Source organism: Phalacrocorax aristotelis, chromosome Z, assembly GCF_949628215.1.
Source record: "Phalacrocorax aristotelis chromosome Z, bGulAri2.1, whole genome shotgun sequence".
NCBI lineage: Eukaryota > Metazoa > Chordata > Aves > Suliformes > Phalacrocoracidae > Phalacrocorax > Phalacrocorax aristotelis.
In genome coordinates, this window is record NC_134311.1 from 40,736,796 (window position 1) to 40,808,785 (window position 71,990).

Sequence of the window (71,990 nt, forward strand, 5' to 3'; positions counted from 1 at the left end):
AACCGCCGGAACAAACCGCACGCGCCGCAGCCGCCCGCCGACCCGACGCCGCGCCGCCGGCGCGCTGCCACTGCCCCCCCTCAATATACTGGTCATGGTGTCACATGGTATGGAATGAACCTGCCATTGGCCAGTCGGGGTCAGCCGCCCCCACCATGGCCCTGCCCCTCCCAGCCCCCCCTGCCACGCCACGCGGCAGAGCGCGGGAAGCTGGAAAGGTAGCTGACCCCCACAGTGAGGAGAATTAACCCCTTCTCAGCCAAAACCAGCACAGTCTTAAAATCCCCTTTTAGCCTATATTTTTAACAGTAATTATATTCTTTTCAGAGAATAATCACTACTTTCTAGAACTGAGCTTTTAATACCAAGATTGTAATCTAGGGACTGGAATTTTTGAGCCTTCATTTTAGACTACAGAATACTTCTTTCAGATTAGAAAATCATAATGTAAGCATCACTTTAAGAATAAATTTGAAGCAGTCCGCACACTCAGGAACCTGGGACATTTCATCCCACAACCTCCCTTAGATCACAGGTTTTTCAGATGTGGTGCGTAATGTATATAATCTGTAAAAGAGCCTAAAGGTACTCTGAACACAGTCAGTCAGACATGTAACAGCCTATTCACCACTCTTTAAATCCTTAAATGAAATCAGTTTCTCTTTCACAGTCCCATGCTGCAGTATCAGGAACTCATGACTGCTCAGAGATACACTGCAACTTGTCCCTGATTGCTTGTGGGGACTGGAAACTTTCCGATTTGTGAGCCAGAACGGTAAGCTGAGGCAGGAGATTCAGGCCTTGCAAGTCACATCAGAGCTGCAGCGATCTCTGATGATGCCCTGGTTCAGGTAAAATACTGTTCATCTGGCTTTTCACTCTTGCACGTCTTACAGACTGTTTCTGGTTTTGCATTCTTGGATCTCCTCTAAACATGGAGCTGAATCATGCTAAGCTATTTATAGTCCACAGCACAGATTTCTTCCTGACCTGAACTACAGTTTGCCCTGTGAAGTCTGAGTTTGCTAGCGAAGCATAAGTTTAAGCCTTGTAACATGCTAATGCATTAACTGACCTTTTATGATCTTTGTCTAGAGTCGAACTTCCTGGATTTACTCACACCTAAGCATCGATCATTTACTTTTACATTGAGTAAGGCCCTGGCCCAATGTCTTTTGCACACACCGGCACACAGAGTGCTAGCAAGCACTGTGAGACACTTCAGTACAGAGTGAGGAGAAGCATGATACTGTGAACTGCTGATCCCCTTCTGCCCTTGTGGTTCTTTCCCATCAATATCTCCTGAGACACAGAGAACTTCCCAGCCTTTCACATTTTCTAAATGGCTAGCCTGTTTGTTTAGCTTTATCTGAAATAAAAGACAACTGACTGAAATACAAGGTTATTCTTTGCATGTAAAAGACATAACAAGGAGCCTTTCACATTCTCTGGGGGTTAACACAGAGGATAATGGGCATCAGCACTCCAGATGGTTTATGCTCTCTTAGGACCATCTTCTTCTGTGAATATGGTTTTATTATTCTACAAAGACATACACTTCCTTTCTACTTCTGATGCAGCCTTATTCCAGAATTAAACCTCTTAACAAGACGCCTTTGTGTAAAATGTCCTTCCTTTCACAAAGACGGGGAGAGCCACACAAAGTGTGTGCTGCTTCGTATCGCATACCCAGACATCTGATCCTTTAAGTAAATTCCTCAATGCCTTTCATTCTGCATGAGCATCCTTAATAAGCTCCACATTTTCTACAATCAGGAATGAGAACTAAATAAACTGTCTAACTGAACACAATTTTTATGAAAGTGGGAACTGAAGCAAATATATTGGACGCAACAGTCTAATGACGTCGTTCATTTTGCTTCAGTAAGCATTTTGCAGTGTTCAGCAGCATCTTGACTCAACGTTTGCAGGTGTTATTTCAGTATTGTTGAGCCAAGACTCTTCTGATCTGTGAACTGCACCTGTTACTCATTTATCTCCTCCTGGCATGGATTGTCAATCATGCTAAACTTCTACCATTTTGCAGTGTGAAGAACAGATTCACTGGTGGTACAAATCTTTAAGATTTACACTAGCCTTACTGCAAAATAAAAGATTTGTTTTATCATAGAATCAGAGTGGTTTTGTTTGGAAGGGACCTTCAAAAATCATCCAGTTCCAACCCACCCTGCCATGGGCAGGGACACCTTTCATAAGATCAGGTTGCTCAGCACCCTGTCCAACCTGGCCTTGAACACTTCCAATGATGGCCCACAGCTTCCCTGGGCACCCTGTTCCAGTTTCTCATCACCCTCATGGTAAAAAAATTTCTTCCCTATGTCCAAACTAAATCTACCCTCTTTTAGTTTAGAACAGTTGACCCTTGTCCTGTCACTACAGGTCCCGATAAAAAGTCTCTTTCTGTCATTCTTATAAGCCCCCTTTGTATACCGAAATGCTGCAATAAGGTCTCTCCTCCTTCAGGCTGAACAACCCCAACTCTCTCAGCCTGTCCGCGTAGGAGAGGTGCTCCAGCCCTCTGATAATTTTTGTGGCCCTCCTCTGGACCCACTCCAACAGGTCCATGTCTTTCCTGGGCTCAGGACCCCAGAGCTAGAGGCAGTACTCCAGATGGCGTCTCACCAGAACATCATCTCATATGCAATCCAGAGATTTTTTTGGTTGGAGTTTAACATCTTGAAAGCAATATCCATGGAAGAACTGCAGAACTGTTTCCATATTGGGTAAGTCAGTCACATTTCAGTGTGTAGGTAAAATCATGGGAATCAACATGATCACAACACAAATCAAAACTTCACAAAAACAAGGGTACCCACTATTCACCTATACATGGTATCTTTTAAAACTTGAATGATCTGTGGCTGGTTTTTGGGATACATTCCCTCACCTGTGTAGAAAATAGGGTGGTTTTTTTCATTCAGGTGTGGTTCAGAGCTTCTACCAACCAGCAGTGAGAGATCAAACCAAAACTTAGCAGAGAGCTAGTGTCAGAATCCCACATATGTCATTGCCTTCTCTGTGCCAAAAGTGGTAGGGATAGAAGCAGTATTCTGGCTTACTGTACACACCTAAATTCATGTATTTCACATGAAAAGGCTAATGGTTACCTGGTAATACTGTGGATTTTTAACTTAATGAAATGTATGTTCAACTGCCAGTTAAAGATTCTGACTAGTGCCGTCAAACAGCAATTTCCTTTCAAAGTAATGCTGTAATTAAAACCAGTGCTAGAGGGCTTTTGGAACACAATGGGACTGCTTCTGCAATTGTAACAGAGATGTAAAGAAGTAATTGAATGGAGAATTTTGTTCATCTGCAGTTGTCGTTACAACATGGACCAAGTAAATTATACGTTGGGGGTACATTGTGTGGCTGTGCATGCAAAGTGAGAGTGTAGTTCTAGCCTCACATCTAACTGACATGCAGCCGTTGTGTTCTGCCACTCTTCCCACTCTAGCCTCATTTTTGCTACATCCCTTGCGGTGACATTAGTAGTCATGGAGCCACAAAATAAGCAGTACCCCTCCTGGATGAGAAGGGCAGGGAAGCAAGGCTACTTCTTAAGGTGATTCTAACTCATACACCCATAGGTAAAATGGCTACTCCAAAATAACAACTTCATTTTGTATTACCCTCTTAATATTTTTGTCTCTTTTAGTTTTACAAAAGTTAATTCCAAAGCTTTGCACTATATCCTTCTATCCACCAGCTGCCACCCAGCATTTACCTTGCACATACTCTATCAGTAACTTGGTCCAATGCTTCCTACAGAACTTGCAGAGCACATAGCTCTGCTGTCAGTGTATCACCTTTTCTCTCACAACAGCATTGGACCTCTTACACCACTAGAGCAATGCCCAGTCTTACTTCAAACTACTTCACATCACCAGCGAGATTTAGGGAATTGAAGACATGCTTCCATGCCATACCTAGGGGGAGTTAATTTTAGGTGACTGACTAAGATAACTCCACAGCCAAAACCTTTACTTTCAGTCCTGACAGAGAGACCAGACCTGACATACAACTCAGTACTGAGACACCAGCTGAAGCACAATCACAACTGAGACAAGCATTAACACCTGCCTCACATTAAGGCATCAGGTCTTTTTCACAATAAAAATGTGTCCAAAAGCAGCATGATTGGGGCTGCCCTGGTGGGGAATACAAACCACAAACCAGTGTGACCCTACACTAGCAGGGCAGCGCCAGACCAGAACTAAGCTTTCCAGCATTTAATTCTTTAGTTCTTATTTGCCCAGCTACAAAACCTAGCACGAGAATTTGAAAGTTTTCTTATAGTTTGTTTCATATCCAAGAACTACAGCTCACACAGTGGAAAAATATTTATTCAGTTATACAGCAGAAGTGTTTGTTACTATAATCCCCAGTTTTAGCAATACATCTCAAATGCCTTCAGTTTACATCATGCAACTAAAACAAAAACTCATACTCCAATTTGTTCGTTATATTATAAATTCTAAGCATTTCAATGGTAATTTCTCTTATTAGTTTTGCAAATTTCAACTTTTCTCACAATTTCTTCGTATATTTTTTGTAATTAATCCATTTACTAAAATACTCATTTTGCTTTTTATGCATAGTGCAAAGGTAGGAGACTGAATTCAAATTTTCTGGGATTTCAGAAACTGTACAGCTTTTGTTTTTGTCACATCAAATACCCATTTATTCCTTAACTATTTAAAAAATAAATACATGTTCACAAGCTACCAGCTCTTCTATATATCTCCTTGCATCTCTTTGATCACTGTTCTCCAACCATTCAGTAATCCACCAGTAATTATAACTTCTTAGCTTCTTAGCCTAAAAGGGACCAATTTATCACAGACTGTCATGAATCCTGGTTTTAAATTATCAAGAGTCCAATTACCAACAGGAATGGGATACTTCTTTCCAATTAAAGTGACGGATTTCATGTAAAACCTTGTAACATTTCACTTTTTAATTAGGTACATCCTTATCAAATACAAAGAGGTTCACCCTCATTTTATTTTCTATCCAGAGAATGAAATACAGCGAACATTAATCATACACCAATATAGTGCCAGACCTAATAATGCTTTCAGCATACTCCGACAACTTCTAATCCATCGATGTATGATGTCTTTTATTCCTGTTTCATTCCAAACGTTTACTTGAAAGTCAAGAATAGGCTTAAACTTTTTATATCCAAACATCCCTGGGTACATCTAAAAATATAAGCCAGTTACAAGTTGAAAAGAAAACCAGGATTAAACAGAAAATGGGACAAAATGAAAATACACTATTTATATGGACAGCAGCATGGCCATCCTGACCCTGTGTCAGTTGACAAGAGTATCTCCACTACAGTTACTAGTTAAATAAGGATGTGGCAATCCAGACTTCTAATTCTTATTTCTTATTTAATTCTTTTGTGCCAGGCTTATAGTACCGCAACTGCCACAAAAAAGACCCTATCGTTGACAACTGAGAGTCCCCTAAGACAGGGTACCTTCCTGATCTACATTTCTTCTTACCTGGGCTGAACTACTCCTCACTGTGCAGAGCAGAAAGAGGAGTGCACAACCTCCCCAGTATCTTTCTTTTTAGTCCAGGCCTGGGAAAGAAAGCAGCCAAGAACTTTTGTACCACAAACTAAAGAGAATGCTTTTGTGAGATCAAACACAAAAGCTAGGAGATGTAATAGAGACAACTCACCAGAAGAGGAATTGAAAGCACTGTTCATTGAAGAGAGCTCATCTTACAATTCCCTCTCTACATGCACAAACTCAGTGAGACCAGTATTGTACTTCTATTTTTCAACACCTTTGAATGCCTCAGGAGTAATCATATCACACCAAGAAAAGCTCTACTTCTAAACACTGCAATTATTGACCCAGCTTGGAAGTGCTGACATAAGGGAAACAGACCCACACTCTCAGCAACCTCTTGCTGAAATTCCTCCTAATCTGATGAGGGCAAGTGGGATTCCTCTGCCTACCATGGCTCAATACCCTAATTATATCTTTCAGGGGTGCCACTTGGAAGGGTAGAAATGCTGCATGGATGAGTCTGAAACAAATCTCAAGTAATTCATTCGGCAGATGCTCCAGTCTTCCCAGCATTCCTGCACTCCCCTCATGTGATAGTCAAACACTGCCTGCTAATGTAGTCCTCACTATGCATTTTGCTTTTACATTATTTTTGCCTTTCGGGGCGGGGGGGGAAGAAGTCTTTAAAGTCTTTAACTGATATGATGTCAGACAGTTCAGAAGCAGCAAAGAGGTTCCCTGTTGGATTCATGAATCAGCTGCATACAGCAGTGCAAGCCTTTTTGTAATCACACGTAAAAGTGTGCCTGCTAAGGGAAATGCAAGGCTATTATAAAAAAGAAAGGCTTACTATCTTTTGGAAAGAGGGATAAGCCACAGCTACTCTTGAAAACAAGTACACAAAATTCAGAGGAAGTAGAATTTTAGAAAGTTAAAGCTTAACACAGAACCTGAGTTAGATCTTCATGATAGGCATGGCAGAAATGGTTCTCAAAGCCTTCTCATAGCAATACTTGTTTCCATGCTAGTTGCAGGAAAAACTATTTTCAGAAAGAAGTAAAACATAAATGAGGGAAGCTTGTTTTTGTACAGAAATGGATATTACTGGAATTTGAAATTCTAAACACACATTATGCCTGACCTCTCATCCTTCTGAAAGTGACAAAAGCAGAAACTTCAGATACACTGGTACCTCACAGCATACTGTGATTAAGTTTTATTTTCTTCACCCTATTTAATTGAGTCACACTAAGTTAACAAAAATCTCAAAACAGTAGTCAAAGTGATGACTTTTCAGATAGGAATGTAACTCAACACTAGCACAAATCCACTGACTTGTGAGTTTCCACCCAGAAAGACACTGTCCATCATTAAAATGTTACCACTGTACTAGTGTTACATAAAAATGAAAAAACCCCAATCCTGTACCAAAGAGTTTACAGTCTGAAACCAGCTGCAGTAATGCTAAACACTGATATTAGCAGATAGCTTCTATATAAGTTAAAATAGGAGACTAGTTTCACTATATGGTCATTGTCAGTAAATTCAACAAGCTGAGAAGAAAAAGTAATTCAAGCGTACTATAACAGAAGATTTTAATGTCTTTGTGTAACTGCAGTTTATTCTCTAGCCCAAAGTATCAAAGTCTGGAATAAGCCAAAAGATCAAGTGACAAACTCAGACCGAATGTCCAGCCTGGAGAAGAGGAGGCTGTGGGCAGACCTTATTGTGGCCTTCCAGTACCTAGAGGGGGACTATAGGAAAGATAGAGGCAATCTCTTTAGCAATGACTACTGTGACAGGACAAAGGGTAATGACTTTAAACTAAAGGAGGGTAGATTTAGACTGGATACAAGGAAAATATTTTTTCACAGTGAGGGTGGTGAAACACTGGAACAGGTTACCCAGAGAGGTAGTGGGGACCCCACCCCTAGAGACATTCAAGGTCAGGCTGGACGGGCCTCTGAGCAACCTGATATAGTTGAAGCTGTCCCTGCTCATTGCAGGGGGGTTGGACTAGATGACCTCTAAAGGTCCCTTCCAACCGAAACTATTCTGTGATTCTATGAAAGCATGATGTAGTCTCAGGAAGAGGCAGAAGTCAAGACTTGTACTTACTGCAGCAGGGCAAAGCACCACATACGAAAAGCTACAGGACTAAAGCAATGAAAAGGCAGAGAAAATACTGGAGCAGTTAGAGAAGGAAGACATTTAAGAAGCACCAGACAAGAAAGTTGCTGCACTTTGGGCTAGAGAAAAATCACAGATCCATTAAGTGGAATACAGCAATCCAGTTTGGCACAAAGTTATCAAATTAAAAACAAGTTTTTGGCAGAAGCAAATATGCACACTCCAAAATAAGAATATAAAAATCAATAACCTAGGTAAGTTTAACATACAAAATGCATAGAGAAATAAACATCTTCTAAATTGATTTAATTATGGACTCATGCATCTTAGCTTTAAACCAGTAAATGATGATACGAAAAAAGGCCCAGTCCTACAGAGACTTTAACCACACAGGTATTGCTACATGGAACTGTTATGATAGTACTCCAAGCACAGGAGCAGAAGTCTGAAGGCAAGGTCCTCAAGTTAGGAACACAGATATTAACTCCTAAATACTGCTGGCAGTATACTGTTGGAACATGCATAAATCAGATATCCTTAGAGAACACTTATTAGTTCTAGCTTCACCATGCTTCCTGAAGTTTACTGAAAGCAAGGCATTGCTGAAGAAGTTATTTGTGACTAGAAGCAAGAAATGGACTCAGGTCCATAGCATCTTGCAATACTACTCATGGTTTAGCTACACATTAAAAATACTGTTTTGCAAATTTTGGAACCAATCTTGATCAGTCTGGGGATTCTCAACTTCAGTGAAGACAAGGTTGCCAAGTCAGTGCAAGATTGGGCCTCAATCCCATGCAGTCACCTAAAACAGCTACAGGAACTAAAAGAAAATATAACTTGTGTGCTACAGCTGTCCAGTACTACGGTAACTTTCAAACCCTTTAGCTTTTATTTCATAGATGTCCAGCATGGCTCTAGCCCATGGGCATTTATGACTGATGCATCTGCATGAAGCTTCTCATGAATGTTGCAAGCTTTTGAACGTCTTCTACAGTCACTGCGTTATACAGAGAGGCGCGGATTCCTCCCACAGATCTGAATTGAAAAGAGGAGAGGAGAGAAAAAGTAGGTTTTGTAAATTAAAAAAAAAAAATCATTAACAACACAGACACTTAAACTACTCCTACTCCAAAGGGATAAAATTCACATTTTGTGTGAATGAGAGGCAACATTTAATTCTTCAAAGCTTGGAATCTAAAGAAGCTCAGTATTAATTAGTTATTTACAGCTCCAAAGCTGTAGTCCTGTAACACCAAAAAATATCTTTTAGTCCCACAAACACCACTGAATACGGGAAGGGACTCTTGCAACCAAGTAGACAAGTCATGTCATGAAAGGCTTTATACAATGACAGAATCCAACCTTCAAGAGTAACCTCTTTGGCATTTGCACAGAGCCAGATTTATCAGACTGGATGAGAAAGCAGAATTAAGGAGAAAGCTCTCTGAACCCCACCACACGTAGGGAGTAGTAGAGCCACCAGTAGTCTGATTACCATCTCTAGATTGCTATTGTCAAGTGAAGCCAAACCGATACAGGGAACAGCTTGTGAGTGAGAAAGGCCGGTAAGTCAAAGCACAATGCCTGCTGCTCTATCAATGTAGTAACAGTTTATTCTGCACCAGAAAGGGATTCATCTGACTAATACCTACCGGTGCCCTTTCAGAGATATCATGTTAAGTTCCACAGCTTTCTCAAGAAATTTCTTTTCCAGCATCTCATCGCCCTTGATACTGCCAATACGGAAAGGGACATTCATTCTGCTTCGGTTCTTTTTCTCCACTGGACATCTGCAAAAGTTGCAGAATGTAACAATTAACCCATTTTGTGCTAGGTTTACCTTTTCAGCTAAATACAGTTTCAGAAAGAGAATGCTTGCATCAGTTTAGCACTGAAGTCATTCCTCCATAATTGACAAGATCATTACTTTCTGTGAAAGAAAGCAACCTTCCTTTTTTAACCAAGTATAACACAGAAATAGTAAGCAGAAGGCTTATTAACCATTCCTGACACACTCAAAATTGCCCCAGAGGAATGCACAGGATACTTGCAAACAGACCTAATTTGAAAAAAAAACAAACAATAAAAAGCACCACCCCACCCATAGCAGTCTCAGCTACATTCCCCAAGGTAAGCGAGGTTAGTTATGGTGAACATTGACTAACTCTCAAGCAGTTTCTCCTCTTTATCTTCAAAGATCAACACACTTATTTTAATCAGCTAGTCACAAGTGCTACCAGAATTGAGCTTGACCCAGCTAAACAGAGCTAAAGGAAGTATAAGAATACAGCATAAGGATTTTCCACAAACATTAGAGACTTCTGTTAGTGGTTTCATTCCAGCTTCTACATTAGTATTATTCAGAATCATGAACATCTCGAGTAGAGAAGAGAGATCTCTAGAACAAATCTTGCATTGCATACATGGCCACAACATATATGAGGTGCATTACAGCTCTAATATCTTAAAATTACCTTTAATCTAGAGTAGAAAATTCTTGATACCTTTAAAGCAAAACTTCAATTGTTTTGTTAAGGTAAGAAAGGGGTGGGGGTGGGGGAAGATCTAATATTTTTCTTTAGTGCTTCTAGTTACAAAGGAGATATGAAGCCTCCAGATTTATTCTAAGGCCGTGATGTAGATTTTTGCAGGGATTCATTAGGAACAAGTTTTCTCATAAACGGCATGTGAATTTCATTCATATTATTCTTCTATTTAACGAAGAATGGGTATTGTTCTTTTTTAGTTCCTCCCTTGCTCCTTTGTACAAATGTCTCCATTATAAAAAAATAAAAAGACCAATACCTGCCTATGCAAATTTTCTGCTTCAGGTGCAACCAGGAAAACACACTTCAAAAAAGCCTACGCTTGTAAGCATTCCCATAGTTGAATAACTGTAGCTACCCTACAGTTTTTAGAAGATCCAGTTGCTATTAGGCAATCCAATATAACTCAGTGCACAGACTTTGGAAAGCAAACTGCAAATGGCACACAGCACTTCTTGGAAGAAAGTCTCCATTTGTTAAATGGCTTGTCACACTGCTTACCCAGTGAAGCATGCCACAGATTAGGTGGCACATTTAAGCTGGGAAGGCAGCTTCAGGCAAGCCTTCCTCTTAGTCATAGATACAATAAAAAAAAATCCACAGTCTTCACTGTATTGCTTAGTAAGATGCACTCAGCTCAGTTAGTGAGGCTTGCTCTGCCTTCCCAATTGACTATTTACCATCCCATCTGCATTTCATTTCCCACTCACAGCTTTAGATACCAGCTTGCCAGAAACAGATTTCTATTTGTCACAAAACATTTTTTCAAGGCTTCATTTGCTTACTGAGGTTTATGAAAAACCCTCAGGATTTCAGTAGAGGAGAATCACAATCCTGATCATGACAATGCTAAAGGCAAAGCTGTTCTCATTAACTAAATGGATAAGCAGAATATATTAAATATTATGATGAAACTATACCCCTGCCAATTAAGGTTGCAGCCAGGTTTAGTTTAAAATCCAAATCTAATTTGCCCTACCCTAACTTTCACTTGAAAGTTAATTAGATCCCAAAACTGTCGATTTTATACTGAAGGTGAAGGAAAGTATTTTGCAGTTTCACAATCACTAGTTTTTGAACTTGGCAAGTATTAGAATTATTTTGAATTACAACATCAGCTTTTAACTATACATATTTTGGGTCCTGTGAGCCCAAAAATACCTTGCAACAATATGTAAGAACCAGAGGGTTAAACCTGCTTTAGAAAACAATCAAAAATAACTGAAGAAAATAAACTGTACATAGACAAAATGTAATACATTTTGACTACCTCTAGGTCTGATCTTCCTCTGTTTCAGAAACTGTTTCAGAAGAGCACAATTAGCTAATGAAAGTGCTCTGCTTGACAGAGAAAAAGCAGAGTCTTCAACTACTGAAAGAAACAGTAGGAAGACTATCATGAAAGAGTGGCCTCTACAACTTCTTACAAGCCACTTTCTCTGTTTGAGCCAGTATTTCCCCAAGAGATTCAGTAAGCGTACAAACCACAATCTGCATGCCTGGTTTTGTATGCTTTCCTCCTAGGTTCCTGCATTTAATTAATTTTAGAACAAATTTGTTAATATACTTCAAAACTGATCTATACAGGATAACTTGAAATAACTTCCTACTGGAATGACACTCATCCTTGGACAGTTATCAAGTGAATGGTTTGCACAAATAATTCCTCTAGGATTCCTCAACATTTCTAATATACTGAAAAGGTAACTTTAAAAATATGCTGCAATCAGAGTCTTAAGAGTTATCAATACATTTGGCTCTGCAACAAATATTTAAACCAAGGAGAAAAACATAGCAACTTACACATAGAATCCATTAGATTTATCTATAATGTCATAAATCATTCGTGACTTGATTAAACTAAGTTTATCCATAGCTGCAGCTCCACCATTATTCTTTATCCATTCCAGTACCAATCCCATGATATAAATACTGCAAGAGAAGAGAAGATTTTTCAGTCAGATTATTTAAAAAAATAAAACACCACAGAAAATATAACAGTCCTGTTTAATAGTTCACAAAACTTGTCCGCAACAAAATTTTATGTTTGGTTTTAGGGCAAAGCAGGCAAAGTCTTTTAGACATGGATGGAGAATCCTGAAATTCAAATGCTACACAAATCTTTTGGACCAAACTTAATCCTCCATACCACAGAAGAACAAGCCCTGAAGGTTTCCTGCAGCCCACACAGGGCTCCCAAGGACATCCCAGACATGCTGCACGGATTGCCACTTCACTGACCACACACAGCTGCCTGTCAAGTCCTAGAAAGAGCCGGTTAGCGCATAAGTTCTTAGCATCCACCCTGCTCTAGCAAAGACACAGGGATGAATCTCAAATTAAAAATGCCAGAAATCTAATCCCTTTTTCACAAATGTTAGATGAAAACTATAATCCCACTTCTGTCTAAAAAGACCACATGAACAATGAAGTTTGGTGAAATAAATAATGATGTATTACACTTAATTATTCATTACCATTCAAGTTCTAAGTAGAGATCTGGAAGCCTACTGGCATCACATAGCTTGGGACCAAGTATTTCAATGCTAGTTACTAAGTGCAACAAAGAATCTCCCAGGCCTTTTGCCTTTGTGCTTTTGCTACAAAACTCAGCTTGTTCAAGTTCAGACATTTCCCACGACTACAACACTTTACATAATAAAGCGTTCACAAGTTTTTATGGTGTATTTCCAACAAGTTCGCTTGTATTAATCCCTTCATTACAGATTCCAAGACAGTGCTCAGAGAGCATTACCCTAGAAGTTCCCCTAACACAAATCTAGCAGGAGGCTGTTTTAAACTTCGCTACTTTTACTTTCTCAGGGGATGCCAGCATCAAATCTTTGAACACTGCAGAAAGACTGCAGAAATACTGAGGTCACAGACTGCCTTTTATACAAGGTGCCTTATAGCTTTGGGAGCACAATCTTACAACATATATGATAGCATGCTGTCAACTACCCCAGTGTAAAGGATTTAAGTAAAGTATAGCCTAGGCCCTTGCCAAATATACAAGGCCACATTCACCTCTTGCCCCTAGTTCCTTGAATGAAACTTCTTGGAGAAGTAAGGTTTAAAGAAGTCAGCCTTAAAGTTATCCAAAGCCCAGCCAGCTGAAATATTTTATCCTTCTTCCATGTCAGTCAAAATAATGCTTCTGGAGCAATTTTAAATGCAAAATAAACCCTTGGAGCTTGGAAATAAGATTTTTATTGTAAATTCATCGTTAATTTGAGCAAAGTAGATCAGGGTCAAAAAGTCAAGCTCTGTAGCACCGAGAGGTTAAAGCCATTTGCATCACCCTAATTCAATTTAACATCCTGCTGAAGTAGCTTTTGCAAAATCAGTTAATATTTCCTGCCTGTTTGCCAGCAAACCATTAGAGAGTGCAAGGAAAAGAGTAGAGAAAAAAAAAAACTAAGCAGCTTTGCCAGTTCCTTACAAAAACTGGAACAGACATTTAGAGCCAAGCCAAACAGATGTGCGCCCTGCCAACATTTCAGTCTGCGTTACATTCTGGATTCTGGAGTGTACTCCAATGTGGGTCTGTAGCATGCAGTGAAATCTGGCAAGACAGTGATCAGAAGGGAGAAAGACAGTTAGTTCAACTTTATTTTCTGCTCCCTCAACCTCCCTGTTAATGTTACTGACAGATACTGAGTTACAGCTGAAGCAGCACTTTCTTTTCAGAATTTCTTCACAGTGGCTAAAATAAACCTGCAGAATTTAATTTGTTTTGCTTTTCAAACCAGAGGAGCAACACTGATCAACACTGAGATCAAGTAGAGCTTTGGTTATTCAAATGGAAATAGCTTTGTACTTGGAAAACATGAATGGCTGGATTTAAAACCTGGCATGTGCAAGTACACAGTGTCCAAAACAGTATGTGTGACTTGGCAGTCAGGAAAATAATCAATGATGAAGTAGAGGCTTTATCAATCACTGGGATAAAAGACACACATACTGCCCATGTTAGAAAGCTACATTCAGAAAGAAGATAAAAATCTGGAAATGTTGTAAGGTTAATTCTTGTCTTAGGCACCAGCCCTAAGAATATTGGATGTATTCAACCAATAGGGCAGACAGGCTGACAGCAAGAGTCCATCATCACAGCACTACATACTCTGCAGTATGGATACTCCCTGGGAAAACTAGTTGTGCATTTAAAGTCTGGAATAAACATATGCTTACAAGATTTACTGTTCTTTTGATAAATTAAGATAACTGCCTATACATCATTAAAATAGTACACCCCATAGTGAGAACTAGCAGATTCAGGGATACAATTACCATCACTTAAAATTCTACTGAATTTAAGTAATCAAAGGACTTAAGGACAGGAGAGCTGCCTGAGGACTGAAGGACAACAAATGTCACTCCAATCTTCAAAAAAGGCAAGGAGGAGGACGTCAGGAACTATAGGCCAGTCAGCCTCACCTCCATCCCCGGAAAGGTGATGGAGCAGTTCATCCTGGAGGTCATCTCCAAACATGTAGAGGACAAGCATGTTACCAGAAGTAGTCAACATGGATTCACCAAGGGAAGATCACGCTTGACCAACCTGACGGCCTTCTATGATGTCGTGACTGGCGGGGTCGAAGGGAGAGCAGTGGATGTTGTCTGTCTTGACTTCAGTAAGGCATTTGACACTGTCTCACATAGCACCCTCACAGGAAAGCTAAGGAAGTGTGGGTTGGATGAGAGGACATTGAGGTGGACAGAGAACTGTCTCAACAACAGAGCTCAGAAGGTCATGATCAATGGAGCAGAGTCTGGATGGAGGCCTGTAACTAGCGGTGTCCCCCAGGGGTCTGTGCTGGGTCCAGCCCTTTTCAACATATTCATCAGTGACCTGGATGATGGGACAGAGCACACCCTCAGCAAGTTCGCTGATGATACCAAGCTGGGAGGAGTGGCTGATACACCAGAAGGCTGTGCTGCCATCCAGTGAGACCCGGACAGGCTGGAGAGCTGGGCCGAGGGGAAACTCATGAAATCCAACAAGAGCAAGTGTAAGGTCCTGCACATGGCGAGGAACAACCCCATGCACTGGTACAGGCTGGGGGCTGAACTACTGGAAAGCGGCTCTGTTGAGAAGGACCTGGGAGTGTTGGTGGACAGCAAGCTGACCATGAGCCAACAATGTGCCCTTGTGGCCAAGAAGGCCAACGGTATCCTGAGGTGCATTAGAAGGAGTGTGGCCAGTAAATCGAGAGATACTGTCCTCCCCCTCTACTCTGCCCTAGTGAGACCACCTTTGGAGTGCTGTGTCCAGTTCTGGGCCCCACAGTTTAAGAAGGATGTGGAACTCCTTGAGCAAGTCCAGCAGAGAGCTACCAAGATGATCAGGTGACTGGAGCATCTCCCCTATGAGGAAAGGCTGAGAGACTTGGGTTTGTTCAGCCTGGAGAAGAGAAGACTGAGGGGGCATTTCATAAATACCTATAAATATCTAAAGGATGCGTGTGAGGATGATGGGACTAGGCTCTTTTCAGTGGTGCCCAATGATGGGACAAGGGGCAATAGGCACAAGTTGCAACACAGGAAGTTCCACCTCAATATGAGAAAAAAAACTTCTTTCCTGTGAGGGTGCCAGAGCAGTGGAACAGGCTGCCCAGAGAGGTTCTGGAGTCTCCTTCCCTGGAGACATTCAAAACCCACCTGGATGTGTTCCTGTGCCCACTGCTCTGGGTGTGCCTGCTCAAGCAGGGGGGTTGGACAAGATGATCTCCAGAGGTCCCTTCCAACTCCTACCCTTCTGTGATTCTGTGAAGGCATTAAGGTAGGCTTTCTACACAGGAATCACTGTACTTTATGCCTATAGAGAGCATTTGGTATCAGTCGGACTTCATTAGGCAACTTCAGTTTGCAAATTCTGGCATGTACAAAAAAAACCTGTAAGAGCTGAGATTAAACATCAGCATTATCAAATTATTTGATTCAAAATCTTATCTTTAAAAGTAGGAATCGTTATTTTCAAAGTAATTAAAAAACTTTGGGGGAAAAAGGATACCTGGTTTGAAGATTTTATTTTTTTAAATAATCATTTTAATGGACACTGGTATAGAAATGCCTCAGAATAAGAATAGGTAGATATAATGGGTTCAACACCTAAACGTTCTAGTGGCAAAGCATTATTCCACTTCCCATCAGAAGCTAGGAGACGGTAATTTTAAAGGAGCAAGTAGTAGTCTGTTCTGCTTCTTGCATACACAAAATCAAGAGGTGCATGCCAATTCTATTATCTTGATTGCTAGCAATGGTTACCAATTTTATTTTTGGATCCCAAGTCAAACACTGGGGTAGTACTTAAATATGTAAAGTTGTATTAGAGAATAAAGCAAAGCAATGGCTAAAATACCTTTTTTTAAAAAAATATCTTTTACAGGGATAGGGATCTGGAGTTTCAGATGCTGAGAACAACTTCAGGAAGGAATTAAATCTGTACTGAGTGTTCAAGAAGCAAGACAAAGTGCCAAATTACCTACTTGCAATGACAGAAGAATCACCACTGAATTGACTGGAGTTGTGTTCATGTAAGTCAGAACTGGATCTTGAAACTTCTACAATGGAATTATGGCACATAATATTTACTTCTAAAAATACCGTGTCCTTTATGGTTAAGTCCCAGTAGGCAGCATCAAAGACTGCTACAGTTACACAGCTAGATACTTCCCATGTTTTCACAGGAATCATGTGAAATGCTTGAAGGCAAATACTCAACTTCTGAAGCTTTTCTCAATAAGAGCAGCAGATGGCAGTGCAGTAGCTTTCCAAAGAGGAGGGATTAAATAGCAGGGTTAAATTACCTGTAGCATGGTGGAGTGTTATACAAAGAGCCATTCATTGCTTGTGTTTTGTAATCCAGTACTACAGGGCATTCTTTCAGTGCAAATCCCAACAAGTCCTCGCGTACTATTACAACAGTAACTCCAGCACAGCCAACATTCTTCTGAGCACCAGCAAAAATCACACCAAACTAAGAGAAAGAAGAAAAGGACTTGCTACATGCATTCACTAGTAGATCCTACAATTGAGTAATACATCAGTATCACTATACAACAGGTGTACAACTCAGCTGAACAGCTTGGAGAACATGTTGAAAACAAGCAAGTTGTAGGTCAAAGAAGAGTTAGGAAAAGTTCTGATTTCAAAGTGTACTTACAGCTATGGTTGTTATCCCATGTATATCTATGATCAGAACAACGTATCTTCAACAGAGGCAGATTATCACAGCAAATTTCCCGATGATTTGCTAAATAAATATTTAGTAGCCACAAATAATTCTCAAGGCAGCCTGTCCCCATTTCACACTACTCCAAGCAAATTTACTAAGAATAAATTCATTCACATATTTTCAACCAACCTGGTATTTCAGAACAGGCATCATTTAATCCACCTGTTCAAAGGGGCAGATCAAAAAGGCCAAGATGAATGCACTAAAATTGCCCCTTTTTGCTACACCCAGGTAAGAAAGGTGAAGTAGTGTGTTTGACTAGTCCGTAGCACTTCCCACTTGTAACACACTTTACAAAACATAGGTACTATGTTCTACCTCTGTATTACCTATGAAACAGACATAGTAATTGTGAAGCACAGGAAGCATTAGCAGCTTAAAAGGGGTTACAGATTTTCCATGTAAGAGGCAGGATCAAAAACCCTGATTCACAGTACCCTGCTATAGCCATTTATACTGTCTACAGACTAAATACGATTCAGAAGATATGTTTTTCAGCTACACCATCAGTGAAGACCATACAGTAGACAAATAATCTTGGACAGCTATTAACATGAACAATTTCAGCATAGTTCAATATGTTTTTACTAAAAAGAAGACAACAGATACACATTGAAATATCAAAATTTAAATTTCAACATTTGTATCCACCATCAGATACCCAAGTAACAAAATACTATTTTCTTAATTTCACTGCTCAACATCTCTGGCCATCCAGACATTTCAAAGTGCCTAACTATATGCATTAAAGTTTGAAAGTGCTTTGTGCCACCACTGTGTCTAATACAGTACCTTGGAAACATCCACAGGTCTGGACAGGAAGTTTGATGACATATCACAAACCAAGACTGCTCCTTTGACATCAGGTACAAAGTCAAACTCCACACCATGAACAGTCTCATTAGCACAGTAATAGACATAAGATGCATCTGGATTAAGATTCCACGTGCTTGGGTCAGGAATGCCTGAGGCAGACAGAAAAGAAAAACCAAAGGTCACTGGAAACAAGTAATTTTCCTGGCATGCAATTTACTTGAACACAGAACTTCAGTGCAAACCCAGAATGATTTTCTAGTATGAAGTATGAATTATCTTGTTACCAGGAAGATATAGTTTATCTGCAGAGGAAATATACCAGTGCATTCCCAAAATTCTATGGTGAGCCATCATTAAGCTGGCAAACACCCTTCTGGTTTTCAGCCCTTATTCCTCAAGGGATTTTCATCAGGTTTGTAGTCTGTGATTGCAAACTACTGCCCTAAGGGTCCAAATCAGCATTTCAGAGGAATTCAGGCACTGGGTCCAAGAATCCTCCCAGTGCCTTTGGAACCACAGAATCATCCAAATTCTCACTGATGAAGGTCTCCAAAGCTGTGTTTCTGTGCATACCAAGAAGCATTTGTCTTGTCCACACTGCACACAAGGCTACCTACCTACCTTCCATTTAAGCTTTGCAACTGATTTACAAAACTCGGATCTTCTCTGTCAACATGCAGTATATAGGCATGCCCTGGCAAAACAGGTTTTGGGCAGAACAGGTTTTGCACAGAACAGGTGGTTGCTCTTCCTTTCTTCTCTCTCCAAAAGAGGAAGAGAAAGAAGTGCTGCTATTGCCTCAGCCATTATTTACTGCCTCCCCCCGTATCTCCTGCTGCCAAATGGTGAATACACTCCCCTAGACTGGGAAGTTTTAGGTTCAATTCCTTGCTGTGCCTCAGAGGATATAAACTTATTTTCCATTACAGTCCTAATCACAAGTTAATATATTCACTCATACAGGTATATTCTTTGTCTTTCCTGTTGCCACTCCTCCCAGTTCAAATGGTATCATTTGGACCAGAGGGAAGAAAAGGAAGCATGACTTGCAGGAGTAGAAACCAGAATACAGGTGTCCCTGCTCCAAGAATTATTTATGTATATCCAGTGACAAATTATACATTTAACATGTTCTTGGAACAAACTTACAAAATTTCCCAATGCCTCAATTACAGTTAACCTCCTTCTTCCTTCTACATTGTGGTCATTCAGGTTATGTCGTGTCCAGTAACAGGCTTCAAGAGGAAGATTTGAAAAATACCTCTTCTATTCCAGAGCCAGCTGCCTGTTATGACACATGGGTGGGGAAGTATTTGGGAACCCTTAAATAAGGTAACAGAATACAGGTCTCCCATCTTCTGGGCCAACAAGGTTAGATCCCAGACATGATTCTAAATTTCAAAGCAATCTCTATTGAGTGTACCTGAAACTGAAATACCTTGCAGCATTGCTGCAAGTAGCTTAAGAACTCAGTTAAATAACAAAAGTAAAAAAAATTCAGAAAGCCCAGACCATTTCCCTACCGATACACATATGCTCCTTGCCATTTATGTTCTGGGATCTGCTCAGCCTAGTTTCACAGTTTTCTTCTGATGGAGACTGTTAAGCCATGTAACAGATGTCCCAGTGATGAAAATGGGAGAGACATGTCAGGCAATCTTTTGAGTGCTGGGCAGTCAACTCTGTAACTAGTTAACATTCAATAACCCAGTAGCTGAGTTGGACCAATTTTTACAGCGATTTGAAAAAGCTAAGCATTCACATGGATGGATGTAATCATCAACTTACTTGTATAGGTTCCTAGTTTTGGATGAACGATATTCACTTTGGCGTACTTCTCTGCTTCTTTAGCTGCTTTTGCTGACCAAGCTCCAGTAACCACATAATCTGCATGTCTTCCCTCCTTTAAACCAATAAGATTAAGTGGGACTGCACTGAACTGACCAGATCCACCTCCTTGGAGGAAAATAACCTTGTAGTTTTCTGGTATATTTCTGCATGCAAGACATAACCATTTATATTATTCCCAGAAGACACAGGATGCATACTACTTGCATTTACCCATTTAACACCAACTGAGGAAGAGCATTGTCATTTTGGAAGATACTCTGCCAAGAGGCTAGACCAAATACCATTAACTTACCTCAGCACTGGTCTTTAGTAACAAGTATTAAGAGTAATTTATTTTTTACTAGAAGATTTGAAGAGTAAATTTTACTGATAAAGATTTGCTAAAAACAAGCTTTTTCCCTTTGGATAGCATTAAACAAGTTCACTCCTGAGTAATGCTACTATCATAGTACACACAAACTTGAAAGATATTATTGCAGAATTAGTGCTCACTTATAATTTTGTCTATTACTAGCTTCATGGCTTTTCTGTCAGGCTAAGAACTTCACACTGAAGTGCTCACAGCAAAATTCATCTTTGAGACCCTTCAACCTGCAAGTGCAACTGTTCAGTAAAATGTCAAGTACCATAAAGAGTTCTTCACACAGTCACAAAAATTACTTGTTCAAATTATTCATTAAAACCCCTCTCTCAATTCTGGCTGTGGTTGAGAGTGAAGCTTTTATATGAAATGACCACTATTATTAACTACTATGAGGACATTAATTATAATACACAATAAGTTTATTTTTAAAAGCTTGAAATGTGTCACACCACAAATCGGAAAAGGGCTCCTGACCAGTGACCTTAAACACATCCATAGTATTTGTTAGTAACATCAGACTGATGAGTAATTACGGATCACCCCTACACCACTAGAGACTGATTTCTGTTGTTTCCACTTATTTATTGAAGAAAGTCGCTCCCTTCACAAATTCTATGAAGGTGTCAAAAATTAAGATTTCAGAAGAAAGGCAACTAGTCAGTATGTAGTAGACACATAAAAAGCATCTTAACCTAATAAAAGCCCTTCATCACTTTAAATAAATCAGCAGAAAAAACACAAGACCAATGTCCTCTCCAAGATTATTACTCTATCAGACACAGTATCCAAACAAAAAACCACCAAACAAACAGGTGCTTTCCAGGAAAGGTCTTTGCATTAGTAATTATTGGTGGAAGTAGCATAAGCATAAAGCAAAAATAAGCAGGAAGTTATTCACTTACAGCAATTCACGCATTAGATTTTCAGCTGTATTTAAAATTTTTGTGAAATCTGAGGTCCGATGGCTCATTTCTTTGAGGAAAGGAAAGAAGAAATAATATGAAACAAAATGGTAATCCATGAATGCGATCCAGAAATTGTCTTAAGCTTTAATAGCCTAGACCTCTTATACTACAGACCCAAAATGCCCAAAAGCTCCCACTCCCACTTCCAACTCCTACGGGGTTTTTTTGGTGACCCTTCCTAAATACCCATACAAGACACACACCTCCATCCTTGTCCAGAGCCAGGCAAATCCAGTTCATTCACATTTGGCTTCCACATGCCCTAACTACCCCCATGAACAACTATATCTGCATGACACCTAGAAAGGTGTTAGTTTTCCTCACTCTATGGATGTTCTCTGCTACTAAAGCATTATCAAGTACAGAGTAAGGTACTGCGGCTTGTTTCATTCTTTTATTTTAAAAAAGGCTTCTTCATGCAGTAATCCTAATTAAATGTTAATGAGACATAGTACTCATTGCTTTTATTAAATCCATATGCTTTCTTCCATCTGCAAGAGAGTATAATTTAAGCATTAATCCCAATCCTGCAGAGGCTGCTGAACATCCTACTTCTAGCAATCAGTTTCATAGGAAAAGTAAAACACTGACCATCATCTTGCATAATTTTTTTCTGCAACTGGGGCTGAAAAGCCAGTCAGCCACCCATATGGTGCAGAAGACACCTCCTCCTTATGACAGGACACCATGACCTTCCTAATGGGAAGGATGCTATACACCACATACACCTGAAGTATTTTGCCACATAGTATATAAGGTAATATATCTGGTCTCCATATACCACACACATATAGTATGTGTATACATACATAGTATTTTATATATACAATATATTAAAAAAAGACTTTATGTATCTATGTTTAAACACACATACACATCCCTACCCAAAGACCCAGTACTAAAGTTTACATATGATTAGTTATCTTTTTTGTCTCCAGTCCTTTGTTTTGCATCACTAAACATCTGGCTATGCATCATTTTATGGTCTCCCGCTGAATAGTAGAAAAGTAGTATGAAAAAGTATGCTGTAGACATACATGTTACCAAAGTAAAGTATTAGAAAAGGAGCAGAAATACTAAGACAAAAACTCTTAAATACCTACATTCTGAAAAACACATAGTTTTTAAAGTCTTACCAAGAACACTTATACCAAGTCCTTTGTAGTCCACCAATTCCTTCTGTGCTTCTAACAGTACCTAAAAAAAGAAAAAATTCACAAGTAAGTTAAGGGAATTTTCCCCTATCTGGAGTAACTGATGCATCATACATATGCCAGCTGCTCCATATTGCAATAAAGTGACACTTGTCAAGTGAGATTAACAGAAGCATCATCACCAATATAATTCCATTGTATCCAGTAGCTGAAGGCCTTCTGTAAGATAGCACAATTAAAACATATGCTTGGAGTGGAGGCCACGCTTTAAGTTATTATTTCAGCAGTTACATTTCCAGACTTCAGAATGATTTCTGTGGGTTAGATAGATCTCCCAACCTTTTACTGAACTCTAGATGTTTGCACGTGTGCTCGTTCTAACCGAGCATTTTAAATCCCCGCCCCCATCCCTCCACCCTGTGTTCTTTCACTTGACATGTACAAACAGGACAACCAAGGTATTGAGGAAAACAGAGGGGAAAAAAATCAGGGGAATTGGGTACTTCAAACTAACCCAATAAAACAATGCTCTGTTTCACAGAATTAAGTCCCACACTTTTTGAAGATGAACCTTCTCTATGTTATTGAAAGGTAAGAAGAAATGCAGCAAAATTTTGAGACACCTGAAAAACACAGGCCACTCCTAGAAGCCCTAGCCAGGTAATCTGCTGCTTCAGCCTTCCATTTCTCTTCCACAGCTCTCGCATATCAACAAAATGGAATTAGATTCTAGACACTGGATCCGCAGCCTCCAATTTCAGTAGATTCTTGTGTGAAAGCCAGGACATTCTTAGTTCCTCCTAACGGCAGCAGGAGGAGAGGGAGCCCCAGCAGAAAAGCCACCAAAACAAACGCTCTGTGCAAGCGCCCTACAATTTGCCAAGAAACCACATTCTCTGGACAGCTGCAGGAACAAGAAATCTACCTTGCTGACAGGGTATCTGCATGGGCTGTCAACTGTAACAGCTGGTCAGCAAGAGATCAACCAGAAACAACTGTGCTGCTTTTTAATGCTACAGATTGTGAAGTTTTAACCACTGCGTTTCACATGCAGACCTACTCATGCCAGAGGAAGGGAAAAAAGTTAAAGGGAACACAAATAGACACAGAACACACATTAGAAAGTGCTTGTTAAACTGCTTGATAAAATCCATTTCTGCTAGTAACAGTCTTTATCTGACAATCTGCACATGCCTTACAAGACATTTATGATATGCCTTATAATAGCCATGAAGAGCTCTGTCCACCTTCTTGCTTCCATGACTCGCAGCACTTCATATGCAGCATCAGCTCACAATCAAAGTGAAACAATCGAGGTGATACAGTAGTCCATGTAAGAGCTCTGCATTTCCAAGAGGGGAAAACAGATTAATAATATGGAGTTCAGCTATGCTCTCCTCAAACCCTAAACCCAGCTCTCAGTACTCTGTCAGAGAGCTGGATACCGCAGCAGGATAAGAGGCCCTTTTGAAGCCCTTTTGAAGACAGAAAACAAATTTCTTTGCATATAATCTACAAAGGCCATTTGCATGAGAAGGAGGGGGAAAAAAAAAAAGCTACTGCACAGCAAATTTGTTTACCTAAAGAAAAATGTTAAAGAAATAATGCATAATTAAGAAAACAATGAAGGAAACTAAGAAAAGAAGAAAAGGTTTCCACAATATGTGACATACATTTCTTAGGTTGAAAGTCAGGTGCACACGATGGGGTGGAAACCACCCCCTGTCCATATGTAACTGGGTAACCTATGGCTGCTGATGCAACTTTCCAGAGGGTTGAGCCTACGCTACGCTCATTATCACTTCTTAAATAGACTTCTCAGGGAATTACCGTGTTATTTGTCGGCCGACAAGTAACACACCCGACACAGCCACTGCCCTAGTGCACCCGAGGACTCGCTTCCCATCCCAAAACCGATGGGGCAAGGCCCGCGTGCTCAGGCTCAGAGAAGCACCTGGAGAACACTCCTAACGCGCCCCCAAAGCGCCGGCCCCGCCGCGCACCCCAGAGGGCGGGCAGGGGCAGAACAAACATGGTTTCGTCGCTACGTAGGTATCTCTTTTTACCACTGTTTCACGGCAGCTTCCCCAGCCCTCGCCTCGCCGCCGGCGCCCGCGGGGCGCCGGGACGGGAGGCGGCTGCCGCGGACACCCGCCGCCGCCCCAGTGCAGCCCAGGGCCCCGCCGTGCCGGCGCGACCCCCGCCCCCCGAGAAGGGCCCCGGCCCCGACTCACGGAGCGCGGCAGCTTCGCCGGCCCGGCCCCGAAGTTCGCCACCTGCCGCCCGCACTCCATGATGCCGCCGCTGCCGTCTCCGCCACCCGCCCGCCGTGCCTGCGGCCCCCGCCCATATAAAGCCACCGCCGCCCGCCCGCTCGCCGATTGGCTCCCGCCGCACACACCCAAGGGGCGGGGCTGCCGCCCGCCCGCCGTGCCCCTCGTCTCCCCCCCCCCCCAGCCCGCTATTGGCCGGGGGGCCACGAGCAGGCAGCGTGATCGGGCTCGCGGCCGGAGGCTGCGTCACGCGGCGCAAAAGCGGTGGCGGAGCCCCGGTCCGGGGGTTGGGGCCGTTGGGACGGTTGGGGAGGGGCCCAACCCCCGGGAGGGCGCCACGCGTGGTGGGCTGCGGGGTAGGACTCGAAGCGACGAGAAGGAGTTGCACGTGCCTCGCCCTTGGGAAGCCGCGATAAGCCTTGCCGGCGTCTCCTTGCGCGTGCAACCGTAGGTGGACGGACAGACGGGCGGACTGTATGTCCTACCATGGCTTTGCTGTGTTTTTTTCCCCGTGCAGCTGCTGCTGCAGGGCTGGGCCGCTTGTTCCAAAAGCAATCTGTGCGAACGCATGAGAAATTAAAAACAGCAATCCGTCACAGCAATGAAATTCAGGTGATGTTTCACGTTGAAAGAGGTGGTTTCCCAGATGCCTTCGTATTTTGCATGAAATCCTTTCCCCGTAGAGGAGCAGGATCCCTACCTACTCTAATGCAAGAAGTGCCTGCATGTTGGGTGCTGTTTCCCCGAACAGCCCGTTACAGACAAATTGCTGTTTGGATTTCATAGAAAGGGAATAAAACCAGGAGAGCTGTGAAACTTAATTTCACAGAATGGATAGCAGAGCTGGGACTTGCCTCAAGGTCTGCCAAATCCCATGCTATTATCCCTAAATGCTGAAGTATTCTTTCCAGAGGTACGTTGGTTGTAAATTCATGGAAAACATAGAGTTGATACAGTTAAATTGTTGTGACCGAAGGAAAGACTTCAGCTCAAACGATTTCTTCTGCATGTTTTAATGAGAGACATACCGCCTTTCCATCAGTTTTCAGGCATGATTTTAAAGGCAGTAGCAGTAAATCAGTTTTGACAAAACAAGCCATTAAGTATGGTTGAAAACAGATGGGCTTTACAGAGTCCCATAATTTTCAAGTATCTTGGACAAGATTCATGAATTCTCGTATGCTGCTGCATAAAGCACAGCTCTTGAGCACGTTAGTCTGCCCAGTGTTATCTGTAATGCTGACCCTGCTTTAGCCCCATGCATGTTCACCAAGTTTATCATCAACATGAATTGTGTCTGTACCAAATCTGCATTTTTTTCAGAAATTGAAGTGTTGATGTCCATTATTTCATAAATACTGAGGTTTATATAAAAGGTCATTTTCACTACAAATTATTTCACTGAAGAAACACTGACTACTTGAATTTGTTCCTTCTCCTGTCAAGCCAGGTCATTCCTAGAACAATAAGAATTTACAGCTTACAGCCTGATCTGGTATTTAGTTTATAGATTTTTCTCTCATGCAAGTTGTTTTGTTTAAAAGGTTGTAAACAGAGACAGTGGGTTTAGAGCAAAAACAACCTTCATTTCAACCATGGCTACAGCTTAATTAAAACCCACCAAACCTGCTTTCAGGCACCAGAACTGCCCTCAGTTCTAAAAGAGACAATTCATGGACATTACAAGCTGGATTCATTCTCTTCAAAACACCAGGGTATTTTTAAAATATGTCTCAGACCGCAACCCTGAACTACTACATTACTTCTAATTTTTAAAATTAGTTCTAATTAGATAGAAGGCTCAAGTGAAATGCTCAGTAACAACATAGATGTGACTACAATATAATTATTTTTACTAGAGTCTCAGAAACAATCTCATAGAGATATGGGCTCTTCGTATGGGCTTTTCCCAGTATTAAACCCAGACTACCTACGTCCGCCCAGAGAGGCAGCTTTGAACTCCAACCTGCTGGTGTACAGGTGTCCGGGGTAGGAATGGGTAGTGGGAGCCGTCGGAAATAGTTTAGGTTGGTAGTTCAGGTCAGTAAGCCTGGCCACTACTATGGGAAGTACTTCGACATCTGAGCAGGAGCAGTCCTGAATCCTAACCATGGGGCACAAACCACAAGGTAAATTAAAACTTTGGAATTAAAAGTGTAATTCAACCTCTGGCACAAAGAGCTACAATGCAAAAATAGAAAGTAGGCAAGCTGGTCCTGGTGTCAGCTCAGAGCATGGGGAATACATATCAGGTACTGTAGATTTTTGGTTTAAGAAAGTCCCATCCTGACCAGAAGGGTCAAAATAGCAGCTCCCGTGAGATCAGAGGACAACTGTGCTGGAAGCCTCTCCACCCAGAGCCTTACAAAATCTATTTCACATTATGCATTGATGGGGAGTAAATAAAATTGACAAGGGTGTATAAACCAGAAAGCTTCCTGGAGACAGAATAGTCCATTTTTGCCTCGTGCAAGGGATTATTATGCTTTTTTACAGTTGGAGAGAATGAATAGGAAGAGTAAAGGTCATGTCAGAGTTTTGTTTCTATTGAATTGAGATTTCTCCTATTTTAATATTTTGCTACCAGCAAGTATGATTTAATCTTTTTATTACATCAGAAACCATAAATTCATTATATCAATATTCATAGTCACCCAGTATAAAATACAAGCTTTCAAAACCATGACTTCCAGGAATGCTTCTGGCGTCCAGCATTTGACAGGGAACCCTTTTAACTGCCACAAATCCTTGCAGATAAACCTGAATTTGCATAACTAACACAAAAGCAGAGCGCGCTGTATTTAGTGTGATGCATAACTGGGGGGGGGGGGGGGGGGGAGGAAAAACCCAAACCAAAACAAGACAAAAAATACAGAGAAAGTATAATATTTAAATAAAGTTTCAGAGTTTTCAGTGAACTTTTATAGGGTTCATTGTGACTTCATGTTCTACTGGACAGAAAAACCTTCAGCTACTGCTGGAAAAGAATCAGCCCACTCAAGGAGAGCAAGCGCACACGAGTTCTCTGTCTGGTACAATAACAGGCAAACTGACGTCATTATTAAAAGACAAATAATGCTGACTACATAGCAACTGCCAGCTCTTTCAGGAGGCAGATGGGATGTCTGGTCCAGCACACCAGCAAGACTGGCAAATTTTGGTAGGACTTAATATAAGATGCAGGTAGTTCAGGCAAGGGTTTGGGGTTATTCTGTTTTTCAGAGATCTCGCTCCAAATATCGCAATTACGAAGTGTAAAAAGTAATTCTTGGGAGGTCCACATGGAGAGAGGAAAAATGCTCAATTTTTATAAGTAAACAGTAACATGTTCTCTAGCAAATAGCTGGCCTATTGATTTCAGGTTTTTATGTCAAACAAGAACACAGACAAATATGTAAAACATTAACTAATAGCAAGAGGTTGAAACAGTTTATATCCAAACTCAGGGTAAAATGGTTTCATAATCATTGAAAATGTACCTATATATACACACTGTTTTTATATATATATATACACACACACAGATTTTTTAAAAATCTTTGTAAAAGCATGGAAAGTTCTGAAATATTCACAATAGCCTTAAAAAATACTTCTCCCCCAGGTAACTTTCATCCATTATCTCTACTGGCTTCAGATCCAATATTTATATGGAGTATGCACTCCCGATTCTCACAGCAAGAGTGCTGCACAACAGCACCTGTGATGAGATGGAGAACCCTTCATGCTTCTAATTTAAAAAGTGTATAAGTATTAATTCATCTGAAAAAAAATGTGCCCATCGAAGTTATATATTGCCTGCTCAATTTTGCATTAAATGATGCTTTTTTTATATAATTAGTACTTTAAAAGCAAGTACTAGTAGTATTTAGCCCATATACTAGTAGCATTTATACCTTTATAAGGTATTTATGCCACCTGCTTATAGGCATACAATAAATGAACAAACAAACTGTTCTTTATGGTATTTTTAGGAACAAGTACCAGATTCAAAATTCCTAACCTCACAAATCACAACACTTCTGAATTTGTAATTTTATCCACCATTTCACAGAAATGAGCTTCAGAGTTTTATTCTTAAAAAGGGAACACGTAGCCTTTAATGCTGAAGAAACTGATTGCATGTAATTGTTCAATCAAATCAAAATCACAAAGAATCACGACTGAAAGGCACATACCTCAAATGTTTGGGAGAATATCTAAAAAATTGCATAGATTAATATATTACCTGCTATTATTCTGAACAGATGCGATGAAGTCTGTATAAATAATGTACTTTCATTGTGCAATTACTTGTGCAATATTGCAGTAGCTAAGGTAATCTCGTGCTATTTGCTCAATAGAACATTTCCATTTGAGGATTCATGAATTTCTCCACAATTGTCAAGTGACTGGAGTCAGAAATTTCTACAGATTGTTTGTGTTCCAGAACTCTCACAACAGATGACAGAGTAAAAAGAAAGCTACGCAGTGTATTTTTCCCTCCCATTTCAGCCCAAATCATCTTGCCTAGGTTCCTGAATGTGAAAAGTATCTTCCATTGCTCTGTCACCCTGTCCCCTTCACTCTGCAGATGGAATAAACGTTGCCAAGAAAAAAGTTCATATCAAACAGATCAAAATATTATGACCACTCAAAATCTCAGCTAACGCTGTAGATAGTGAAATAAAGGCGAAGTATTTAAATTTGATCTTTTTCAAAAGAGCAGTTTTTCATGACAATTGCACAATGTGAGTTTTCAACATCTGAACTTCTCTTAGACAAGCATTGTGTGTCAGATTCTACTGATCTCCCAGAGTTGCTACTACAGTTTAAGAAACTTCTTTTAATTCAGGACTGACACAAGCACATCTATGTGAAGAAAAGTCAAAGAAAGAATTTAAGGAAATAAAATTGACTGGTTCATTCAAAAGCAAAATTCTCTGCCATTGTTGAATGAAACGACCTAGGCTTTAACCCTACACTAAAACAGTTTAGGTTGTTTCATTCTTCCAAATGCAGATTTTGTTGCTTAAAAACACTTTTCCTAAAATTTGCTTAAATGTTTAACATCTTCCTCATCTCCACAACCCTTGCTAATACATTTAATGTTACAGAACTCCCATTTGTATCAAAACGGTAGTTACTGAAGGAGACTGATAATTATATTAGTCTCTTCACTGATTGCCTTCTCATGACACTCAGGCAAGTGTACAAATATAAAGAAAGATTCAGGGCCATACCGAATTGCATCTGATTACTATTCCTGGTGCAAAACAACATGATTTTCTGTGCTGCATCAGGCAAATCAAAACCTATGTTACTCTAACAGAAGTTCAGAAGCTGCAAATCAGCTGCCTGTGCAAAAGGACAGGAACAAGAAGCTGGGGGGCAAACTCTAGGAGTTTTAAAACAAAGATATTAGTTTAGTTTTACGTTCTCACATTTCTCTAGGACCTGAGAACAACCTAATCGAGTTGGTCTAGACACCCCTTAGAGGTCCTTTCCATCGTGTATTATTCTATGATCTGCAGTCATAGCAGTGAGGAAGAATGGCTGTATTTAAATATTTTTTTCAGAGATGTTTCTGGGCTCATTTTCAAATCTGAAACTTCCGCTACCTTTGGGAATGTCATACCCATGCCCTGTTAGGCGTGAATTGGTGTTTGCCCTAAAACAATTTTTTCCACTTCCATTGCAACACACTGGAAATAAATGAAAAGCAAAATTTGTACTCAAATTAATTTTATTAGCTCAAAACAGTTTACACTCCATAACAAGATCTGTGATACACAATAAAATCCATATGCCAGGAATCCTTTGTATGTAGTACAAACTGAAGGGTACCATTCTACCAGTGCATCATATTTCCAAAAATAAAAATCTAGTGACAAGTGATGCAAGCATGAAACAGGAATACTAAACAGCATGCAGTGTTTTAGAAGTTTACAAAGTCTACATTACTTTACAAAAAAGGCACAAACTACACTGAGGCATCTAAAATTTATTTTTAATCTTGCAAGTATAAAGAACAGTTCAAACACTTTGGATCCATTTCAAATGCTGGTAATACTTTGGATACTTTCAGAGCCAGATCCTACAGTATCAGTTCCAGACTGGTTTACTGTCTGCAGTCTACTTTGGTCTCCTCTTGCTCCATCACTGGGAATGGCCATTTCATTTGCTCTAGGGATGCATTTCTTTGAGGAAAAACTTCTGCTTTTTTCACCAAAAGCACCACTGGATGTTCTGCTACCATTACTTTTAATATGTACACTGGAATCAGAAAATGAATGCAGACTGGCAACCAATTGCCTTGCTGAGTGATGTCCTTTCACATGTTCATTTTGTTTGACTCTCCTCTCAGAGAATGTGGGAGTGCTATTTCGAGGCTTATCCTCTTTAGTTTGGTTAATTGTGTGAGCTTCATTTTCCTTCCGTGAGCCTGGCTGATGTCCAGCAGTTTGAAGTTCCTGTAACTCTCTAAGAGCAGAGAAGGCATTATTCATAACCATCTGGGATTGAAATGTGCCAGGAAGAGAAACTTGGATGTCCCCAGCTCTGTTCTGAAATAAGAGATTCCAATGAAAATACTGATGCAACTGGAGAAAAGAAATCCAGTATTGCAACTGCCATATACTAAAATTTGCATAGCAAAATGAAGTCTTTACATAATATGGAAAAAATTCAGAGACAATAGCAATCACACAACTTTCATTACCTTTCAAAGCAAGCAAGTTTCAGAAGATAGCTAGGATGATAATGACACAGAGTAGGCATATTACAGTTTCAGATCTAGCCTGAACTTCATACTACAGGAATGTGTCAAATATACTGGCGCAGCCAAAGCCTAACCATGTCTATCATTCTGAAATAGCTGCAATTCGTAACATTTGCTCACAGTTCACTGTAGTGCGATGCCAATAGTCTATCCCACAATACCTAGCTTCCGCAAGAATCCAAACTAACCAATACCAGGAGATAAGTATGAGAGTAGTGTTAAGTGTTAGTTGAAGCTTTTTGTAGTCATCATTTGCCATGTGTACTTAAAAATCACTTTAAGCTCAGGCTTCTAAATGTAGATGAATTAGAAAAACAATGATTCAAACAAACTTCATGAACAAGTTAATGTCACAGTCCATCAGCTGAAAACACTGTGGCAAGCCGAACTATAACAAATATCAGAGAACCTATAATGAGAATTACTCTATTACTCTGAATGATTTTAGCAGATTCAGACTGCAAAACTGGAAATTGCTTTGCGCAACATTAAAAAAACCCAACACTTTTTACCATCATGTTTTAGGAGCTCATGGTGTTCTTGAGGAGTTTGGAACACTTCATAGGGAAGACATTGGGTATAATAAATGTACTGGAAATACAGCATGATTCTTAATGTGACAGTTTTATCCAACTTGGACAATGCTGTAGGCTGCCAGTATCTTAATTTTTAATTGCCTTAAAAATTTAAGCCTGTTTTTTTTGTTTGTTTGTTTTTGGTTGTTTGGTTTTTTTTTTTGGGAAGGGAACTTTAGTACCTCCCTTGGAAAATCCAGGTGGTTTTCTATTTATTGACTTCAGAGTAGGAACTAAAACCTTATGCTGTTAATATCACAAATATGTAATTGCCTGCAATTCATGGCATGGCCCTCATAGAAATCTAACACAACTGGATACACACACTGTAATAACTTAAGAAAATTCCTGCTTTTCAAAAGGCATATTGTACTACACTCTATTATCAGACCAAGTTTTTTTAAAACCACTATACATCATTACTAAGTGTTCCTAAAAAACCTAGTCATGGTATTTTCCATTTTTATGGACACATACCACTATTGAACTTCATATTTCAAAATGAGAAACAACATAATTACTACCAACACTTACTTTAGAACATTACAAAATACTATGGTTTCTGTTCCAAACGGTAATAGCTTAAAAAGCTTACATTAACCATTGAATTATTATGATCTGTATAAATACAGCTACAGCAAAAGATTGCAATAATAACTTCATGGATCATTTGTTAATCATTACTTTCAGTCAGAGGGGGAAACCAGCTGAAAAGTACATTAAATAGAATCAAGTACATTGCCACTGGCATTCCCTCTATAGACTTACTTTGCTATTCTGGGTATGTTCTTGTCTTTCTTCTTCAAAAGACTTCTCCTTTATTATGTTAGCAGGCTTACTGAGAGTGGAATACATTTGTGGATTCCCCAAAAGACCAAAATCTGACTGGTCCACCCCAGCTAATACAGCAAGTTGTCCAAGTCTGTAAAACAAAGTTTAATAGAAAATGACACAAAAAATTCTTACCCCATGAAAGATCTAAACATTCAAAACCAGAAGAAGAAACAGAATCTGTCTGAAGCTTTGAAGACAGTTTTTCCATTATTTTCTGAGAAGCCCAAAATAGCTGAATAAATATGAAAACAAGTAACTAAAGCTATTTTCCTATCTTTACACGAATGAGCCTGCAGGTTCGAAATGCTCAGTCTTCACTCAGTGTTATGAAACTAAGAATGAAGTTCTCCCAGCTAGCACTGTTCTTAGAGCAGGATGCTGGCAAGCAGATTCCCTGCCAGGCAGAACAAAGATTAAAACTCTGTCATTCAAGCAGAAGACTAGTGCACATCTCCCAGACTAGCATAATCTCTAACACCCAAATCCAATTACACGCTTCACAAATGCAGTCATGTTGTTTCACCTGCCAACTTACAAGTTGGCCAAACCTACCACTTGGGTGTTTTATGCCTCCATAAGAAGTGAGGAGTTGCAACCATCAATTGACAGCACAGCATTAAACAGAAGCTTATTGAGAAGAGCAGTCTTTGTGATTGGGATTCTGTAACTTTCAGAGCAGCTCCCAATTATCACAAATAGTTGTAGGAGGACCCATCTGAAAAAATTTTATTTTACGTAGTGAGAGAACATTTTTTCCTTCCCTCAAAGTTTGAAATTCAGTCTTAAAGTAATGGCAACTCTACCAGATAATTGGCATAAAATTAGAACGGAGCCTCAAGGTGAACTTTACATTAAGTGATATTATTACAGTTTGGGGGTGGATGGCAGCCATAGGCAAGGAGGGCAAATAATATCTTCTGTGGTCTTCTCTGAACAGGCAGGGTAGGCTACAATGTATCTTCATGTCGTTCCTTCATTCTCCTGAATGAGATTGTCATGCCTGGCTATATAAGCTTTACAAAATAGGTTTGAGAACTTAAGCTGAAATTCTTTGACAAATAGGATGGATGAACCATCCTCACAGAAACTGCAGGTACAGAGATAGAGCCTTAAGACAAAGTTTAATCAGTACTCTGTAAAATATTTCAAGTGATAATAAATAATCCAGAATTTATGTACAGAGGCCAGATTCATCCATCTATATTTCTGTTCTTCCATTAGTGAAAGGGGGCCCAAAGCAACAGGACATTTTCTGAAGCCAGTCCAACTGTATTTTGAGCCTTTTGTATTATGGGAATGCTAAGATCCACAGGTGATCCAATAAAGACTTGGAAACATGCTTTAATAGAAGCTTTCTTCTCTTTTGGAATGGGCTTCCTGAAAGCCTTTCCCAAGGACAGATTGAGCTGGGCAGTGCTTGGATCATGTTTCTCCCACTGAGAAGAGACTAAACAGTAGGTACATACAGTTAATTTTTCTTCCTTTGCTCTTTGCAAGCACAGTTCTAGAAATCTGGGGGGAGGAGGCAGCATATTTCACCAGAAGGATAATTTTGGAAAGAGTTCTCAGCAGAAACAGTAAGACTTAAGTAAAGCAACAACCTACCCAGCATCTTTAAGGAGGTCTAAAAAAGCATGAAACTTTTGGAAAGAGTTCTCAATGCTGCCTAGAACACCTTCATCTTCCAAAATGTTGTTGGTTTCTGACTGTGCATGAAGAACCTCAGATAGGGAGGTATTTAGATTTCTTAATCTTGCATTTTCAATTTCCAGCTGGGGTGGGGGGGGGAGAAAAAAAAGTAATTTCTATCATTGTCAGTTAGAAAACACAATCCAGCCCCACCTTTGCAAGCCTATAGAGCCATATCACAAAGAGAAATATCCAAAGTAACTGACATAACTGATATAGAACTTCCTGTACCAAAAATACTGAGCTCTGTGCAGGTTTGTTTATCCACAGCTGCAATCCTATGCTACCATAGTGAAATTGCTGCAGGCACACAAAACTGCTGGCTCAGCACTGTTTTCAGTGTGTACAGAATGTTGCAGAGCAAGTGGAAGCTAATAAAATTAGTTTTCATATCATGTTATTTTGCATGTATTATGTGACACATTAACACCAAAGAATTAATTTTACTAATAAAAACCTTAATCAAGGCCAATGCTCTCCTTATATTCACACCTCTCTATCAGAGGGAATGCATAATACTGTGTCTCTCCCCTGCATTGTGCACCCCAAATTGAAAGTTTAAGATGATCCGATTTTTCTTCACATTGAACATTAATCAAAATCAATGACAAACTGAAAGTTGAATGATAACTGTAGGATACACAGGGGTTTGTGTTTGAGGGAAACATTAACTTAGACACTCATTGGCGATTACAGCTATGCAGTCACTGCTACTACAGGCTTTCCTTCTGTCACCTTTTAGGAGAGAATGACAAAAAAATTACAGATTTGTGTAACACTGTAGCTGTTAAACTAGCATCAAAATGAACAGTTTTAGAGATTACTGCTACTTAGTTTATCCCTTCTCCTGAGACAAGGTACCAGGTCCAAGCAGTCTAGCACAATAGAGTAAGATCTGTTGCAGTGGGTATTTAGCCTGAAAAGCATTTAAGTATTTAACAACAGATATCCAGCAGTGGGTGCACCCACTGGTGCACCTCACATTACAGGAGGATGGGGATGGCCGCACCAGAGGACTACAATGAACCCTGTAGAGTGCGGAGTCCTTTGTGGATATCTGCTTCCTGGATGGTGGGGTACTGCTTGTTGCTCAAGTTCCAAAGGGTACCACCACTTTCATTCCACTCCAGATCACATCTAAGAACAAAATCCATTCATTTACACTATCTTACATTCAACTCTACTACAAGAAATTCTGCTTATTGATGCAAAAGGATGTTTTCAGGTCAGTAACAATGGATGGCAGGGAAAGAGACCTCACAATTTAACTGTGACAAGTTGTTAATTCAGTTCTGACATAATGCGAAACTGCATTTCGCAACAACTGATGGCTGACATGCTATGCAGAAAACCATCCAACATTTTTATTGCCTGCAGAAACAAAACTTGAAAAATCAAAGGTACAGAATATGCCAAATTAAACAACACTTGCAACAAACAGCTTTTAGCGCAAGTCATGATAAAGAAGGTGGGAGACCTCAAAGAACTATCCATCTGCTGCAAACTGCAAACAGATTTAATCACTTTCTCAAGAATAACAAACATCAGGACACCCCAGACCATAAGTACTACACCAAATGAATGAAACACATTGAAAGGGTAGCTTGACCCAGAGTTCAAGGCTCTGGAAAAGGATCAGGAGAACAAACACACATTACTAAATGCGGATTTCATCACCACCCTTAGGCTAGTAAATGATCCATGTGACTTTGAACTGAAGCTCTGGAAGCTACCATATTAGAGGTCACTGATAATTACTCCTAACTAAGCAAGTAGACAGTCTGACTGGTGCCTCCTTTAAAAGTAAAGATGATTAACAGTTAAGTATCATTACCTCCATTATCCGTTCCTCAGCCTTTACTCTGGCTCTTTGTTCTTCCTTTAATTTCTCGATGCATTCTTCCAGCTCCAACTATCATAACAGAGATGAACTATCATGAAATTTATCTCAAAATGTTAGATCAACATGCAGTATTATACAACTCAACATGTCTAATTAACAACTAGCACACAGCATTCCAAGCAATAACATATATTCTACAAAAATACATGACAGAGGTCCACCAGTACATAACCCTAGGATGCAAAAAATCAACTCAGGAGAAGTGAAAATAAGTGTGATTCACTTAACAGATTTGCAATATAACAATAAATAACACAAAATTATAGCACATCTCTTGGGTCTATGACATTACTATCAGGAATGTATGTTCTCTACTTCCTCTTCTTCCCCTTTGCCTTTTCAAACTTCATTTTTAACTAAAAACGTCTACCTCATCGAAAGCTCAAATTGGGCTCTAAAAAGCATCCTTAGTAGTCATACCTACATTTTCAGAATGTATTCTTCATCCAGGATTTTATTCATTATGACAGCAGTAGGAATACGAAATCCTGAACTGTAGGAGCTGTATTCTTTTCAATGGGTTTCACTTAGTTCTTCAGCAGAAAAAGTAAGTTTTTCACAATCCCAAGCCCAAACATCTAACAAATATATTCAGGTCTTATTCATGAGATGCCTACACTTGTATTTTAACTTTCAGATCTAAGGAGTAAATCTCTCAGTTTCAGTGAACAGTAGTCAGGATTCGATAAGCAATCACCACATTTTCTGGTACCATAGCAAAGCATTATCATATTTATTTAGAGCATCTGAAGTGGAAAAGCAAACAGGAATATTTGTTCTTGCATGCTGTGCTGGTTTTGGCTGGAGTAGAGTTAATTTTCTTCACAGTAGCTAGTATGGGGCTATGTTTTGGATTTGTGCTGAAGACAGTGTCAATAACACAGGTATGTTTTAGTTACTGCTGAGCAGGTTTTACACAGAGTCAAGGCTTTTTCTGCTTCTCACCCACCACCAGCGACAGGCTGGGGGTGCACAAGAAGCTGGGAGGGGACACAGCTGGGACAGTTGATGTCATGCTCAGCATGGGGAAGAAGAAGGAAGGGGGGAACATTTGGAGTGATGGTGTTTGTCTTCCTGAGTAACCATTACATGTGATGGCGCCCTGCTTTCCTGGAGATGGCTGAACACCTGCCTGCCCATGGAAGTGGTGAATTAATTCCTTCTTTTGCTTTGCTTTTGCGCACGGCTTTTGCTTTACCCATTAAACTGTCTTTATCTCAATCCACAAGTTTTCCCACTTTTACCCTTCTGATTCTCTCCCCATCCCACCAGGGAGTGGTGAGCGAACAGCTGGGTGATGCTCAGTTGCCAGCTGGTGTTAAAACCATGAAACACGCCTTAACAGTCTTCTGAATCCAAAGGTGGATACAGTTAAAACTATCACACTGTTCTGTTTTTCGGAGGGTAACCTATATGAACTAACAGTATCCAAAGCTTCTTCATTTCTCTATATACCTTGTATACAGGCACATGTATGTAATGTAGGACACTGCTTTTTGTACACACCTTATCAACCAGTTCTACAGAGGAGCAAAGATCCAAATAGTACTGAAATCCTTTACTACTAAAAGCTTATTCAAGACCATGCCACTGCACTTCATATGAGCAAACAACTGAGAAGACTTGTGTGTAACAGAATGCATAGTAAAAATCCTTCTACAAATGGAAAGAGGTCTTATAGGATGCAAGGACTTTTGCACCTGATTCAAAGATGCAGGTTCTAAAATATTCTAGATATATCCCTCCCAGTGACAACCACTCAGTGAAGATTATGGGTTTGTCACTACTGTCTAATGAAGCCCACTTCTAAGACCCCTGTACTAGTATCTGCCAAGCTAAACCTGGAACTAGAAAGCTAGTCATATCTTAAGCATCTGAACACATGAGAAAGATTCTCAGAGGTCAGAAGGTATAGGAAGACCACATTTCAAAGACAGCATTTTTGGAAGAGATTTAACAGTATCTAACTGCCATGATGTAACAAAATCACCTCCAGGCATGGGGTGGGGGCGAAATCTCTATGGAGAACCCTCAACAAATACCACAATCTTGCTGCAATCTACTTCAGAACATGGGGAAAGAATAGGAGCTAGAAACCCGTTTAAAGATGCAGAAGCACAGCACAGAAAGTAGCAACTGTAATGTCCTACAATTCACAACTTGACATGTAAGCTGGAATCCTGTAACCTAGCTTTGAAGATCAGTCACAGGTATCACAGCCTTGAAGAATGCTTTCAGTTCCATTTATAGTGTGTGTGCATGTGCATGTATGTGTTTTAAAGTTTTTAGGGTGTAAGGTTTGTGGGTTTTTTGCAAGGAATTCTACTTTAGAAACCTTGGTTCTATAGTATTTCTGCTGTGGACAGATTTTAGACAATTCTAAAGGTGACAGCACTGACCTTTTTCTTCACATTGCTGGTTTGTATTCTCAAAGGGAAAAGGCTTAGAGAATTTGGAGGTTTTGTAGTTTTGTTTAAACTTGATTTATCACACTGTAGATGTATACAATATTGGGTTATGAGCTGACTTCACAAAAAAATTGACAAACACTGCAGCTACATCTCCTCATAAGTGGTATCAGAAGCCTACATTTAAAGGAAAATGCCTTGCACCTGCGCAAACATATTTGCCACCATTAAATTACAAGTATATGTACACTTTATTCTTTGATTTGATTTTTAGAAATTCACTAGCTTCCACAAGCCTCTAGCCCTTGTGCAGAAAAATTTATTGAAGTACATCAGAGACCTAAATGTACACCCAAGCTGCAAGACTGACCCTTCCAGTGGTGTAGTCCAGAAAGACAGCACTGACAGCCTTTTAGATGAAGTTGAACAGCAAATATATCTGTAGCCCTCAGAATTACTGTATGCAATGGGACTACTCAACACTAGACAGAGGTATAAAACTTAAGTTTAAAAATAAAAAAAAATCAGAAAAACTTGAGTAACTAATTAGCCATGTTTTTCATTGTTGTCCTTATTTTTAAGAAGGAGTTACAGTGCAATCTCTACTTGTACGTAATTCATGTAATATTCATGTAAAATTATCTCAGCCTCTCCTCAGAGGAGAGATGTTCCAGTTCCTTAAATCATCCTTGCAGCTCTTCATTGGACTATCTCCAGCACGCTCATGTGTCTCTTGTACTGGAGGATTAAGAACTGGACACGGTACTCCAGGTGTGGCCTCACCAGCGCTGAATACAGGGGAAGGATCACACACCCCAGCCTGCTAACACTCTTCCTTATGCAGTCCAGGATGCCATCACCTTCTTTGCTACAAGGGCACATTGCTGGCTTCTGTTCAACTTGTTGTCCACCATGAACCCAGGGCCTTTTCTTTCTGCAACACTGCTTTCCAGATGGTCTGCCCTCAGCAGATACTGGTGCATGGGGTTGTTCTTCCCCGGGTGCATGACTTTGCACTTCTGGTTGAACTACACGAGTTTTCTCCACATTAGTAAGTTGAATCAACTTCCCTTATGCTCAGATAAACATGAAAAAAGATGCAAGAGAAAAAGACTGAAGCAAGAAATGGAAAAAGCACTAAGGAATGGAGGAGAAATAGACCTCACCGTTCAGTGGTGACAAGTTATTAGTTTGGTTCTGCCATAATGTGGAATGGTGATTTGCATCAGCATAACAAAAAGGATGGGTGTGGCACAGAAACAGTTCAAGACTGTTTGAACAGTGCTGTCAGATATGCAGCATTGGCTTGAAAAAGTATTTTGGTTTTCAAATTCAGAAAATCAGGAAAACCCAGACCTTTACAAGCATGGGAAATTTAGAACAAATTTTGGCGTAGGTTCCTAAAATTTGTAGTTCTGCCTCCCAGGAAGCTCAAATTTATCACAGATTATTCCTTCTTTACAGTTGCTCTCTATGTAATACAACAGGTAACACTGACAACACAGGTTGAAATGATGACTTTTCCCCAAAGTGCAAAACAGCCTGCCTCTGCAGTGTGTTGTGAAAGTAATACTCCCTCTTCTCCAAACACCAAGAATAAACATATCAAGTGATTCCTGAAAGCACCGTACTTGCTGCATAGAAGTTTTTGGCACAATATGCACGTGACATGGAATTCCATTATTCCAGCCACAATGCTCTTCATGGGCATGCTGAAGCCGCTGCAGAGCACAATGTCAACATATGCCACACGAACAGCAATACAAAATCACCTACAAAGAAGAAAGCCACTATACAACAAAGTCCCAGCAGCATGTGAAAACCTAGAAAATTTTCCTGAACAAAAGCTCTAGAGAGAAAAAGCATAGGCCTAAAGAAAAAGTGTACAGGCAGGTAGTTATTTATGCCGTATTTGTACAGTCTTTTTGCCAGCCACCCTAACTCTCCCACTACATATAATTGGGTAACAAGTTAAGTTTCAACTTCACTTGCTTACACAAAGAACTATATGGTCTTAATATTTATACACATCGACAGTTCATTCACCCAGTGTGGTGCTCTGTGACAACCACCACTGAAACCATACTGACTATAGATCTTATTTTTAGCAGTAATCATTTGGAGGCAGTACAGATTCTCCAAATAAAATCTAAATCCTGCTAGATACCTCAGGCGCGTTACTAAGCCACTGAAACGCACCCTTTGTTTTCCTTTTCTTTTGTAAGAACATTCCCTGTCAAGGCATTTGTAGCAATAGTCAGTCTTGCCACTGCTAGTTTCTTAGAACTATCAATGAAGTATAGGGAACAATAAAAAGTGAATGAAAAAAGTCTGTTACCAAGCTCAATTATAAAATGGAGCTTTAACAAAATTTCAGTTATTTTTAAAATACTTTTACACAACCATCATTACAATATTTTAGCTCTTAGAAATAACGTTAAATTACATTTATAAAGGAAGTACTTGGAAGGAAATACTACAGGCAGTAACAGTGATAAAAAGAGTTGTGAAACATGAATCAAGACTGGAACAGAGAAATTACACATATTGCAGCTGTATGTATTAGGTGAAGTTCTTCCTTATTATGGCCCCAATTTGAAAATATGCTTATAGGGTAAACATCATCATTAGAACTATTCAGAGATTGGAAATCCAGTGCATATTTGACATACATCTTCTGAAATAGAAGCCTGTGTGACTTCATGTAGGATAATTAAAAGTTATTCAGAAGTCCTGCTGCATGACTGGTTATTAGCTTAACCATAAATTTCTGAATAAAGCATGGTTTAATTGATAAAATTTGCCTTTTTGGAGTTTAAGGCAGAGAACATGCTTCTTACCTGTAACTGTTGATACTCGGTTACATTAATCTTATCTAATGATTTTGCCAAATCAGCATGATGGATAACATCATCTAAATCTTCTGTGTCTTCAGTTTCCGATGTAGAAGCGCTTTCTACTGTCACCTTCACAGGAATACCTGTCTAATTACATCAGAAAATAAAAACATACCCACTCCCAGCATTACACTGTGCAATAAAAATCAAAGATTAAATAGCACTAAAAGCTTAATTTAAATGCAGTCATTTCTCAGAGTCCCTTACAGTGCATATTACATTGTCCAGCTACAGAAGGTTGAAATAAATTTCCATAAAACAATTTTAAAAAGATCATATGCGTGCATATATTGGCTGTATGTGGCAAGGTATTGGCAGTGGGGGCTGCAGAGTGGCCCTGTGCTGGACACCACTGGTTCCAGCCAGCTCCAATGGACGCCCCACAGGGCACGGCTGAGCCCAGCAGCCAAGATAGTGGCATCTTGGGGAAAGTGTATTGAGGAAAGGGCAAAAGAAGGCAGAAGAGGAGGGAACCAAAAGAGACAGAGAGAGCAGAGAGAACATGAGGCTCAGAGGAGGTGCTCCATGGTGGAGCTGATACCCACACTCCAGCCCAGGGAAGACCCCTTGCCAGAACAGAGGGATGGGCTGAAGGAGCTGTGGCTTGTGGACAGCCTGTGCTGGAGCGGGTTTTCCCAAAGGACTGCAGCCCATGGGAAGCCTATGCAGAGCAGGGGATAAGTTTGCTGGCTTCAGCAGCCATCAGACTCTTCTGTAAGCCAGTTTAATTCACTAGTACATGCTAACACACTTCTTCAGCTTTTCTCTGGTGAGGGTATGGGGGGCAAGATGGAAATGAGATGCAAAGAAGGAAGAAAGTGGGGATTTTTTTCTCCCCTGCTGGTATGTTTACTACAGCAGTTCACAGATGGGTTCAAACACAAGTCCAAAAGTAAAAAGAGGAAGGAGAGGAAAGGGGGAGTGGAATGTGTCAAGAGAAAAATGCTGTTAATTCTTCTGATTTCCTCTGGAGGAACTGTGCCCATACTCACACCCAGCTTGCTCATAAGATTAAGAAACCAAAAGGTAGGGATACAGAAATGGGAATAAACTAAGTATCAAAGAAGTTTCAACCAAATGCAGACATAGACTATTATTTTGCACTTCTATGAGAAAGAAATTTTAAAAGTATCTTCCAGTCTTAACTTCTAGACAGTAAGAGTCTGTGGAGAATACTTTTTTTTTTTTTTTCAGGCATTAATCTACTAAATAAACCATTGCATAAGAAAGAGTACCTGAATCTTCACTGGTAGTTCTTCAGTACTATCCACTGCCCCCCCTCTAAAGTTAGAAAAAAACACTTGTGAGAAAAGTGAGTTTACATATTGTCACCATTGCTATTTCCATTTCCAAACACAGGATTCTAGGACATGTGAAGCAGTAAGAGTAAAAACAGCATCAGACACTGCACTGTATCCCTTTAACACTGACTACACCCTCATTTTTTTCTATTAGTACTTAATAATGAATTAGAGCAACATTACTGGATGCTAACACTAATACCTTCAATAGGCATCTTGCTTAGTTGTTTATAATGAACTAAATTTAACAGGAGGATTTGGAGTTCAGCATTTTGAAAGACAAGTTTAATAAAGATAGTTCTGATAGAGCATTAAGTAATCTTCTGTTTAAATATACTGCCTCCATTTTGAGAGGCCAAGGTCCTGGGAATACATAAAAAAAACCAAAACAAAAACTGTTTCAGAAGGAGGCATTATAATAATATTATGGCTTCTATGTGTAACGATTTTTTTTATTTATTTTACTTCACAGGGCTTAGATGGTCACAATACTTTTGTTGGCACTAGGGGAGATGGAGCAGAAAGAAGAGGTGGACAAAATACCTAGGCACCTTGAACTGGATGCCAAATCAACTACACTACAAGCTTAGAAAACTAAACTCCATCTTCAGCTATGATAAGTCTGATAAATCATTAGTAACAAGAGAACAAACAAGCAAGTTGGGCTTGATTGCGGGTTTGGTTTTTTTTTTTAAGCTAGACCTGGATATTCCTGTGGCCATAAAATTATATCTTTTCATGTATTTTGAAAAAGTCCTGGAATAGAATTTATATAACATTCTCAAAATGTATATAAACAGTAAAAATTATGGATGCAATACAAAATTGTGTGTAACTCACATTTTAAAAAATGTATTTTAAAAAACTAACACTGCTCTCTACTATCTCTACTATCATGCACATTTTATGCTTTAATGTTTTCCCCTGTACTATGAAAACCTCACCTGCATCTCTTTGCACGTTCTGCAGTCCGCCAAGGAAGGAAGCCTTTTGTGCCGGGTGGTAGTGGTTTTGGTGAGTAACTATCTTTCACAGGTACATTTTTTTTCCCAGGACTTACAGACTTTTTAGATGTTAATCCTGTATTGAACAGCAAGAATAGGGGGAAAGAGAATTCATTATACCTAGTTATTTACATATAAATTCACAGCTTACTGTTCATAAGTAAAATCTCCTATGTAATAAAAGGGACTGAAGGAAATCTACCTTTCAATCTAATTTTCCTGAAGTGTTCAAAAAACTTTTGGTTGCTTCTCAAAAAGAGAGGTGGACAGTTTATCTGCTTGCAATTATAAACTGGTATACTTAACTGTTATTTAGCTTGATCTAAGTAAGACACACTCTTATTCAAAAAAAGGAAACAAAGTTTTGTAGGTAAAGAGGTTTATTCGTATTACTAATTTCAGATACCTAACTCTGTTTTCTTAAGTAGGAGCTTAGACAGTCCGTGTAGACAGTAAGGCTATCCACCTGCTTCAAATTGCCCTCTAGTGGCTTTAGTGCAAAGAACGTTGGTTTTCTAACTGGTAAAATGCTTTAAGCTAAAGCTGGTACTCATGTTCATCGCTTCTAGAGAACACCAGCAATACCTTCACTTAAGATGAATAATGAAAAGCCACATTCACTATTGTCTTTTTGTTCTTTTGTTGTTGTTTCAAGCGTACGCTATCACTCAAAGTAGATTAAGAATAAATACCTAGTGTGCATGACCACTCTTGCCCAGATTCTGTGTAAGTTAGAAACTAGCAAGCCCAAAAAACTGTTCACCTAGTATTTCATACAGTTAAATCAGTGAGAACTCAGGTTATTGTTTCTTTGAGATCAATAAAACAACTAATTTTTTAATGGTACAGAATGTGTAACTGTGGTAATGGGATTCCAAATTTCAGTTTGTTCTCAACAAGTAAACAGAATAGAGCCATTTTCGCCTCCTGACTCCCTATCTTTAAGAAACAAAACAAAACAAAAAACAAACAAAACCCCAAAACACCACAACTATATTTAAGTCAGGCATTTTCTTCTTTCATCACCCTGATTATCACAGTTTATTTGTACAAAAATTTCAATTTGATTTATGCTTACCACTCTGTTTCCAGATAACTAGAGCAAAGATGGAAGACAGCCAAATGTATTACAGTGAAATTTTTAGTAACTTATTGAAAAAATATTTAGTGTATCACAGCTATCAGTACTTAATTATAAATATTAAAGTTATTTTAAACATACCATTTATAACAAGTTTACATTAAGTTAAAACAAAAAAACCTTAGAACATTTTGTACATCACTAAAAAATGCATCCTTGTTTGTTCTGGCAGAGGACGGTCTTGCTCCAGAAAGCTTATAACATCAGAAGAACTAGGCAAGTTACTACCACTAAGCTTCCTAGAAGTAAAAGCTTGTGGAGAGGATGCACTCAGAATAAAGACGTGCAACGCGTCCACATATAAAAGTCAGCACATCCCACCATTTTTCCAGCCACATATCTAGCAGCACTGAAAATGAGAACAAGTTTCCTCCAGAAACCACTGATGGTAGAAGACACGTTATTCAATAAAGAATAAATAGAATTTTTTTTTAAGACAAGTATTCTGCAAAACAGAATGTGCCATTTAGGCACATTGTTTATTTTACCATTAAAGCTCTTAAACATTAGAAGACTATTTTGTAGACAAAATCTGCTATAGTCAGAGAAAATAAAGACAGTATTACCAACACGAATAGTAGCTTTTCCTTTTCGACCACTTCCTAGGACAATAGTTCTTTTCCTTGGTCTAGTTTTCAAAGCATCCTTGGAAGACGGAGACGTCAGCCACTTATACTGGAAAATTTTTTTTCAGAGAAAGACAAATTGTGTTAGTAACTGGTATTTAAAGAGGTGCTCATTTAAGATTAGAGGGGAGGTTGTCAGATATATGGAGAACACTGCTAGTTACAGAAGACCTAATAATAAACTGTAAAATTAAGCAAAAATAAAAATCCCACAGAGCCCCAATTCAAACACAGGTTTAACGCAAGTCTGAGTGCTACATTATCAGAAAGTCCTCCCAGAACACCACTATAGCATCCCATCCAATATTTTCCTTTCTCTGGTACAGAACAATTCTCTCTTTATAGTAAAAAAAAATTGCACCAACCCTATAAAAAGCAAAATCTGGCTTTTGTTTTTCATACTCAGAAGGCTGGCTTGCTAGGAATCACTGTCTCAGGCCAAAGTTCTCCAGAGTAATAAAAGCTTCCCTAACATGATTTTGTATTACCAATAAAGGTAGTCTTTTAAAAAATACAAAGTTTAATTTTCACTGCCTGTAATAAAAATTCCTCCTTACACAGCAACAGCCTCCAAACAAAAATTAGCACATAGTGGTAAGCAAAGGCAAGTGCTATGCTTCAACTTTCATTTCCTTAGAGCAACAGCTCTGATCTTACGGTTTCCCTCTCCTCAGTAGAAGTTTTATTATTTCAGGTAGATATTCTTGAGCTACACTGTCACTTATTTTTCAATCTGCATCAAGCTACAGTTAGTACAAAGTCTAGTGCTGAAGCAGCTGTCAAAGGAAATGCAACTGATATTAACACAAAGCTTATGTCAGAGAGACCCAAATCCCACATCAGAGTACTAGGAACAGTATGCCAAAGTTAGTCCTACCTAATACACCGGGAAGATTAACATACTATTACCATGGACTACACTTGGCTAGTTAGAGCAAGTTTATTATTAGCAATAAAAACTATTTTTTTTAACAAACTTTGGACTCAACTAATCTTTATATAAATTTTGCTGGGTCTGCAGCTGGATCTAGCTCCTCAGAGAAGTGAATTGTTCATTTTAAACTAAAAAATAGACAGAAAGAGTAAAATCAAATCACAGACTTCTAAGAGCAAGGGTATCTTAATTTGGTTTTACTACACACATAAAAGAGCAGCTATACTAGGTTAAACCTAAAGTTCATCTAGCCCAGGAGCCTGTCTCTTGCCTAGGTGCATGCTGCTGTTGTACATCTAAGTATGAAGACAGCAAGCTTATTAACGCAGTGTTGAAAAATTACAAAGTCCTTGAGCTGAGACTATGAAACCAACTTGTTTCATGGACGCCTTCACTGGATTTTTCCTTTAAGTTATTCAGTCTCACTCAGAATCTACACAAACTTTCACCACCAATTACACCCAACAGTATCTACAATTACAATCCACTATACCAGCAACATAGTGCTTCTAGGATTAATACAGCTTTCCTCTGTTTCAGCTGCTCATCAAATTCAAAGGTATTGGTTAGCAGTAGGCAGCTCTTCTTACTAACCTGAAGATCCAACCCAAAAGGCAAGCACCTACATGCTACTGAAATGGAAAGAGAAACAACCAGTTTTTATGCCAAGCGGGATGGAAGGTATCCAGTATGCAAGTGGTGACAGTACATTACAGGCTATCTGTGGCAGCCAACATGATCTTTTGTAGTTACGATGGCTTATTATTATTAGGCCATACAAAAGCCCACCAAACTTCTCTTTGTAAAGCAACACAACAGCACCTTAACATATTTTTGGCATAAGCAAAACCATGGAGTTTGCACAACAGGTGTCATGATGAGGTGGTACAGAATGCAGCTCTGCTGCTTCTCGGATGTAAACAAATCGACATTTAATGAGTTTTATTCAGGAGAATTATGACAGTTAGCCTTAGCTGAAACTAGAGGCAGTACTAGGGACGATCATCCATGCAACTCTTTAGATATCTCTTAGTGGGTGAGATATGGTATGAGTTAGTCCACTTGCTCCAAAAGTAAGTTACAGATTAGTTTCACAAGGAAAATTACATCTTATGCCTTTTGTTCAAGAAGTGTCTACGCACAGGCTAAACTTAGTCCAACTGATTCTTCATTTTCTATCAATATGGAATCCAGATATCTTGCAGCTACAATAGGTAAAATAAAAAAACACCCCTACTAATTTAAATAATTTCCAAGATAGTAACCCATGATTTCTCCACTACAAAAATTGGACTAGCACATCCTACTAAAACCTCACAGGTTTGGAGGCAGTACACAGATGACAAAAGGACACAATGCAAATCCTAACTGACTGTATTCTGTTTGACAAGCTTAAGGTATAAGAAACAAACATTACTTCTTTAAATTTGCAAGCTTAGTCAATAATGGATTGTCCATAAAAAAATAATGGAAAATCTGGAAAACAACTGAAATTTTTCTATTACCCTAAAACTGGTTTACAAATAGAAAGAACCATAGTTAGTTACATCTAGAATTTGGAATGTGTCATTAGGACTCTCACAAATACACTCTTAAATTGTTTTTATGCGTACGTTGTTTTTTTTTAAACCATATGGCTGAGTTTTGACGATCGACAGAATGAAGAAACAGTTCTTGTAGTTTTCTGCAACAGAGATTAATGACTGTTTGCCTTCAGTAACACCTCTGATGATTTATTAATTTATTGAGTTTTGACTCCTTAAAAAAAACAAAACCAAAACCCCACAAAACACACCACCAACACCCACACCCAACACAACAAAACCAAACCCCACATCGCTGACTTTGCACACCAAGACACTAGCTCAAAGAAATTCAACCGTTTTTCTCTTCATAATATCCAGACTTCTGTAACTGAGCTCAAAACCAACTGTACATCCTAGATTAGGGTAGTAAATATTTCTGTTTCAAAAGAACATCGGCCTCAACATCAAATGTTTGTGTCCATCTTGCTAAATAGGTGGGTTATCCCTTTTTGAGTGTCTGCACTATTCCCATGATAAACAGCAAATGTTATTTACAACAGCCTGCTCACCAAGCTTACAAAATAAAGGATCAAGGCCAATTTTATCTGTGGAAGAACCACAGTTACTCAGCACGCTGGTGGTCAGTCCTTTTAAATTCATATTGTTAATGAGGTAGGCAGAATTACTAGCATCGCCAGTAAATCTTAAGTTACTGCACTACCTGGATGAATATAAAACAAATGTCTTGAGTTGAGTGATCTCTTAGCATATGGGAGATTCCCCAGAGAGTTGCTTCTTTTTACGGTTCAACTTTCCAGTCATCTTGAGCATCTCAAGGCAAATGCTGTTTTCATGTAATCCCTGCAATATTTTGCAAGTGTTGATTCCATCTGCCAAGGAGAAAGTACTCCTCCACAACCATCCTCAGTTTCTCCAGAAAAAAAGTCTTTAAGAGATTGAAGTGGAAAACTGTATTAATCCTCAAGGAATTCTACACACAAACTTCTCAGTTTATTAGATACTCCCTACAGATCCATAGCTCTGACTTTTAAGCCTTTTCAAAACCAAAAGAGCAATAAGTTCCAGAACAAGATCTGGAATTGTTGCAGATCTGTGAAAAGAAGATCGAGAGTATACTCATTTGTTTGCTCTCTCCTTTGGGAACTGAATCTGATTTCTGTGTTATAAACAAAAGACTCAGTATTTAAACAGCATATCTAATCATAAATGGTCCCGCTATTCAGTTTATGCACGTTACTGTAAACTCTCTATGGACTATTAGATAGAGATGGCAAGGGGTACTGCACTTCAACTAAACTCTGGTTTCTTAGATAGTTAGTATCCAAAAGGGTAGTCTTGAGTAAATTTTAAAAATCTTAATTATGTAAATTATTGACAAAAAAAGTTTCAAAATAAATCAAGTTCTAAATTTCAAATTGTGATTTCCTTTTTAAATAAAAGTTATTGTTGCCATGTTAACAAGAAAGACACATTTAGTAGAAAATCTTCCAGCAGTCCAGCAGCAATATTTACGTAACATTCTACGGTAATGCCCAAGTATACAGGCACATTTCCATTTTTCTTTTCATTAAATGGATATCCTAATTTTATTCCACATTACATCTTAAATTACATAAGAAACCATACAAAATACCCAACACAATATGTTACTGCTAGTGTTTTTAGCTTTTTCCTTCATAATGTTTTTTTGTATGTTTTATAAACTGCTTAAAATTCAGACTTCTGTTTATTACTGGAATAGCTGGTTTAGATTAATTCTGAACGTTGTCCTTTAAAAAAAAAAAAAGCAATGGCAGCTACATAGAAAACCCCAAACTCACTCCAAAATACCTAATACATACCTCCGAATTAACACTATTTCCATTCATAAGAAGTCTTTCAATAATGTTTTTCATCATAAAGTGATCTGGAATCAATTAAGATATCTTATTAAGAATTTCCTGTATGAGACAATTGTTCATGCAAACAAACAGATCATTGAATAAGCAATACTCATTATCTACCCTGTCCCCTTCCCCCATTTTAAAACTGTTTAGCAAAATACTGTTGCAGGTTTTTGCCTTAAAAGCCATTTGTTTTTCCCCTGAGAGCTACTGAAAATAAAAATAATTTAAAAACAAACAAACAAAAACCACAAAGAGGACAAAGGTAGATGCAGATACATACCAATTAATGGATTTTTTCTTACATCAAGTACCACTAATGTTGTATTAGTTTGAAGAGCATCTATTAATGACCTTGCTCCTTCATTGGATATTCCACACTGCTGCAAATCAAGTGCTAAAATGTTTAAGGAGGTAAAAAAAAAAATTCAGTGGCATAACCAGAAGTCAATATCTAATACAATTAATCCACACCTGCTCAAAACCTCCATTTCATAGAACATGAAGCATGAGAAAAGAGGACATGACAATAACAGCCATGTGTAAAAACAAGAGCATTACTTTTGGAGAATAAAACTAGAAATTTAAACCAGTATTATAGATCAACATTAAGAAATAACTGCCGAACAACTGCAAAGGAAAGAATACAAAAATCACTTTTCTTGACAATTCCTGGCAGATATAATATTCCCAGGCACCAATTAATTAAACTGCCCAAGGTAACGTCATATGTATGTGTTTTTATATCTAAAAAGTCTGAGTCAATGCTTCTACAAGTTCACCGCTTGCACACATCAGTAAGTTACATGGTCACCATGCAATAGTACTATCATGGCTTTTGTGTTTATTTCATCCTGTGCATGCAGAGTATCACAGACTGGTTGAGGACCTCTGGAGGTCATCTTGCCAAACCGCCCTGCTCAAGAAGGCTCAGTTAAAGCCACTTGCCCCATACCATGCCCAGACAGCTCTTAAAGATGTAAGGATGAAGACTCTACAACCACAGTGGACAATCTGTGCCACTGCTCACCCACCCTCACAGTAAAGTGTTTCTTGATGTTCAGAAGGAACCTCCAGTGTTTCAGCCTATGCCCACTTCCTCTTGCCTTGTCACAAGACATCACTGGAAAGACCTCGCTCCATCTTCTTTACAGCCTCCCTTCAGATATTTGTATGACTTGAGGAGACCCACCCTGAGCCTTCTCTTCTCTGGGCTGAACAGTCCCACCTTCCTCAGCCTTTCCTGAAACCAGGCTTGCTCCAGTCCCCTCAGCATTTTAGTGGCCCTTCATCGGACTCTCTCCAGTACCTTCAGCTCTCTCCTGTCCAGGGAAGCTCAGCTCTGGCCTCACCAGTGCTGAGTAGAGGGGAAGAATCACCTCCCCCAACCTGATCACAAGGCTGTACTTAATGCAGCACAAGATACCGTTAGCCTTCTTTGCCAGAAAGGCACTTCGCTGGCTCACGGTTAGCTTGTTCTTCACCAGGACCACCAGGACCCTTTTTGCTAGGCTGCTTTCCAGCTACACAGCCCCCACCACATTCTGCTGCATGGAATTATTCCTGCCCAGGTGCAGGGCTTTGCACATCCTTTTGTTAAACTTCATGAGGTTCCCATCAGCCCATTTCTCCAGCCTGTTGAGGTCCCCCTGGGTGGCAGCACATCCCCACCTTCCCAGGGATCCAAGTATGGCTGATTGGGTCCTTCTTCCCAGCCTTCCTGAAGACGGGAGTGACATTTGCTATCCTCCAGTCCCCAGGCACCATGATCCTACAAAGATTATTGAGAATGGCCTCAAAATGACATCAGCTAGCTCCCTCAGCACTTTTGGATGCATCCCACCAGGGCCTATGGAATTCTGTATGTCCAGTTTGCTTAAGCACTCTCTAATCTGGTCCTCTTCCATCAGTATGCATGTTATCTGTACACCTGGTTCAAACTATGAAACAATTTCAACAGGTTTTGAACTGTTGAAAAAAATCAACAATTTGATTGCATGTACAGAATGCTATGATGTACACCACCACCGTCAGTCATTTTGTACAGATACACAGTAGAACAAATTACTTCTCAAAAATACCAGAGGACAATACTAGATGACACTTTGACAATACAAAAGAGGAAATTTTTTTTAAAAAAAGATTACTCTTTCCTAGATAAATAGTGAGCTACTCTTCTGGCTACATTTGCTATAACTGATAATTCTAAATTTTCTGCCTGCCAATACTATATCTTAAGACTCAATATTTCACAATACCTTTTAGCCAAAGGTCCTCTCCTAGGCACTCTGCGAAGGCACTTGCTCCTCTATCTCCAACAAGCATGTTGCAGTTGAAAGTAATCCGCCTCAAGCCGGCCATATAGTCTAGGTCAGGTCTCCTGTAACGCAGGCTTTCAGCCCAGGCTTCACCATGTCTTTTCATTGCCTGGTGCTTTGCAAACAAAGAAGCTGTTACCAAGTGCACAGGCAAAGCCATTACTGACAATGAGATCACAAGTTATCTTTGTTTGTAACTGATGTTTAATGGCTTTAGTGGTCATGTAAGAAACACAGTTATACCATTTCTGTGTTCAACGAATACAAGTATTTTTAAACACGACAGTTAAGTCATGTTTGCTCTGATCATCCAATTTGCAACGCAAATTATTGAACAAGGCTACAAAACATCTTATTACCTTCTTTTGGCAGACAGACACTTTCAACCCATCTTGAATAGGAACCACACACTAGGAAATTACGTGCTTTCATGCAAACCAATGTAACATTAATTAGAAAACTGTACTAGTTACAAGCTTACTAATGAGCTAATTAGTAGCTTTTCAACTGTAAACTCAATTATTCTTAGCCAAAGCTTAAGAATACTTAAGACATTTTTCAAAATTTGTGACAATGAAAGAAGTGCACCCCAAAACAGATGTTGGACCTTTACAGCCCTAATCCTCATTTAAAGACTAATGATTAACAACTCAGACTGGTGTGTTAACTGATGTTTACTAAAAAATAGCATATTTAAATCCCACACCAGTAAATTAAGCTACTTTTGGCATACAAAGTCACAAATTTCAGAAGGACTATTCACATACTTAACTTCAGTATTCACATATACTGCTCACAAAGTGCTTTGACAGATTTAGAGCTTGAAAGTAAAAGAAAAAAATCAAATGTAGTTAAGTTCTTGTGAACATTTCGTTCTAAGAAAGGTGATTAAATTACCTTTAATACATTTGCTATATGTTCTGCCCCTCGCCATGTGAGGCTACATCCCGTGAAGTTTACATATCTGATAGTAGCTGAGTTCTTTACACTCTGACAGATTGCTGAAGAAAACAAAATCATGCATGTTATCTATACACATCACAGCCCGACTAACACAACACACTTTTTCACTGCCATATTAAGAAGCTGAATCACCTTTCATAGGCAAAAGCCTTGACAAAGAACTAGTGTTGAAATACACTGTATATTTTAAATACATATAAAATTTTCCAAGATTATGTACTTCTAGTGCAATTGTTTAGCAAAGACTATCTGAACAAGCTAAAACATACTTTATTTCCATCTACCTATGTAAACATGAACAAATCAAGAAAGAGTTAACCTCAAACAAATATTATGACTGTTGTTTTAAATAAAAGTATAAACATCATCGTAAAGTAGTATGGCTATTTACTAGCATCAATTGAAGAAATTCAAGTCTTTAAATGTTATTGTAAAATAAAGTGAAGATTTTTATCTCAATCACTACAGACAAATTTAAAACAGGAGTGGAAGCACTAAAAAACTTACTTACCTATTTAAAGGACTAAAAAGAGGTAAGTATATTTATACATTTTTGATTCTGAACTTACTTTCTAATCCACCATCTCCAATTGGACAGTGGGCTAAAGAGACGCTGTCCAGAGATGAAGCTGTGGCCAAGCCCTTCAGAATAAAAACAACGTTAACTGGCTTGACAAGCAAAAATACAAACAGAGAAAAGACCAAGTCACACAAACTGCTCAGAACTCTTTGTGCACCCTACAAGAAACTCTGCGGGGTTCAGAGGAAGGTCAAAACAAGTGAACCTTAAAGCTCAGTTTAAGCTGGTTGATTTCTTTAGCACAGAAGCCACTGCAGCCTATGGGCAACAAGCAGCAATGTCCTTTCCTAGAAGCCATGCACAGCAAACTGGAGAGTGTTCCACTAACACATCTTGAAGACCTGTTTTTATCTCCTTGCTGTGATACAACTCTCCTTCTGTCATGTACACACACAGTGGTTTCAGTCACAAGCATATGTTATACGCCCCAAACACAAGGCAGAGACGTTGCTAAGAACTTTCTAATAAGGCTTAATGAATCATGGCAAGGGAAGGTTACACGATTTTGACCGATTCAGCACAACTAGGTTATATTAAATATCTCGGCAGAATAACTCACACGACAAATAACAGCAAGATATCTCAGAAGAGGAACATCCTTGTCCATGACAAATATTTATAAAATATAGTTGCTACTTCTCCATGATCTAAGCATATTTTCCATTTATTTGTACACTAATATATTCTCACCTTTGTTAAAAGTATTAGATCTCTCTCCCTCAGAAGCAAACCCTGCAGTTCTAAGTTTTTTAGTACATCTGAAATACTGAGACAGCCTTTGACAGCTCTGCATAGTTGGCCAGTCAAGTCTTTTGATCGAACCGCTGGGATTCTCCTTCTAAAGTAAGTTTTATACCTGTCAACACCTAGTAAACAACAAAAACCACACATCAGTAAAATGCAGTCCCTATTGACTTGAAAGCAGTCATAATCACACCTTGCTTCTTTGCTGCTTTTCTTAAATAGAAATAATTCCTTAGGTATTACAATTCCTCCCCCCATGTATTCAATCACTGAAAAGTTTTATACGACCAATTCTAACATACATACATCAGCACATTTATCTTTTATAACCATCACTACAAACCTGATTCTCCAAGACCCTGTTGATGAAAACTTCTTATTCCAATAGAAGTCAGAGTCTTATTATCCCTGATAGCATTCAGAAGTGGTGTCCAATCAGCAGCTTTGATGCGATCTACATTTAGGTCAAGAGCACCCTGAGTCAGGTTAGCCTTCACAGCTTTTAGTGGGACAGAGCCTTGAAGAGCACAAAGATGTTCATAATGCGAGTAGAAATCTCGCATGCACTGTCTTCTTATTTTTACTGATTCAATCATTTCTTTTCTGTGATAAATGTCTAAAATAAGGGAGGAAGAAAAAAGTATAAACTTTTTCCAATGTATAATTGATTTTGCAACACAGTCTCAATTCAACATGCATACCCAAAACATGAATATGTTAATGCATATCATATAGCATTTACATGTCTTTGATGTAAAGGCAGGTAAAACACTGGCATCTTGTAATGCTCACTACCTGTGTAAGTACTGCTGAATGAATAAGTGGGAAATGAACAAACCTGCATTTTTATTTTCCCACAAAAATAGGTATACTCAAAACACAAAAGGCCTAATGTTCAAGCACTAACTGCTGTAAAGTTTTTGCTTTTCTCTTAAAATTTAATTTTGTAGACTTAGGGTGTGCAGACTCCTGAAAGCCTTAGACACTCCCTGACCCAACATCAAGGGATACAAATTAATATTCCACAGAGGACTAGTAGCGAGCTTCTCTGCTACTTCAACCAAACACAGAATAAAATGTGTGTTTTCCTAAATATTTTTGATACTGCATACCCTATGTGCTTATCCCAGTACATTTAGGAAAACACTTTTCAGGCATAATTATTTGTTACACATTAGTACCCATGCAGCAAAACAGTACTAACTCCCAAGTAGGATCTCTAAATCCTGCTGTGGCACAGGTATTAAGAGTAAATTATTCCACGGTCTTGGTAGGAACATTTGTCAGTATATTTAAAGGACCCATTTATTTATCTACTTATTTATTACTTCAGACAGCGTAAGTATTCCACATATGATACCAAACATTGTTCGCACTGCAAACAGTTTTTCATATTGCTAAAGACTAGAAAGCTTCAGCCAATTTTCTGAAACACTCTGTGTTAACATGGGACAAGAATTACTAGATATGTACAAGCAGGTGAGGACAGCCACTTGTAAGAATATAATTTAGAAAAAAATAATCACATTATTAGTATTTAGATGACTGAAACTGTAATAATAATAGGAATAGAAACTCTAATAATAGTTCCTCTACACCCTTTTCTCTCTCTTATTTTAGCTCTGGTTTGCTAGCATTAGATAATGACTAAACTGTGGCCACAGGAACAGAAACAACTAAATTATAATCCAACACTGCGGCTCCAGAAAGCAACCATCAGTTGTAAAGCACCACCAACTTCAGGTGATGTATCAAAACACAACAGATTAGCATGTTATCTCCAGAGTTTCAGCCATATTCTTTCATAGTGGCTTTCATTGTAACACCTGAACACCACACCTCTAACTGAAATAAAGAAAGGAGCTCCTGGCCATAGCACTGAGGTTCAACCCACTTGCCAGCAGAAAGGAAGAGGGTCAAACTCATCGGACCCACAATAACTTCCAACTGAGAAACAACTATGTAAACTAGAACTCTCCAGCATGGGAGTTACAGCATCTGACAAAACCCTATTATACCTTGACTGGCTCTGACAATGTACACAGGGGACAGTTATTTACTATCTCTTTCAATACAGATCAAGAAGCCATCGCATGATATTGGCTGGTGACAAATTAAAAACAGAAACATAGTAAAACTGAGAAATTCGATCCCATGCTAAGAGTTTCTAGGAAGCTGTAAGTTTACAGTAATTCAAAAACAGCTGGGCAAATTTACAGGGGGTCAAAAAAATTCCACCCATGACCACTGACTGCAGAAACAATGACCACACTCTACATCCGGAACTCACACACAGGAAGCTTAACCTCATGCTTACTCTCTGCTTATACACCTTATTAAGCATGGCCCAGTGGTCTGCTGGAGCTAAACACATTTTACTTGACCTGCTGGACCACTGTATTGTAGTACATAATACAGCATCCACCTGGCATACACAAATTAACAACCTGGTTATAACTGGAGTAAAATAGGGTTTTTATGTTTCACCCACTCAATATCGCCACCAACTCAGGAAACCAGTTCAGCGCTCCGCTTCCCCAACAGAGTGCACCATGAAGCCAGCACGAACTGGGGACTGGAGCCGACGGCCTCCGGGATGTGACAGGAGCCACCCGGGGGGGAGGGAGCAGCGACAGTCGCTCCCTCCCACCCCGCAGCCCCCCGCCCCGGGCTCAGACCTCCCCGGAAGGGACCTCAGCCAGTCCCTGCGGCCTCCCAGCTGGGCCGTCAGCCCCCTACCCGCTCCTCCATGGCAGCACGGACTATCCCCCACGCGCAGGCCCGGTCCCCGGTCCCAACCCCGGGCCGCGGAGTACCGAGGTAACCCCGCACCTCCTTTCGAGCCCGCTGCCAGCCCTGACAGGGGCCGCCCACCTCCGCACAGCCACCCGCCGCTCGCGCGCCGTCTCCCCGGGATCCCAACCGCCGCCGGCCCGCCCGGTCGCCGCCACGTGGCGCGTCAGGCCGCCGCCCCGATTGGCTGCCACCCCCACCGCCCCCCCCAGCCCCCTGCTTGCACACATTCAAAATGGCCGCGGCAACAGCCGTCCCGTTGGCGCTGCGCTACTGGCGCCGCAAGGGCGCGGGTGTTCCTTGCCGCTGTTAACCGTCGCTGCTGCGCGCGCCCACCCCCGCTCCAGTGCGGCAGTCAGTCCGCCCGTCCCGGCCTTGCGGGTGGGTGGCCGGCCGGCACCCGAGGAACCGCCAGGGTACAGTTAGCTATTTCCTCCCTCCCTCCCTCCCTCCGTCACTGCCGCCGCATTAATGCTCCCGCTGAGCGGGAGGGAACGCTAATGCATTACTTTCTCCCTCATCCCCGCACCGGTGTAGTGCGTCTTTTGCCGAGAGCTAGGCAGGAGGGATCTAAGAACAGCAGAGGTTTTAGACAGAAATTTTACAGCTAAAGGGAAACTACCATTCTCTAAAAAAAACCCCACCTTTTAAATGCAGTGCTAGAATAAAGCAAACATACTGTCTTTCAACATGTCATTACACACATGGCATAGCTTTGCTGTCAGCAAAGCCTATGCATAAGGAGCCATGTAGATGTATTTCGAACTACAGCAGTAGCTGCAGTCAGCTGGTCTCAGCAGTGTGAGGGGGAGTAAAGAGATTTCTCTTTCACAGCTACATTTCTCATTAGTTTGCTAGGTTAGTTTACACAGACATGACTTCAGAGAATTCTCACTAACCTTCAGTGGAGACCATTACAGACAGCATCGTTTCAGGCAAAGTGACTCAATGTAGTCCATGTGCCCATCATAGAATTTGCACCAACTACTTAAGAAAATGATTACTGTAAATTGATGAGTAAGAGCGATTTGGTAAGTTTGCAGATGACACCAAATTGGGCAGGAGTGTTGATCTCCTCAAGGGTAGGACGGCTCTGCAGAGGGACCTGGGACAGGCTGGATCAGTGGGCTGAGGTCAACTGTATGAGATTCAACAAGGCCAAGTGCTGGGTCCTGGCACTTGGGTCACAACAGCCCCATGCAATGCTACAGGCTTGGGGAAGAGTGGCTGGAAAGCTGCCTGGCGGAGAAGGAGAGCAGCTGAACATGAGCCAGCAGCATGCCCAGGTGACCAAGAAGGCCAACAGCATCCTGGCTTGTATCAGGAATAGTGTGGCCGGCAGGAGTAGGGCAGTGATCGTGCCCCTGTACTTGGCACCGGTGAGGCCGCACCCTGAATTCTGTGTTCAGTTTTGGGACCCTCACTACAAGAAGGACATTGAGGTGCTGGAGCGTGTCCAGAGAAGGGCAGCAAAGCTGGTGAAGGGTCCAGAGAACAAGTCTGATGAGGAGAGGTTGAGGGAACTGGGGTTGTTTAGCCTGGAGGAGGCTGAGGAGACCTTATTGCTCTCTACGACTACCTGAAAGGAGGTTGCAGTGAGGTGGGTGTTGGTCTCTTCTCCCAAGTCAATAGCAACAGAACGAGAGGAAATGGCTTCAAGCTGCCATCAGGGGAAGTTTAGGTTGGACATTAGGAAAAACTCTTCACCCGAAAGGGTTGTCAGGCATTGGAACAGGCTGCCCAGGGAGGTGGTGGAGTCACCATCCCTGAAGGTGTTCAAAAAATATGTAAACATAGCAATTCAGGACATGGTTTAAGAGGCATGGTGGTGCTGGGTTGACGGTTGGACTTGAGGATCTTAGAGGTCTTTTCCAACATTAATGATTCTATGGTTATTTATCGAACATATTAAAATTACACATTCCTTTTCCAGGTTAAGTATAGGTGGCCCTTAAAGAGGTTACACTTCTAGTCTGCTGGAGGCAGCAGGCTTTAAACTCTAAACCTGAGCAAACTCCAGAGAAATAAGACAGGTTAAGGACTCCAGAACATAGTGAGAACACTGTATGTTCATACAGATAGAATGTCATATTATACACTGTCTTTAACTGACATCAGAAGCAACTGAAGTACCCTGAGTGCTATAATCAAGTGTGCCAGAACAGGAATTATTTCAGTAAGTCTGAGGTCACCATCTGTACAAGTTGTTTCACCGTGACATTTTGTGAAACTAACATAAAATACAAGGGACAAAGGGCCATAATCAGCCAAACAGCAGCAGCAGTTTTTCATTTCTTGACTGTATGACAAAATATTACCAATTTTGTCATAACTCTGAGGGCCACAGACTAAATTCAAGCAAAATATAAATTTAAATACACTCAAGAATCTTTACTTTTAAAGATTTGCTATTTGTGCTACTCGGTTAAATCAGTTTTAACAGGTAGGGAGTTAAGAGTAGGAACTTCACTGCTAGTCCATGTGCATTTGAAATTTTCTCTTTGATTGATATGTCCATAATCAGTTTTGTGGTTTTTTTTTTTTTTTATTCCTTTACTCATTTTTCTGGACAGCCTTTTCGGTCAGTCAGGGTTTTACTCATGTATAGGGTAACATCTACAAACCATCCTTTACATACAAATCAAAGGTGTAAAATGATAACCACATCTTCTAAAATCACTTAGGGGTGGTATTTTTAAGAACGTCCCTATTTTCTTTGGAAAATTAATTTAACATGCTTGATATGATATTTCATAAGTAGTAGAATTCTATGCATTTTAAGGTATGAAAAATAGAAAGCATCTGTGAAGATTCCAGGAAGGACAGACCTGGTGTTTGCAGACATTATATATTGGAGACTCTCCAGCCTTGCATTTCGTTGTCAATTTCGATGCCGATTATGCTGTTGACCGTAGAGCCTAGGATTCAAGATGAATTTTGAATTACAGCAGCCCTGTCACTGCCATGTAAGTGAAGCAAGATGCTTATCTGTATGCAATTCATTAGTCATATGTTGTGCACCAAGAATAAGCCTGAAATAAAAGCAAGATAAGAGTGATTAGACTGTTAATAAAGCTCTTGTTATTTTGTGGCACATCAAAACTATTATACATGGTCTTTCTTGGATATAGCCTTGCAACAATCATACAGGATCTCTAAAACTGCAGGCAGCATAGATTCTCATTGCTATAATTAAAAGGTAATTTGTCTTGCAGGAAATGGACATCTCCAAAGCTGAAATTCATAATATTGCAGAAAACCTGCTGCAAGTTGCTCCCTACCAAACTTTTTCTTTAAAATACAATGCTGAGCATCCCTTTCCTCAGCATTTGCAGTTTTGTTTTGCATTCTATTTACTCCTCTAAACTTTAAGATATTTTTTTTTTTACATCTTTGTTTTAAATAAAATTTTGGTACACAGTACACAGATCTGCCAACAGGGCTGGGTCCTGAGGAAGTGTCAAAAGTGTTCTGCATATATGGATCATTGTGTAGGCTCTAAACTCAGGCTTTATGTGGTAGGCAGCTGTAATATGTGTAATGATCAATGTACAGTGGATGTCTCATTCTGCATTCCAGTCTTTCATTTATAGGGTTTTCACAGCCTACAAACTGAAATAATCCTCTTTTATGGCCACTGTGTTCTTCAAAAATAACGTAAAGGTTTGGATCATTGATCAGTTACTAAAAAATGTAATAAGAATCTGTCACTCAAGAATTGTTCTAGATTTCCACGAAAAAAAAAACATACGGCAAGCTATGACCACTTCAACCTGAACCACAGTATTATGTGAACAGGGTTATTACTACACTCTTTTATTCTGCAAATTATACAAAAGCCATATTATCTTGCTGTCATTCAAAAGTATTCCATAGCCTTTTGTGGTCACAGACTTCCAGATAGTTACACTAGTCTCACATATTCAATGCAGAAAGAACAAAAGAGAGAAAATAAAGGTATTAAAGCACCGAAGTTTGCCACAGTTGAGACTTAACAATGCTTATTCAGAACAGTAGTAAAGAGGCTGATTTACACTGTTAGTGATTGACAAGATACTAACACAATGCATTTTTAATAGCTTTTTTAAATTTCTTGCATTTATTCATTGCTGTATATAGAAGCCCAACTCACTCAGCAATAATGAGACCTTTTCTTTGTTTCTTAGTAACTATCCGTACAGTTAAAGTAGTATTTAAATACTTTTAAGTGTGTAGTGTATATGATATGCTTGTAAAAATATGTATTTAAGGGTACTTAGGTCTTGGAGTAAGCCATTTTGCTGTATTTCTTTTATCATGTTCAGTCATTGCCTGCACAGCACTTCTGACAATTTTCTGACAACATTATAAAAGCTATTTACTTGTCTTATTAAGGCATTAAAAATGGGACTTGGAATTTTTCCTGTCGTGTTTTATGTTTTCTCTCTGGCTAGATTTCTCATTTTTATGTAAAATGTCTTGTATTTTGTAATTGTGACTATAATCATTACTTGCTTTTCAAGTCAGAGACAGTTCCCATTACTGTTTAAGATCTTCAAAACTATGAAATGGTTTGGTGAGATACCAGATGTCTCTGCTCTAGAGAACAGTCCCAAAACAGACCTAATTCTGTCACTTTGGCAAATGATGTCTTCTTCACCAGCCATAATTTTGCTGAATTTGTTGAACTAATTCTTGTTCTCACTGTTTTCTTCCTATATCTTTCTAGGCCATATGCTCTTTGGATTTTTGGGGTTGTTTTTTTTTTTTTTTTTGTCTAATATATACTAATTCTAGTTTTTAATCTGATTTAACGCTACCACCATAGCCAATGTTATCTCTCTTAGAGGTATCAGGGAGGAAAAAAAAAGGGCTGTGCACTCTACCCGGTCAGTGGTGGGCAGCAGATATTTTATATTGGCTTTATGAGGACATCTGGCAGGCATCCCACTTGGCTGGTGTTCTTCCACATTATCCCTACAGTGTATGTTGAAGGAACAACTTAACATTTTATCTTTTTTTAAAAAAAAAAAACTTCTGTATCTAGCCTTTTAAAGTCTGCTTCCAAGGCTAAATAGCTAGCAATTTTCCTCTGTTCTGTAGAACACCAGCTGGCATTGAATGCTAAGTGGAGAACGGACAAAATCAGAATTTCCAAAACTATTTGAAAAAGTTTTAAGAGCTAATGCTGGGGCAGTTCTTTATAGCTTTTGTCCAGAAGCCTGAGAGGACACTTTGTTGCTAGGTGGCAATGCTCCTCAAGCAAGTATGTATTGGTAGAGCCTGTAAATGTTCGGCTTAAAGCAAGAAGGAAATAATTATTTCATTGTGTCATCATTAGACAGCTTTATCATATTTTTCTGGGATTTCATGATTGCATAATAACAGTGCACAGTGTTATTTATTATTTGCATTATATTGTAACAGGACATTGCACTTTTAACACACACAAAACGTGTAAAAGAAACCACAAAATCTCAGCCTTAACTCAGGGCAGCCCAAAGGCAGGTCACAGTAAAAAAAAAAATTAGTCATTGTTTGTGAATTTTCACAGTAAGGCACACTGACAGATGGAAAGAGGTATGAACGTTGGTATAAAGAAAGAATTTCTGATAATAAGCAATTGCACAAAAATTCCTGAAACCTGGAGTGGGCACTGGAGATTGAAGCAGTGGTAAGGAGATACGCTTTGGACAGCCTGAAAGGAAAGGAGAAAGTTGGCCAAGACGGAAAGAAAAAATACTTGCGGACTAAAGAGAAAAAAAAAATGCTAAGCGTGTAAGCGTAAATATTCTTTGTTTTAGAAATCTTTGGTTGGATATAGGCCAAACAGATTCAGTGCTTTTCTCCCGGCAATAGCCAGCCATGCCATCCATTCTATGGATTAGCACTCATTTTAGTGGACTGGGAGCTCCAAGTCCATGTGACAAAGCCTGAATGCAAAGCAGAAGTAATTTAGTGGAAATAGGATTTTTTTCCTTTTGCCTACCACTGCCTTGCTTTTTGTTCTCAAAATCTAGGTTTCTGGCCTGCCGTATAATTCTATTGTTTCTCTCTGTCTCACTGTCAGGTACGTACAGAAAACCTTTTCTCTCTTTTTTTCTCTCCCTCTCATTCATTGTCTCCCTTTCTAAATTTTTTATTTTCTATTTTTACAAAATTGCTGTTTAACAAAATCAACCATCTAGGTACAAAAGTCTTAGAAAATAAATCATTATTCTGCCAAAAGTTGTACTGAAAGCTATCTAAGATCAATTCTGAGAGTCATATATTGTTATAACTTCAATGAGAAGCCACAATCAAAAAACCACCCTGAAAATTAGATGCCCCAAATTTAGGAAATGGCTAAATAATGAATGTGGAGGGTATAGAAAGAAACTATGAACACAAATAGCAATATCATTTACTGTGTGTTGATATATATGTTAGATAAGATATATACTAGATATATCATATTGTACATAGGATAAAATATATAGCAGGTATTTGCATAATTGTGTACAATTGTATATATAAGACGATAAATATGTAAAATAATACATGTGACTTTTTTTTGTTGAAACACACAATTAAGTATGTAAAATTTATGATATAATGAAGGCATAGGCAAATAGCGCACTTTTAGCTAACTTTTCATGACCTTACTTTCTCTCTGAGCTTGGGAACCATGTCCTAGGCTTCACTGCACAGAGTTAGTCATGTTGTTTTGATTCACTACACAGACTGTCACAGCCTGAAGCTGCCACAGCAAGTTATAGTAACAGTAGTAATTATGATATACTAATTTTGAAATATATAGTAATTTTGAATATCAGTGCTGAAGAAGGATGGAAAACATGGTTTTTCATTCAGGTAGCTTTCAGATATGCTTTCTGTCTGCTCATGAAACATATGGATTACAACAGACTTAATCATATAGAAATAAATGGTTGAAAGAAAGAATATTGTCTATCCTCATTCCAGCTTAGTACTGTTAATGCCTAAGGTGGTATTACAAGGGGATCCTAATGCCTGAAGAACACACAATTTTCCAGATAAAACATCTCCCAAGAGGCACAGCCAGGAACCAAGACGACCAGGTAGCTGCTCTACTTGGCACTGCCGCTGAACAGCCTCTGAGTACCTGCACACCTTGGCCCAAAGAAGATCAGGTGAAGGCAGCCAGCAGTGCAGGGTGAAGCATTTCATTACCAGACCTATACTTAGCCATACAGGGTAACAGAGCTAAATATCATTGGAATTGTCAATGAAAGTCAATGAAGTTGAATTAATTCATCAAATATTTAGTGCATAATTACAATAATAAATTTATTTCTTCTGTTCAGCTTTCCATCATCACTAGTTTATCAATTCTGACATTTTCCTCAATATATAACGACTTCTTATTTTCTGTTAATGGCAAGTCCCCATGTGACATTAAAGGAGGCTTCCTCAGACTCAGAATTTTTGCATACTTGCTCAGTTCTTGTGCCTTTGAAATTCAGAGATTTTCTATCAGGGTAATCCATAGACCATTTTATCTTTCTAGATAAAAGCTTCTTTCAAAAAGAGGGAACTAAAAGATCAACAAATATATGTGAAACAGGATAAATGTATTCTTGTTTTTCACCTGAAGTAAAGTTTAAATGTATATATTAAGATGTAGAAGGCCTGTATTAAAAGTTCGTACAAAAACCAGAGAAATTCAGAACTTCTTTAGAAAATATTGCCTAGTCTTCTGAAACTGCATGAAAACTATTAGAGTCCATTATTTTGTACTGGGTAATATTATCTACATAGTTTGCTAGATAATTTATAATCTCCCAAGGATTAACTAAAATTTCAATTTAGTAAGTTTTGTGCAGTTTTCTAGATATCCATCTAGGTTTGCATCTAAATTTTAAAGTTCAGATAAATGTGTATTTAAAGCTTTAGATCAGGATCTTTTGGGATTACAACCCACTGTGAATTCTGGGTTATGATTTATTTCGGTAACAGTATTCCATCACATAATCCCATTACACTAAAAGTTAAATTGTTTTAGTGAGTAATTTCTGTTATTTCCTCTTTTTTCTTTGTTTTTACATCTTTGCAAACAGCTTCGTGTAAATAATTCTGCTGAATTGGAGGCCATTTTTTGAAAACTTTTGTTGAAATTCAGTGAAAGCAAAGGAACATGTTTTTCTTGTTTAAATCAAATTCTGCTCTTGCTCAAAAGTATTAAAATCATCCTAAGGCAGAAATTTCTTTTAAACTGTTCTTTCAGATGAAGCTTATCAATTTCCACAAGAAAATAAATTCTCAAGGTAAATAATTCTTTTAATTTAAAGATAAATATTTGTGCTGGGCCTTTAAACTATACATTAAGATATTAAGTAACATTTTTTATTCTTAATATTCTTTTCAGGTTCTTCCTAAAACACTATTTGCACCTGCCATCTGAGAAAAATACTTTGCGAGTTTATTACACACATGAATGGCTCCTAGAATAGGCAAGCCTTAAGCACCAAAACACAGTTACTCAACTTCATAAACATCTAGCCAAGGCACTGAATCTGACACTGAGTTTTCTAAAATGCAAATAAGAAATTACTAACTTCCTAAAAGTTATAAAAATATAAAAAGGAAAAAAAAATTTTGTAATGCCAGAAAGAAAAATGGAAGTATACCAAAGAACCTTTTATGTTATACTAAGCCAGTTTTCTCAGTATAAAGGTAGTTTAACTTCTACGATGTGTAAGACATACAATCAATACAAGAATGAACTTTCATATTTTTAACCCTAACTTAATAAATTACAGACTATACTGTAATGACAAGGACTGTGTTTCTTCCAAGTACATTACTCAGAGAATGCTCAAATCTTCAGAATGCAAAATTAATTTCACCTCATGAGGGAAGGATACCACAGATGGAATGGTTTCTCTGCACCTGTCTTTGAGAAAAGTAGACCTCGAGAGTGATCGGACTGTGCAAGTATTTTGAGGAAAGAAAGCGACATATTTAAATAGAAAATGTTAACTTGTTTTTTGTGCAATGATCTGTGACATTTGTATAAATTAATCTGAGAACTTTGATATTTTAATTCTTTGTTTGCTTTTACTAAAAAGAGTGGGCTTGAAGTATGATTAATTTTAGTTAACCATAAGTTCAAGCACTACATTTTTATAGTGTGATGTGAAGTTTGATTCTCTACTTAAAAGCACTTAAAGAACAATAAAAAAATTCTTGCATATGAAAATATTTCAGGCTTTACAATATAATTGAGAAAAATTTAAGAGTCAACTACATTACTGCTGTCAAGAACAATATTTTTTGCCAACAAATCATAGCAAGGCTATATAATTTAGAGCTAGATTCATTTTTTTCAACAAATTAAGCTCCATTTTCAGAACCAGCTACGGCTGGATAAATAATGAAATGATAACATTTTAAGAATAGAATTTCAAGAATAATGAAGGACATATAATGCAAACTGTAACTCTATTTCAGACAGTCTACCCAAAATTCTAAAATGATCATCCAAGTTTTCAGAGCCCTCAGGGATCAAATATTTTATTGCATATGAATGAAAGAAAATTTCTGCTCAGAAATTGATAAGAATCAACAAGTGTTCATCTCTCAAACTGAGAATATAACAAATGTCCTTCTTGTTCAGACCAGGCATCCCTCTAGCTCAATATTCACTCTCCTACAGTGGCCAATGCAAATACTGTGTAAGCAGAAAAGCCTGGTCCTTTTCTGCAGTCCATTCCCCTTGTACTCTCCCAGCATCCACAGCTGTCCTACTAGATGTGTCGGGGAGGACGTTCACACCTTGCCCTTTTGCTGTCCATTATAGACCTGTCGCCTGGTACTTTGTGTAATCCATTTTTTGGGGTTGCTCATGTTCTCTGCCTCTACAAGCTTCTGGGCAGCAAGTTCCACAAGCTCAACACCTGCTATGCAAGAACTCCCATTTTTTACACAGAATATCACAAAATATCCCTTAGTTCTGCAAATGTGGGATTTAGTACATACCAGTTCTGCATGCACTTGGGCAAACACCTTCATGATTTTTTAAACCTCAGTCATATCCTCAGTCAGGCTGATGTTCTCTAGAGTGAAGCCCTCATTCTTCTAATTTGTTCTTGTGAAGAAGCTGTTCCAGTGTGTGACTGTTTTAGTTGCCCTTCTCTGAGCTTTCTCTAACTCCACTATATCCTTCCTGAGATGCAGAAAACAGAACTGGACACGGTACCCACAGCCTGCGGGCTTACCAACGTTTTGACAACAAGGAGATGCCTCTGACCTGTTTTCAGCACACTTTTCGTGACTGCCAACACCCTGTCATATTTTCAGCTGCTAATGCCTATTGGGCCAATGATTTCAAAGAGGTGTCAGTGAAGACTCCCCAGAGCTGCCTCCTGAGCTGTAAGTTTGAGTTATGCATCATAAAAGCATTTGATTGTATGCTTGTGTATCTCTCATTCTGAGTAGAATCATGTTTTCAGTGCCGAATTTTCCTATGCTTCCTCAGTCAAAAAGAATAAAAACTCATGATAACTAATTTTAAAGCAGAGCACAGAATAGGATATAACTCTTCTGTGGTAGTTTGCATCCCTGGCCTACACTTCATGGAGCGCCGTTTGTGTGAGTTCAGCGGTACTGGTTTTACAGAAGGAAAAAAGACAAAATCATAGCAGAAAAGCTTTTTAACAGAATATAGAATCAGTTTTCTCCATATAAAAGTTAATTCTCCTGTTATTACTTCTCCTCTGCGGGATATTTACCTTCTTAGCTGTGCCCCCTCCCTCCCAGCTTCTTGTGCACCCAGCAGAGCATGGGAAGCTAGACATGTCCTTGACTAGTATAAGCGCTACCCAGCAACATCCTAAACATCTGTGTGTTATCTCAACAGGTTTTTTTTTCCATGCTAATTTCAAAGCACAGCACTATACCAGCTAGAGTGAAGAAAATTAACTCTATCCCAGCTAAAACCATGACATCCATTAATCTTGGACATTGTGCTGGATGCAGCTTCAGAAGTCAGACAGCACTACTTAGGACATCCATTTAATATGTGTAACTATTTTAAAAAGCCTGAAACAAGACAAGTTTTGGCTCACTTGGCTAGATGAAGATGTTGGGATGATGTACAAACTAAGGAAGAATTTTAATATTATTACTCTTCAAGAGCCTTGGAGGGGTGAAGTTTTTCAGAAACAAAAGCTGGTATTATTAGTACTTCACATGTGTTCAGTACAATGAAAATTGAAAAACTGAACATGGAATATATAAGGAGGCTTCATCTGTTACAGTGAGAAAACTCACATGACTCACTAAAGGGTCTTCAGTTCTGCTTGAACTTTCTCAAAATGGTAATCATATAGGAAATTGGAAGACTGGGACTTTAGCAGTTAACTGCAGTGTATATATGGTTGACGGTATTTAGAAAACACTAAGAGAAATATCCTGTTTTCCCAAAACAGTAATATTTTTCAGAATTGTAGCCAAGGACAAAACGCACCTTCACAACAGTGGCACAGAAAGACACAGTAACATTTGCCTGACTCCAAAAAAAAAAGTAGTCTGGCAGCCAATCTTAAACTCATTGTTTGAAAAATGTTGAAGGACAAAATCCAGCATCACAATCCGTGCATGTGGAAGTAGGAGTGGGGTGGAATGAAGGAGTGGGAGTACAGAAATATGAGGTTAAGAGTATAGCAGTATAGGAGTAGGGTCCTAGTTCTGAGATGGTATTTGTTTGATGGTACCTAAGAATTGCCTATATAAATATTTTTGATCAACAAGTGAATATTTTTTACCCTGGGTTTCAATCTGAAGTAGATAGTTTTTTTCTCACAGGTTTTTCCACTGTTCTCCTGAACATCATTTCATGCCCTTTCCTCCTGCTTGCAGCTCCAACACCCTATTTCAATTTTCTCTAGAGAAGTCATAAATAAATCACTGTACTGGCAGAGAAAAGAATCTATTGGGAATGGTGTTTCTGTGTGTTCTCCACCATGCATTAACTGCTGAATATAAATGTACTATACAAATACATACCTTTAGTGTCTTTTAGGTTACTTTATTAACAGATCACTTTGTTGCATTATTAAGCACCGTTAGTCTGCAAATTCAAACCCCCCACCCACAGGGAACACGGTTGATATAAACCATGCTGACACTGTTTCTGATGCAGTGTGAAGGTATAATGACATAGCTATGCAAGAATTTTTAGCCATTATTTTAATTATTTAGTTGTTGTATATAGTGCCTGCTCATTTTACCTCACCTGAAAAGTCTAATATAGGTGTTGTACAGTGGCATGTGACCTAACGCACAATGCTGTACGTGGTGGGTTGACCGTGATTGGCTGCCAGGCACCCACACCCAACGCTCCTCCTCTCCTCCTCAACAGGACAAGGGGACACAAAATAAGACGGAAAAGCTCATAGCTTAAGATAAAGACAGGGTGATCACTTACCAATTACTGCCATGGGCCAATCAAAAATAGAGTAGAATGGTGAAAATCAAAAGACAAAAACTAAAAATGCCCTCCTAGCCACTCCCACTTCTTCCCAGGCTTGTCTTCACTCCTTCATTCATGACTCTTCTACCTCCAGTCTGTTAAGCAGCAGAGGTGCTTGGGGAATGGGACTTGTAGTCAGTCCATAAAGCTCATTTTCTGCTCCTTCTTCCTCACACTGTTCCCCTGCTCCAGCATGGGGTCCCTCCCACGGGCTGCAGTCCTTCATGAGCAGCTCCAGCACGGGTCCTTCTCATGTGGTATAGTCCTTCAGGAATGGACTGCTCCAGTGCAGGTCTCCCACAGGCCAGCTCCTGCCAGAAAACCTGCTCTGGCATGGGCTCCTTTCCATGGGCTGCAGGGGAATCTCTGCTCTGGCGCCTGTAGCACCTCTTCCCCACCTTCTCCACCAACCTCGGTGTCTGCAGGGCTGTCTCTTATACTTTTTCCTCGCTCCTCTCTGCTGTGCAGTGTTTTTTACCCTTTCATCAATACACTCTCCCCAAAGGCACTGCCTTCTCAGCTGCGGGGCTCAGCCATGCCCTGCAGGGGGTCTGTTCAAGCTGGCTGGAACCAGCGATGTCCAGCACGGGGCCACCCTGGCTGCCAGCACCTGGGCACTGCATGCCCTGCACCATACCATAGCCCCTGCCTCAAGAAACGACGTGGCACACAGAATGAAAAATTTATATGTATTATTATCAGGATAATGTAAGGCACACATCCTTCTCAACCTTGAAAGGTTTTATTCGGAAAACTAAGCACAAAGTCAAAAAAATTTTTTTTTAGTGCCCATATATTCTTGCAGATAACTGCTATTATCTGAATAGCAGAGGCAAATGGATACCTGCAGGAACAGTGTTCTCAGAGACAATATACAGCAATTGGTAATGATAATGTAATGCTCTCTGAAAGGAATAGGCTAATTGAGAAAGCAGCTACTGCCCACTGTACTTCTAGCCAGGTCAGAAGAGCAAAGCAAACTTAGAAATACAATGAATTAACAATATAAAGAGCAGTAACAGCCTGATTTTTATATAGAATTATCTTGTCAACAAGGTACGTACAGTTGCCATCACAGTTAGTTCTAAGAGATTGTATCGCTAATGACCCAGTGAGTGCATACCCAGAAGAGTACAAGATGAGGAGAATGTCCTGCACCAAGTACTAAACAGAAGCTAGATGTTTTTTCAAGTGATGGTTTCATTACATAAAAAAAAAAAAAAAAGAAGGCGGCAAAGCTAGGACACTGCATGTAGAGACAGCATGCACTCCCGAGAAGAGTGGGAGTAATAAAGCGGGAATTAATCAAAGCACTTGAAAAGTGGTTTGAGTGAGATGGCTCTTGTCCCTAATATGTATCTAACGTGGCCTTTTCCACTGTCACAGCAGGACTTCCTTGTGAACACTACTTCTGATGCTCACCGGCCCAAGATCAACTGCTCTAATCTGAACGTTCCAAAAACTTCTGAGGAAACCCAAGAAAAGGCATGCGTATTTGAAGTTGTATTTGCTCAGTAATAGTCTTCCATCATATTTCAGTCTTTCTGTACTGTTAGGTTTTCTTTCTAACTTTAGGCTTTACTAATCAAGTCAACTGAAAGGCTAGCATTTGATTTTGTGGCAAATCAAGACCTTTAACGTGCAGGATGATATTTATCAGACAGGTGACAGTAGCCATTCAACTTCTTTTTCCCTGATGTCTTGTAATGAGATATTCTTTTTTTAACTCA

General features: G+C 39.4%; 2 protein-coding genes across 5 annotated transcripts; both read right to left on the reverse strand.

The window, feature by feature from the left end:
* Positions 1–4,349: 4,349 nt before the first annotated feature.
* PSAT1 (phosphoserine aminotransferase 1) lies at positions 4,350–24,962 on the reverse strand. Its single transcript, XM_075079307.1, has 9 exons — positions 24,853–24,962; positions 22,601–22,661; positions 21,402–21,471; positions 20,073–20,278; positions 18,261–18,433; positions 17,041–17,210; positions 12,035–12,163; positions 9,338–9,475; positions 4,350–8,720 (listed from the first exon to the last, which is right to left on the reverse strand). The coding sequence occupies exons 1-9, from the start codon at positions 24,910–24,912 to the stop codon at positions 8,615–8,617; spliced, it is 1,113 nt and encodes a 370-aa protein (XP_074935408.1). The 5' UTR covers positions 24,913–24,962; the 3' UTR covers positions 4,350–8,614.
* A 5,633-nt stretch (positions 24,963–30,595) lies between these two features.
* Positions 30,596–60,703, reverse strand: CEP78 (centrosomal protein 78). Of its 4 annotated transcripts, none has more exons than XM_075078380.1 (16): positions 60,617–60,703; positions 55,339–55,611; positions 54,942–55,117; positions 54,241–54,313; positions 53,606–53,709; positions 52,649–52,823; positions 50,674–50,787; positions 50,349–50,413; positions 45,967–46,075; positions 44,200–44,335; positions 43,190–43,235; positions 41,898–42,041; positions 36,581–36,658; positions 34,663–34,829; positions 32,992–33,145; positions 30,596–31,433 (listed from the first exon to the last, which is right to left on the reverse strand). In XM_075078380.1, exons 2-16 carry the CDS (start codon positions 55,589–55,591, stop codon positions 30,924–30,926), a joined length of 2,304 nt encoding a protein of 767 aa, XP_074934481.1. In that variant the 5' UTR covers positions 55,592–55,611; positions 60,617–60,703; the 3' UTR covers positions 30,596–30,923. The 4 variants fall into 4 exon arrangements, with proteins under 4 accessions (XP_074934481.1, XP_074934480.1, XP_074934483.1 ...); XM_075078379.1 differs by lacking the exon at positions 60,617–60,703 and adding an exon at positions 57,870–57,951; XM_075078382.1 differs by lacking the exon at positions 60,617–60,703 and adding an exon at positions 57,828–57,944.
* Between the last annotated feature and the right edge of the window lie 11,287 nt (positions 60,704–71,990).

What these genes read in the sequence shown, in the direction of transcription:
- PSAT1 (XM_075079307.1), bottom strand. Translation starts at nt 24,912, where the DNA reads ATGGAGTGCGGGCGGCAGGTGGCGAACTTCGGGGCCGGGCCGGCGAAG. An exon ending in CGGCGAAGCTGCCGCGCTCC is followed by an intron (nt 22,662 to 24,852) that starts GTGAGTCGGGGC and finishes TTCTTTTTTTAG; the next exon opens with GTACTGTTAGAAGCACAGAA. An exon ending in AATCTAATGCGTGAATTGCT is followed by an intron (nt 20,279 to 21,401) that starts GTAAGTGAATAA and finishes TCTTGCATGCAG; the next exon opens with AAATATACCAGAAAACTACA.
- CEP78 (XM_075078380.1), bottom strand. Translation starts at nt 55,591, where the DNA reads ATGATTGAATCAGTAAAAATAAGAAGACAGTGCATGCGAGATTTCTAC. An exon ending in ACAGGGTCTTGGAGAATCAG is followed by an intron (nt 55,118 to 55,338) that starts GTTTGTAGTGAT and finishes GTTGTTTACTAG; the next exon opens with GTGTTGACAGGTATAAAACT. An exon ending in ATATAGCAAATGTATTAAAG is followed by an intron (nt 52,824 to 53,605) that starts GTAATTTAATCA and finishes TTGTTTGCAAAG; the next exon opens with CACCAGGCAATGAAAAGACA.